Source organism: Bufo bufo, chromosome 2 (assembly GCF_905171765.1).
Source record: "Bufo bufo chromosome 2, aBufBuf1.1, whole genome shotgun sequence".
NCBI classification, from domain to species: domain Eukaryota; kingdom Metazoa; phylum Chordata; class Amphibia; order Anura; family Bufonidae; genus Bufo; species Bufo bufo.
The window spans coordinates 377683834-377755922 of record NC_053390.1 but is presented as its reverse complement, the minus strand read 5'-3'; positions in this window follow the sequence as shown (position 1 = coordinate 377755922).

Genomic DNA, 72089 nt, shown 5'->3' with positions numbered 1-72089 from the left:
AGACATTGATAACTCTCTGAGTACAGATAATATAGTAGATGTTACCTATATTCCTATATAACATCACTGATAACACAGTGATATCTCTCTGACTACAGATAATGTAGTAGATGTTACCTATAGTCCTATATAACATCACAGATAACACAGTGATAACTCTCTGAGTACAGATAATGTAGTAGATGTTACCTATAGTTCTATGTAACATCACAGATAACATAGTGCTAACTCTCTCTGAGTACAGATAATGTAGTAGATGTTACCTATAGTCCTATGTAACATTACAGATAACACAGTGATAACTCTCTGAGTACAGATAATGTAGTAGATGTTTCCTATATTCCTATATAACATCACAGATAACTAAGTGATAACTCTCTGACTACATATAATGTAGTAGATGTTACCTATAGTCCTATATAACATCACAGATAAGACAGTGATAACTCTCTGAGTACAGATAATGTAGTAGATGTTTCCTACTGTATAGTCCTATATAACATCACAGATAACACAGTGATAACTCTCTGAGTACAGATAATGTAGTAGATGTTACCTATAGTCCTATATAACATCACAGATAACACAGTGATAACTATATAAGTACAGATAATGTAGTAGATGCTTCCTATAGTCCTATGTAACATCACAGATAACACAGTGATAACTCTCTGAGTACAGATAATATAGTAGATGTTACCTATATTCCTATATAACATCATAGATAACACAGTGATATCTCTGAGTACAGATAATGTAGTAGATGCTTCCTATAGTCCTATATAACATCACAGATAACACAGTGATAACTCTCTGAGTACAGATAATGTAGTAGATGTTACCTATAGTCCTATGTAACATCACAGATAACACAGTGATAACTCTCTGAGTACAGATAATGTAGTAGATTTCACCTATAGTCCTATATAACATCACAGATAACACAGTGATAACTCTGAGTACAGATAATGTAGTAGATGTCACCTATAGTCCTGTATAACATCACAGATAACACAGTGATATCTCTGAGTACATATAATGTAGTAGATGTTACCTATAGTCCTATATAACATCACAGATAACACAGTGATAACTATATAAGTACAGATAATGTAGTAGATGCTTCCTATTGTCCTATGTAACATCACAGATAACACAGTGATATCTCTGAGTACAGATAATGTAGTAGATGTTACATATAGTCCTATAGAACATCACAGATAACACAGTGATAACTCTCTGAGTACAGATAATGTAGTAGATGTTACCTATAGTCCTATATAACATCACAGATAACACAGTGATATCTCTCTGAGTACAAATAATGTAGTAGATGTTACCTATAGTCCTATATAACATCACAGATAACACAGTGATAACTCTCTGAGTACAGATAATGTAGTAGATGCTTCCTATAGTCCTATATAACATTACAGATAACACAGTGATAACTCTTTGAGTACAGATAATGTAGTAGATGTTACCTATAGTCCTGTATAACATTACAGATAACACAGTGATAACTCTCTGAGTACAGATAATGTAGTAGATGCTTACTATAGTCCTATGTAACATCACAGATAATACAGTGATAACTCTCTGAGTACAGATAATGTAGTAGATGTTACCTATAGTCCTATGTAACATCACAGATAACACAGTGATAACTCTCTGAGTACAGATAATGTAGTAGATGTTTCCTATAGTCCTATATAACATCATAGATAACACAGTGATAACTCTCTGAGTACAGATAATGTAGTAGATGTTACCTATAGTCCTATGTAACATCACAGATAACACAGTGATAACTCTCTGAGTACAGATAATATAGTAGATGTCACCTATAGTCCTATATAACATCACAGATAACACAGTGATAACTCTCTGAGTACAGATAATGTAGTAGATGCTTCCTATAGTCCTATGTAACATCACAGATAACACAGTGATAACTCTCTGAGTACACATAATGTAGTAGATGTCACCTATAGTCCTATATAACATCACAGATAACACAGTGATAACTCTGAGTACAAATAATGTAGTAGATGCTTCCTATAGTCCTATATAACATTACAGATAACACAGTGATAACTCTTTGAGTACAGATAATGTAGTAGATGTTACCTATAGTCCTATATAACATTACAGATAACACAGTGATAACTCTCTGAGTACACATAATGTAGTAGATGTCACCTATAGTCCTATGTAACATCACAGATAACACAGTGATAACTCTCTGAGTACACATAATGTAGTAGATGCTTCCTATAGTCCTATATAACATCACAGATAACACAGTGATAACTCTCTAAGTACAGATAATGTAGTAGATGCTTCCTATAGTCCTATATAACATTACAGATAACACAGTGATAACTCTCTGAGTACAGATAATGTAGTAGATGTTACCTATAGTCCTATGTAACATCACAGATAACATAGTGCTAACTCTCTGAGTACAGATAATGTAGTAGATGCTTCCTATAGTCCTATGTAACATCACAGATAACACAGTGATAACTCTCTGAGTACAGATAATGTAGTAGATGTTACCTATAGTCCTATGTAACATCACAGATAACATAGTGCTAACTCTCTGAGTACAGATAATGTAGTAGATGCTTCCTATAGTCCTATATAACATCACAGATAATACAGTGATAACTCTCTGAGTATAGATAATGTAGTAGATGTTACCTATAGTCCTATATAACATCAGAGATAACACAGTGATATCTCTCTGAGTACAGATAATGTAGTAGATGTTACCTATATTCCTATATAACATCACAGATAACACAGTGATAACTCTCTAAGTACAGATAATGTAGTAGATGCTTCCTATAGTCCTATGTAACACCACAGATAACACAGTGATAGCTATCTGAGTGCAGATAATGTAGTAGATGTTACCTATAGTCCTATCCAGGGCCGCCATCAGGGGGGTAATTGATTATTCCTTGCCCCGTTGCCCAACCCTCCCCCCGCTGCGCTGATTCGGCCGTATTATTATAATTTATACCTAGTAGCTGTGTAGTAGTACAACCTAACCTGCGGACGGTATTCCGGCTGCATTCCCCTTTAAAAGGTTCTGGAGCCGCTGTGCAGAGGAACGTGGCTGCGCAACGGCAGGTGACGTCAGACGCTGTGCCTGTAGCCTGTCACTGCCTGCTGCTGCCTCACGCCTGGACGCCGCCGGCATTTAGATTAGCGCGGCGGGAACTTCTGTTCTGGCCTCTGGCTGACTGGCTAGCCTGGGAGAGGGAGGGACGGACTGCCTGGCCCTGGAATAATCAAATCTGGAAAAAATAATTTGTGGAGGTAACTAAGTTGTGGAAGCCTGCCCAGCTGCCCTAGTGCCCTCGCCCCTCCTCCATCACACACATGATCTTGGACTTGGATGGACCCCCATAATGATTCATTAGGTCCATTAGGTTAGGTTATTACTTTTACTTGCCTTGTTTCCATAAGGCAAGGGGGCTGGGTGGGCTGGCAGGGGAGGGGTTAATAACAATAAGTGATGGAGGATCATGGCCCTGTGGGATATAATCCAGAAAACAGCTTTGCATTTTACCCCCGAGCAACATTATCCAGGGCCATGATGATCCTCCATGATCCATCACTTATTGTTATTAACTCCTCCCTTGCCAGCCCACCCAGCCCCATTTAGCTGTGTGTTCTGCTTTGAATTTTTTTTTTTAGGCCCTGAAGGGGTTAATTAAGTGTTGGAGGGGGTGGGGGTGTTATTATTGTGCATATTGTGTTTGGGATCAATTTAACAAGTTTGAACAGTTGGGTTTGAGAGTGGTTAAGTGTCATCCACAGATCCCCCCATAAAAATGTGTCATCCACATATCCCCCCATAAAAATGTGTCATCCACAGATCCCCCATAAAAATGTGTCATCCACAGATCCCCCATAAAAATGTGTCATCCACAGATCCCCCATAAAAATGTGTCATCCACAGATCCCCCCATAACAGTGTGTCATCCACAGATCCCCCCCATAACAGTGTGTCATCCACAGATCCCCCCATAACAGTGTGTCATCCACAGATCCCCCCATAACAGTGTGTCATCCACAGATCCCCCATAACAGTGTGCCATCCACAGATCCCCCATAACAGTGTGTCATCCACAGATCCCCCATAACAGTGTGTCCTCCACAGATCCCCCATAACAGTGCGCCTGCGCACTGAGGAAGAGAGAGAAAGGAGGGGAAAGAATCCTCAAAAGCAAGCACAGCAGACGACTTAATAGCTTCTTTTGTAAGTAAATTGCTTTATTATAAATGCAGTTTAATGTCTGTTTTTGTCTTTTATTATATTCTGTCTTTTGCTTAAAGGGACAGTAAAAAAGTTTTTTTTTTTGGTTATGTATGATGCTTTTTGATAATAAATAAATGTAAATGTAGTGCCAGTGGTGCTATAATGTGGCATCCCTGCATACTGCAATACTCTCGTATTTATATATCTTATTTATATATACTTATTTAGTTTTTTCAGTAGAATGATTAAGCGGTGAAAATTATTAGTGCCCCCCACCTTTTTGACTGTGGTATCTTATGTGCCCCCCCTATATATTGTTACTAGAGTTGCTACTGACCTGACTGACTGATTGCAATTTGTACTCAGTGCAGTCAATCGATCAGTCACACTCACACACACTGACATCATACACTTTCATGCAGCACCCGGTCATACCTCTGGGTCTGTCCACTGAGGTACGTCCACTGCGCTATGATGTCACTCGTTACCTTACCTCAGTAGCGCTGTGGCGGAGCTCGAAAGAGGAGCACTTTTTACTGTCTTTGTAGTTGTAAAAAAATAATGAAATTGGGGGTGGGTCCTCGCGGGTGGAGGGGGTCCAGGAGGCGAAGTCAGGACAGATTCTAAAGGGGCGGGGTAAAAGGGGGGGGCCCAGGCCTTGAGCTGTGTAAGGGGCCCCAAAATTTCTGATGGCAGCCCTGGTCCTATGTAACATCACAGATAATACAGTGATAACTCTGAGTACAGATAATGTAGTAGATGTTACCTATAGTCCTATATAACATCACAGATAACACAGTGATAACTCTCTGAGTACAGATAATGTAGTAGATGTTACCTATATTCCTATATAACATCACAGATAACACAGTGATAACTCTCTGAGTACAGATAATGTAGTAGATGTTACCTATAGTCCTATATAACATCACAGATAACACAGTGATAACTCTCTGAGTACAGATAATGTAGTAGATGTTTCCTATCGTCCTATATAATATTACAGATAACACAGTGATAACTCTCTGAGTACAGATAATGTAGTAGATGTCACCTATAGTCCTATATAACATTACAGATAACACAGTGATAACTCTCTGAGTATAGATAATGTAGTAGATGTTTCCTATAGTCTAATGTAACATCACAGATAACATAGTGATAACTCTCTGAGTACAGATAATGTAGTAGATGTCACCTATAGTCCAATGTAACATCACAGATAACACAGTGATAACTCTCTGAGTACAGATAATGTAGTAGATGTTACCTATCGTCCTATATAATATCACAGATAACACAGTGATAACTCTCTGAGTACAGATAATGTAGTAGATGCTTCCTATAGTCCTATATAATATCACATATAACATAGTGATAACTCTCTGAGTACAGATAATGTAGTAGATGTCACCTATAGTCCAATGTAACATCACAGATAACACAGTGATAACTCTCTGAGTACAGATAATGTAGTAGATGCTTCCTATAGTTCTATATAACATCACAGATAACACAGTGATAACTCTCTGAGTACAGATAATGTAGTAGATGTTACCTATCGTCCTATATAATATCACAGATAACACAGTGATAACTCTGAGTACAGATAATGTAGTAGATGTTACCTATCGTCCTATATAATATCACAGATAACACACTGATAACTCTCTGAGTACAGATAATGTAGTAGATGCTTCCTATAGTCCTATATAACATCACAGATAACACAGTGATTACTCTCTGAGTACAGATAATGTAGTAGATGCTTCCTATAGTCCTATATAACATCACAGATAACACAGTGATAACTCTCTGAGTACAGATAATGTAGTAGATGTTACCTATAGTCCTATATAACATCACAGATAACACAGTGATAACTCTCTGAGTACAGATAATGTTGTAGATGTCACCTATAGTCCTATATAACATTACAGATAACACAGTGATAACTCTCTGAGTACAGATAATGTAGTAGATGTTACCTATCGTCCTATATAATATCACAGATAACACAGTGATAACTCTGAGTACAGATAATGTAGTAGATGTTACCTATCGTCCTATATAATATCACAGATAACACACTGATAACTCTCTGAGTACAGATAATGTAGTAGATGCTTCCTATAGTCCTATATAACATCACAGATAACACAGTGATTACTCTCTGAGTACAGATAATGTAGTAGATGCTTCCTATAGTCCTATATAACATCACAGATAACACAGTGATAACTCTCTGAGTACAGATAATGTAGTAGATGTTACCTATAGTCCTATATAACATCACAGATAACACAGTGATAACTCTCTGAGTACAGATAATGTTGTAGATGTCACCTATAGTCCTATATAACATTACAGATAACACAGTGATAACTCTCTGAGTACAGATAATGTAGTAGATGTTACCTATATTCCTATATAACATTACAGATAACATAGTGCTAACTCTCTGAGTACAGATAATGTAGTAGATGTCACCTATAGTCCAATGTAACATCACAGATAACACAGTGATAACTCTCTAAGTACAGATAATGTAGTAGATGCTTCCTATAGTCCTATGTAACATCACAGATAACACAGTGATAACTCTCTGAGTACAGATAATGTAGTAGATGCTTCCTATAGTCCTATATAACATCACTGATAACACAGTGATAACTCTCTGAGTACAGATAATGTAGTAGATGTTACCTATAGTCCTATATAACATCACAGATAACACAGTGATAACTCTCTGAGTACAGATAATGTAGTAGATGTCACCTATAGTCATATATAACATCACAGATAACACAGTGATAACTCTCTAAGTACAGATAATGTAGTAGATGCTTCCTATAGTCCTATGTAACATCACAGATAACACAGTGATAACTCTCTGAGTACAGATAATGTAGTAGATGTTTCCTATAGTCCTATGTAACATCACAGATAACACACTGATAACTCTCTGAGTACAGATAATGTAGTAGATGTCACCTATAGTCATATATAACATCACAGATAACACAGTGATAACTCTCTAAGTACAGATAATGTAGTAGATGCTTCCTATAGTCCTATGTAACATCACAGATAACACAGTGATAACTCTCTGAGTACAGATAATGTAGTAGATGTTACCTATAGTCCTATATAACATCACAGATAACACAGTGATAACTCTCTGAGTACAGATAATGTTGTAGATGTCACCTATAGTCCTATATAACATTACAGATAACACAGTGATAACTCTCTGAGTACAGATAATGTAGTAGATGTTACCTATATTCCTATATAACATTACAGATAACATAGTGCTAACTCTCTGAGTACAGATAATGTAGTAGATGTCACCTATAGTCCAATGTAACATCACAGATAACACAGTGATAACTCTCTAAGTACAGATAATGTAGTAGATGCTTCCTATAGTCCTATGTAACATCACAGATAACACAGTGATAACTCTCTGAGTACAGATAATGTAGTAGATGCTTCCTATAGTCCTATATAACATCACTGATAACACAGTGATAACTCTCTGAGTACAGATAATGTAGTAGATGTTACCTATAGTCCTATATAACATCACAGATAACACAGTGATAACTCTCTGAGTACAGATAATGTAGTAGATGTCACCTATAGTCATATATAACATCACAGATAACACAGTGATAACTCTCTAAGTACAGATAATGTAGTAGATGCTTCCTATAGTCCTATGTAACATCACAGATAACACAGTGATAACTCTCTGAGTACAGATAATGTAGTAGATGTTTCCTATAGTCCTATGTAACATCACAGATAACACACTGATAACTCTCTGAGTACAGATAATGTAGTAGATGCTTCCTATAGTCCTATATAGCATCACAGATAACACAGTGATATCTCTCTGAGTACAGATAATGTAGTAGATATTACCTATAGTCCTATATAACATCACAGATAACAGAGTAATAACTCTCTGAGTGCAGATAATGCAGTAGATGCTTCCTATAGTCCTATGTAACATCACAGATAACACAGTGATAACTCTCTGAGTACAGATAATGTAGTAGATGTTACCTATAGTCCTATGTAACATCACAGATAACACAGTGATAACTCTCTGAGTACAGATAATGTAGTAGATGCTTCCTATAGTCCTATATTACATCACAGATAACAGTGATAACTCTCTGAGTACAGATAATGTAGTAGATGCTTCCTATAGTCCTATGTAACATCACAGATAATACAGTGATAACTCTGAGTACAGATAATGTAGTAGATGTTACATATAGTTCTATATAACATCACAGATAACACAGTGATAACTCTCTGAGTACAGATAATGTAGTAGATGTTACCTATAATCCTATATAACATCACAGATAACACAGTGATAACTCTGAGTATAGATAATGTAGTAGATGTCACCTATAGTCCTATATAACATCACAGATAACACAGTGATATCTCTCTGAGTACAGATAATGTAGTAGATGTCACCTATAGTCCTATATAACATCACAGATAACACAGTGATAACTCTCTGAGTACAGATAATGTAGTAGATGTCACCTATAGTCCTATATAACATCACAGATAACACAGTGATAACTCTCTGAGTACAGATAATGTAGTAGATGTTACCTATAGTCCTATATAACATCACAGATAACACAGTGATAACTCTCTGAGTACAGATAATATAGTAGATGTTACCTATAGTCCTATATAACATCACAGATAACACAGTGATAACTCTGAGTACAGATAATGTAGTAGATGTTACATATAGTTCTATATAACATCACAGATAACACAGTGATAACTCTCTGAGTACAGATAATGTAGTAGATGTTACCTATAATCCTATATAACATCACAGATAACACAGTGATAACTCTGAGTATAGATAATGTAGTAGATGTCACCTATAGTCCTATATAACATCACAGATAACACAGTGATATCTCTCTGAGTACAGATAATGTAGTAGATGTCACCTATAGTCCTATATAACATCACAGATAACACAGTGATAACTCTCTGAGTACAGATAATGTAGTAGATGTCACCTATAGTCCTATATAACATCACAGATAACACAGTGATAACTCTCTGAGTACAGATAATGTAGTAGATGTTACCTATAGTCCTATATAACATCACAGATAACACAGTGATAACTCTCTGAGTACAGATAATATAGTAGATGTTACCTATAGTCCTATATAACATCACAGATAACACAGTGATAACTCTCTGAGTACAGATAATATAGTAGATGTTACTTATAGTCCTATATAATATCACAGATAAAACAGTGATAACTCTCTGACTACAGATAATGTAGTAGATGCTTCCTATAGTCCTATATTACATCACAGATAACAGTGATAACTCTCTGAGTACAGATAATGTAGTAGATGCTTCCTATAGTCCTATGTAACATCACAGATAATACAGTGATAACTCTGAGTACAGATAATGTAGTAGATGTTACATATAGTTCTATATAACATCACAGATAACACAGTGATAACTCTCTGAGTACAGATAATGTAGTAGATGTTACCTATAATCCTATATAACATCACAGATAACACAGTGATAACTCTGAGTATAGATAATGTAGTAGATGTCACCTATAGTCCTATATAACATCACAGATAACACAGTGATATCTCTCTGAGTACAGATAATGTAGTAGATGTCACCTATAGTCCTATATAACATCACAGATAACACAGTGATAACTCTCTGAGTACAGATAATGTAGTAGATGTCACCTATAGTCCTATATAACATCACAGATAACACAGTGATAACTCTCTGAGTACAGATAATGTAGTAGATGTTACCTATAGTCCTATATAACATCACAGATAACACAGTGATAACTCTGAGTACAGATAATGTAGTAGATGTTACCTATAGTCCTATATAACATCACAGATAACACAGTGATAACTCTGAGTACAGATAATGTAGTAGATGTTACATATAGTTCTATATAACATCACAGATAACACAGTGATAACTCTCTGAGTACAGATAATGTAGTAGATGTTACCTATAATCCTATATAACATCACAGATAACACAGTGATAACTCTGAGTATAGATAATGTAGTAGATGTCACCTATAGTCCTATATAACATCACAGATAACACAGTGATATCTCTCTGAGTACAGATAATGTAGTAGATGTCACCTATAGTCCTATATAACATCACAGATAACACAGTGATAACTCTCTGAGTACAGATAATGTAGTAGATGTCACCTATAGTCCTATATAACATCACAGATAACACAGTGATAACTCTCTGAGTACAGATAATGTAGTAGATGTTACCTATAGTCCTATATAACATCACAGATAACACAGTGATAACTCTCTGAGTACAGATAATATAGTAGATGTTACCTATAGTCCTATATAACATCACAGATAACACAGTGATAACTCTCTGAGTACAGATAATATAGTAGATGTTACTTATAGTCCTATATAATATCACAGATAAAACAGTGATAACTCTCTGACTACAGATAATGTAGTAGATGTTACCTATAGTCCTATATAACATCACAGATAACACAGTGATAAGTCTCTGAGTACACATAATGTAGAAGATGTCTCATGCAGTCCTCTGTAACACCACAGATAACAAAGTGGTACTGTAGCTGTCAGAGTGCAGATAATGTAATACATGTCACCTGCAGTCCTATGTGACACCATAGATAACATTGTGAGATCTCTCGGAGTATAGATAATGTAGTACATGTTATTTGTAGTCCTGTCTAACACCACAGATAGCACAGAGATAACTCTCTGAATGAAAAATGCTGTTTATTTTTTGCAAAAAAATCTTCCTGCCAATTTTAGAAATGTAGAAGACCCTAGGTATGGTATTTTTTGCAAACATTTTCAGACATTTTTCTTAAAAAAACTAAAAAAATTATGTGTTAAAAAAAAGATTCACTGAATATGGAGTGAAGTGACTTTATAAAGAATTTAGCAGTTTTTACCCAATGTCCAGTGCAAAACTTTTGAGGTCTATCTTCAATATCTACTACAAAGCAAAAAGCCTCAACTGCTTCATCCGTGAAGATATATTTGTGCTGTGCATTTTCATGTTTGAGAGAAAAGAAAAAAATCCTTAGACTTTCATGAAGTGGATAAAGCATGTAACAGTATAAAATTGGCCACACAGGGATGAAGTGAAATGTGAAGAGGGTCTTACATCTAAAAGAGGCATCATACAGGGAGATAACATTCCATAAGTCTACCAGTCAAAGCCAACTTCTTAACGCTTCATTTATGAGCTGGACTGCTTTTTATTGCCTTTTTATGGTTTCACATTTTGAAAAGACTTTGTATAGAGTTTGCTTAAGTACGAGTTTTTTTGTGTGCAATGAGATCATGTACTTCAATAGAAAAAAATAAAGTAGTTTAGATTTAACTCAAGTAAATTGTAATTTTTTTTTGCCATTTTATCTGGAAACTACATTTTTACTTATTTAGCAAAACCTTTGCTGTCTACACAAATGACACCATAACTTAGACTGTGAAAATGCAATTGAATTGTTCTACAAAGAAGTAATAACTGGGCTTTTGCAGTCTCATCTCCTTTCAGCGATCTGAGGGATTAGCAGAGGGTAATGTAGGAGAGCAAGCAATTTAATATTTCTTACTGATTTTAATGGTGTATTTGCATTCTGCGGGCTGTGTGTAACTGGCTACAAATTTCAAAGTTACTTACTTGATTGAAAAATTTCACTGAATTAAAAAAAGAAAAGAATTAAATTATAGCTTGTCTTGTGTGGAACTTTGTAACGCTGACTTCTTGTGAAAGATAGATAATATACTTTGCTATGCAATCATTCACATACAGTGAATGCACAAACTTTACAAAGTGCATTTATACTGCATGATTTATGAGCTCTTAAACAAGAAGTATCATCCATTAGACCCGGGAGATTGACAACCACCCTTTTTAATGTTTTGACCAACCTAGGATAGAGTTAAGAATAGCATATAACTGAGCTCTATCTTTCTATCTGTTGTCTTCACTCTATCTGAAGAGATAATCCACTGTTTTAAACCAAAGGTGCAAAGGTATACCATAGGTACAGCTTAGCTTCCTAATATCCAAGCTATTTTGTTTACTTCTAAAAGTGGTTCTCAAACAAAAATATTCTCCATTTTTTTAAAACAGCACCTGGATCTGAATATCTTTTTAAATTGAATGTAATTAATCTTTTAGTATAGCCACTGAGTTATTTAGTAAAATATATCTGTATAGCCCCACCTGCTGTTTGTTCTTTTCCATATTTCTCTGGCCACTTCCTCACTGGAAGTTGGCTATACATGATCAGTTCCATCCTGCATCTGCCACCAGCCCGTTAGAAGCTTGACAGTTACAGGGAGAGATGCAACACTAAGGACATGACCCCTGAGAAATGCCACACTTCTTGAAAATGAAGCCATGAGCTGCCTGAGGAAAATCTAGTAGAACAATTGGATCAATGAATGGGGTAGGCTCTAGATCTATTTCAGTTACAGAGTTGGTTCTAGCTTTGTCATGTACTATGAATTTTACCTCCTTTTCTTCTCACTAAGGCCCCTTTTACACGGGCGAGTATTCCGCGCGGATGCGATGCGTGAGTTGAACGCATTGCACCCGCACTGAATACCGACCCATTCATTTCTATGGGGCTGTTCACATGAGCGGTGATTTTCACGCATCACTTGTGCGTTGCGTGAAAATCGCAGCATGCTCTATATTCTGCGTTTTTCACGCAACACAGGCCCCATAGAAGTGAATGGGGTTGCGTGAAAATCGCAAGCATCCGCAAGCAAGTTGCTAGGAGACGATCGGGATGGAGACCCGATCATTATTATTTTCCCTTATAACATAGTTATAAGGGAAAATAATAGCATTCTGAATACAGAATGCATAGTAAAATAGCGCTGGAGGGGTTACATTTTTTTTTAAAAAAAATTAACTCACCTTAGTCCACTTGATCGCGATGCCCGGCATCTCCTTCTGTCTCCTTTACTGAACAGGACCTGTGGTGAGCATTCATTACAGGTCAAGGACCTGTGGTGACGTCACTCCGGTCATCACATGATCCATCACATGATCTTTTACCATGGTGATGGATCATGTGATGACCGGAGTGACGTCACCACAGGTCTTTTTCCTGTAATTAATGCTCACCACAGGTCCTGTTCAACAAAGGAGACAGACGAGAAGCCTGGCTTCGCAATCAAGTGGACTAAGGTGAGTTAAATTATTTTTTATTTTCTTTTAACCCCTCCAGCGCTATTTTACTATGCATTCTGTATTCAGAATGCTATTATTTTTCCTTATAACCATGTTATAAGGGAAAATAATACAATCTACAGAACACCAATCCCAAGCCCGAACTTCTGTAAATAAGTTCGGGTTTGGGTACCAAACATGCGCAATTTTTCTCACGCGAGTGCAAAACGCATTACAATGTTTTGCACTCGCGCGGAAAAATCGCGGGTGTTCCCGTAACGCACCCGCACATTTTCCCGCAATGCCCGTATGAAAGAGGCCTAATTATGCTTTCATTTGGTGGTATTTCATTGCTGCTGACATTTTTACTTTTTTTGATATTAATCAAAATTGACCGAAATTTTTGAAAAAAAAAGAAAATTTTCACTTTCTGTTGAAAATTTTTTCAAATAAATCTACATTTCTCTATAAATTTTTCTCTAAATTTATTGTTCTACATGTCTTTGATAAAAAAAAAATGCAATAAGTGTATATTTATTGGTTTGGGTAAAAGTTATAGCGTTTACAAACTATGGTGCAAAAAAACTAATTTACGCACTTTGACTTTCTTAGCACCTGTCATGATTCCTGAGGTTCTACAATGCCCAGACAGTAGAAACACCCCACAAATGACCCCATTTCGGAAAGAAGACACCCTAAGGTATTCACTGATGGGCATAGTGAGTTCATGGAAGTTTTTATTTTTTGTCACAAGTTAGCGGAAATTATTATTATTTTTTTTTTCTTACAAAGTCTCATATTCCACTAACTTGTGACAAAAAATAAAATTTTACATGAACTCGCCATGCCCCTCACGAAATACAGGTGTCTTCTTTCCAAAATGGGGTCACTTGTGGGGTATTTATACTGCCCTGGCATTTTAGGGGACCGTAAAGGTACTCGTTGGAATTTGGGCCCCTTTGCGCACCTAGGCGGCAAAAAAGTGTCACACATGTGGTATCGCCGTACTCAGGAGAAGTAGGGCAATGTGTTTTGGGGTGTATTTTTACATATACTAATGCTGGGTGAGATAAATATCTCTGTAAAAGACAACTTTTCCCATTTCTTTTATACAAAGTTGTCATTTTACAGAGATATTTCTCTCACCCAGCATGGGTATATGTAAAAAGACACCCCAAAACACATTTCCCTACTTCTCCTGAGTACGGCGATACCACATGTGTGACACTTTTTTGCAGCCAAGATGCGCAAAGGGGCCGAAAGTCCAACGAGTACCTTTTAGGAGGGCATTTTTAGGCATTTGGATTCCAGACTTCTTCTCACGCTTTAGGGCCCCTAAAATGCCATGGCAGTATAAATACCCCACATGTGACCCCACTTTGGAAAGAAGACACACCAAGGTATTCCGTGAGGGGCATGGCGAGTTCATAGAAGATTTTTTTTTTTTTGGCACAAGTTAGCGGAAATTAATTTTTTTGGGTTTTTTCTCACAAAGTCTCCCTTTCCGCTAACTTGTGACAAAAAGTTTCTTTCATGGACTCAATATGCCCCTCAGCGAATACCTTGGGGTGTCTTCTTTCTAAAATGGGGTCATTTGTGCGGTGTTTGTACTGCCCTGGCAGTTGAGGGTCTCCGCAATCATTACATGTATGGCCAGCATTAGGAGCTACTGCTATTCTCCTTAGGCCTCATGCACACGACCATTGTTTGGGTCCGCATCCGAGCCGCCGTTTTGGCAGCTCGGATGCGGACCCATTCATTTCAATGGGGCCGCAAAAGATGCGGACAGCACTCGGTGTGCTGTCCGCATCCGTGGCTCCGTTCCGGGGCCCCGCTAAAAAAATATAACATGTCCTATTCTTGTCCGCGCTTTATATTGCCGGCGCCCGTTCTGCAAATTGCGGAAGTCAACGCGGGCGCCTTCCATTTTTTGCGCATCCGCGGTTTGCGGACCGCAAAAAACAGCACGGTCGTGTGCATGAGGCCTTATATTGAGCATACGGGTAATGAGATTTTTTTTTTTCGTTCAGCCTCTGGGCTGAAAGAAAAAAGGAACGGCACAGATTTCTTCATTCGCATTGATCAATGTGGATGAAAAAATCTCTGCCAAAAAATGTGCAAAAAAAAAAAAAAAGCTGCGATCGCTAATAAAGATCCAAAAAGCTCAAAAGTGATCTTTATAGCGCCACAGCGATTTTACGGTGTTTTTGCAGTGATCAGAAAAAAAACATTTCTGTCACTGCGGTGGGGCGGACTGAATGCAAGTGTGCGCACAAGATCAGGCCTGATCTGGCGAACACTGCGTTTTTTGTAGAGCCTAAGATGACCCTAATGTACTGATATAGATCTGATTGCGATCAGTCTTGATCACTTACAGATACTATATAGTACTAGTGCTGATTAGCGACAGCGATGACCCTAATCAGCGACTAATTAGTGACTGCGGTGCGGTGGGCGCTAACTACCTAACAAGTGGCTAACTAACTGGCGGTGATAAGGGACCCTTAGGCCCCATTCACACGTCCGCAATTCTGTTCCGCATTTTGCGGAACGGAATTGCGGACCCATTCATTTCTATGGGGACAGACTTTGTCCCGCTCAGATCCGGAATTGCGGATCTGCACTTCCGGGTCCGCACTTCCGTTCCGCAAAAATATAGAACATGTCCTATTCTTGTCCGCAAGAAAAGGCATTTTCTATATAGTTCTGGCAATGTGCGGATCCGCAAAATGCGGAAAGCACATTGCCGGTGTCTGTGTTTTGTGGATCCGCGGATCTGTGGATCCGCGAAACACATACAGACGTCTGAATGGAGCCTTACAGGGGGGTAATCAATGACAGGGGGGTGATCAGGAATTCTATATGGGGTGATCAGGGTTTAATAAGGGGTTAATAAGTGACAGGGGGGGTGTAGTGTAGTGTGGTGCTTGGTGCTACTTACAGAGCTGCCTGTGTCCTCTGGTGGTCGATCCAAGCAAAAGGGACCACCAGAGGACCAGGTAGCAGGTATATCAGACGCTGTTAACAAAACAGCGTCTGATATACCTTTCTGGGGTTAAAAAAATCGGATCTACAGCCTGCCGAATGATCGCTGCTGGCAGACTGTAGATCAGCTCGCTTACCTTCCGATCCTGTGAACGCGCGCTCCTGTGTGCGCGCGTTCACAGGAAATCTCGCGTCTCGCGAGATGACGCGCCGATGCGTCAACGAGGAATAACCCGGCCGCCCGCACGACGCATCCCTGCGTTAGGTGGTCGGGAGCTGGTTAAAGAGAATGTGTCATCAGAAAAAAAAATATTGCGTAAATCACATTTTTGTGTTAAATATACTTTTTATAATGTTTAGTAAAGATTTTTTTTTCCATTTATCTATCTGTATTTTAAAATAATAATAATAATAATAATAATAATATAAATATATATATATATATCCATAAGGAAAATCTGGCAGCACTCCCTTCAGCAGTATCGCAGGGTGCAAGCGGTGGTCCCTCGATTCAGGACGGAAGATAAGAAAGAAGATCCGCAGCACTCCTTGAAAGATAAAATGTGCTCTTTATTCACACATATCAAATATTGACAACGTTTCGGTTCTCTCACAGAACCTTTCTCAAGTCAGACCTGACTTGAGAAAAGTTCTGTGAGAGAACCGAAACGTTGTCAATATTTGATATGTGTGAATAAAGAGCACATTTTATCTTTCAAGGAGTGCTGCGGATCTTCTTTCTTATATATATATATATATATATATATATATATGTATATATATAAAAAGCAAAAAACGGAACAGCACCTCCTGAGACAAATCGCAGGTGCAAGCTACCCGGCAATATTACAGCAAACAAATAAAGTAGCAGCACACCACTAAATGCACAAAGACTGAGTGAACAGGTGAATGTGTGAACAGGATCAAATACATGACGCCATTATTTACTGCAAAGCAGTGAAGAAGCTCTTAGTGCATATTATTGATCAAAAATATGTCGAGCCCACCTACCATACGACAAGGTAGCTTCTTATCAGGTGGGACCTACTCTAACACGGAGCTTGCACGTCTGGTAGGTGGGCTCGACAAGGAAGCTTGGTAGGTGCTGTTCCGTTTTTTGCTTATATGTATATTATAGAGGACCAGGCATCCTCTTTGGAACTTAGCACTCCCCGCCCATCCCCCACCCCTTGGTGTTTTTAATCAGAGTAACAATGGAGCTGGACCCTCCGTGTTAGAGTAGGTCCCACCTGATAAGAAGCAACCTTGTCGTCTGGTAGATGGGCTCGACATATTTTTGATCAATAATATGCGCTAAGAGCTTCTTCACTGCTTATTAGCAAGTATTGGCGTCATGTATTTGAACCTGTTCACACATTCACCTGTTCACTCAGTCTTAGTGCATTTAGTGGTGTGCTCTACTTTATTTGTTTGCTATATATATATATATATATATATATATATATATATGCGCCTGCAATTTCCACATTGGCCGTTAGGCATAATAATAGGTCATGATTTCCTCTTCTGCACAAGTAACTTTTCATGACCTATTATTATTATCACCATAGGCAGAATTAAAATGATAAGTAACACATCTGTATAAATAGCACAGGATCAACCATTTATAACTGGTGAAATCACAGGTCAAACAGCATGCATAGAAAACTATCCTAGAGAAGTCAAATGATCAGCTCCTGTCCATTGTGTCTATGCTCCATGTAGCTAATCTCAAAAAACATCATTTATTTATATTTATTTTTACATAATTTGTAATGTATGCCTAGTGGCCATTGTGAAAACTGCAGTTCCTTTTTTAAATATAGATAGTGACATCGAACATTTAAAAAATATAATAAAAAAATTCTCAAATCACATTTTTGTGTTAAAATGTAATAAACATAAAAAAGTGACTTAAAAACAGGTCATTTTCTGATTACACAATTCCTTTAAAGGAATTGTTCTAGTGAATGCTGCAGTTTCCATTATCTGGACTCACAGCTATTATACATTTATCATTATCTACAGTAGGTAGATGCTTGACACCATCTGAACCAAATAAGTTTACCTTGGTCTCATCAGACCACAGGACTTGGTTCCAGTAATCCATGTCCTTAGTCTGCTTGTCTTCAGCAAACTGTTTTCGGGCTTTCTTGTGCATCGTCTTTAGAAGAAGCTTCCTTCTGGGATGACAGCCATGCAGACCAATTTAATGCAGCGTGCGGTGTATGGTCTGAGCATTGACAGGCTGACCCACCACCCCTTTAACCTCTGCAGCAATGCTGGAAGCACTCATATGTCTATTTTGAAAAGACACCCTCTGGATATGACTCTGAGCACGTGCACTCAACTTCTTTGGTCGACTATGGCGAGGCCTGTTCTAAATGGAACCTGTCTTGTTAAACCACTGTATGGTCTTGGCCACCGTGCTGCAGCTCATTTTCAGGGTGTTGACAATCTTCTTATAGCCTAGGCCATCTTTATGTAGAGCAACAACTCTTTTTTTCATATCTTCAGAGAGTTGTTTGCCATGTTGAACTTCCAATCACCAGTATGAGAGTGTGAGAGTGATAACACCAAATTAACACACCCTAATGGCTATGTGTTGAGTTATTTTGAGGGCACACCAATAGTCAATAGTGAACATATATTTTAAAGATTTCCATTTTTAGACCAATAGTTTTTCATACTCAAACAAAAAACACTGTACACTCAGGTAGCTTTTAAATAAATGTGTAAATGTTTACTCCTAAACATCAATGACTGCCCCTAATGGCGATGTGATGATCTAACTGACCACCACTGGCAGGGAAGTGCAGGATCAGCAGGGGATTTGAAAGGTAAGTTTCACTGTGAAGCGCTGTTTAATACTTTGGCCTATCATCATGAAGCTTATTATTGGTATTATTATGTTTTTTTCATGTTACAGGGTAGGAAAGATGGCATACTACAATAGATTAGAATATACTTGTAGCAAACTAACCTCAGGACAGGTAGTGAACCTACTATGGTGATGCTGGATTTGGCGAAAAGTGAAAGAGAGGGATGAAGTCTAAGACATTTTGTCTTTCACTTAATAACACCTCTCATATAGGTAGAAACCTTGTGTAGGGAATCTCCAAAGCCCATGTGTCTCCAACAGATATTGGTGACAGCTTGTAGATGACATTCCCAGGTATAAAATCATACAGCAGAAATTTGGTCAATCAGACCCTAGGGGAGTGGAATCACAGTTCAATCAGTATGGGTACACATACACAGTTTAGGGCCTGCAGTGATTAGTAAATATAGCAAACAATAATCCCAATTTCTCATTAAGGATGCCTTCACATGTGACAGATTTTGTTGGAGAAATTTTCCTTAAGTAAAATTTTGTTCTCTTCAGCTGAATGGGGTTGTTTTGGTGGCAAGCACATGGATTTTTGTAAGCCCCATTCAGTTGAATGGAACAGATTTTCAGCTGCAGAAAATTTCTACAACAAACTCTGCCCGGTCTGATGGCACCTCAACAGGAACCATGAAACCTTATTGCTCATGCAAGGGTAAGGTTGGCATAAATAGTAACTAGGGGGCCATTGCCTGAGCATGGGCCCTATTTAGCGCTCGGTAGTCCCTAGGAGAGAGTTGTGGGCAGAATTACATCCACTGTGATGGCCATAGGGATCAGAGTGGGACATGATGATGGATGACAGATTTTCTTATCTCTTATATGTATGGCTCACTCTCCAGTTTTCTGAATAATACTCATTATAATTGAATTGAAGGGTCAAAGGATTATATAATATTTGCCATGTGCCTGGAATATTATTGTATGACTGTTTTCTACATGCTGGGACACTATTTTTCTAAAATCATACCTGATAATATCTTTTTATAGTGATCTTATGCTTGCCTAATATAATATTCTCATCTACAGTGCCATTATGGCATAGGCATGATAATATATCATGATGATATATTACCTTTAGAAAAGTCATGCCATTGCTTCATATTCTACTTTGTGTTTTATATTGCTTCAGTGCCCTTTTTACGTAGATGTAGATTGGAAATTCTCATACAATTTGAAGGTTACATCGAAATGTAATAGAAAAAAAAAAATCAGCTGAGCCCTATTTAGACATGACTGGTGAAGTGACATGCTGATTCATACTCATACATCATTTGATTTCCTTTGAAATCTTGTCCCATTACATTAATTGTCAAATAGGGCCAAATTGACCCCTTTATAGGATCTTTATGGGAAATTACACAACTTTGTAGTGATACCACTGCTTGATTTAATTACTCCCTTCTGAACACATAAAGCCAGATGACAACTTGGTGTTGGATTGTGATGTAGCAGAAGAAAATGATGCCTTTCATCTCTTTAGCCTGCCTGGAGAAGTCCCATCTGTTCTAGGTCACTTTGCTTCCTTGCTTTAGAAATTAACATATTCCTTGCCTTAAAATATTGCTGTATAACAGCCATCTGCTGTAGCTAAAATCGTATGTCACAAGGATTTACTATTTTCATTTTACTGTTGTTACCTGTCTGAAATTGCATCGAAACACATGCTGGCATTTAACATCTTTTCCGATCTGTCGTTCCTAAACTATTTATTCATTCTTCCAATGTGGTGACCTCAGTTACTCTATCCCCAAAGCGCTTTTTGTTTTGTATGGGTTTACGGTTTGTGGCTTCTGCAGGTAAATGTTAGATGCTGATTAGATATACTATTTACCTTTCTCAGAAGACACAATGTTTTCCCGGAGAAGAATATTCTTGATCACTTGGAGTTAATAGAAAAGGCATGTAATCATTGTCATCTTCATTTGCGTAACGTATAAGAACCAGAGCTCATGAAAATGTATGATGTCTGCTGCTCGTTTGCAATGACCTACGGGTTATTTTTACACAGGAACAGCTCAAGGGAACTGTTCCAATGTAGTCATCCTTGAAGTGTACAGGTGGTTGGTTAGATATATAAGTGAATATAAAGGATAACTAGGAGATTCAAGGAGAATGCTTTCCTCTTGTAGACTTAGAAGATATCATCATATTGCACAGGAGGGGTCCATCTGTTTAAAACAGTCTAGTAATGCTTACATGTGCTTGTCTTTGACAAACTGCCATGTGTTTACTGTTGACCATGAAAAAAATATGAAGTGAATATTTTAAGTCTACATAAAAACCATGAAACTATTTAAGACCACCAGATATTTTGGAGTCCTGGAAATAGTATATGATTTTCATTAAGAAGGCACTCTGGCCCTGTTTACTGCTGCTTGAAGAAGGGACTATAGAGAAACACCCTTTTGTCTAGAAGTCACTGTAAATGCCCACTTGTCACTTTTTCGCCTAGTTAGCATACAGGACTCCAAAGCTATCGGTGCTTTTAATAGAAGAGTAGCGCAATCTGAAGGTAAAGTAATATGTCCAGTAGGAATATGGGAACACCAGAGACATTGAAGAAAAGCAGCCCGGATATTCCAGGAAACCAAGAGATTGCAGCTGTCATGAATGAGTGCCTATACAAATGTATTGGTTGCCAGGAGGCAATGTCACCCAGAATGTATGTCACTGTAGAAAAATAACTCCTGACACATACAGTCATGTAGAAATATGGCAGAGAAACAACTTTGGATCAGGAGATTTTCTTATTGCCTTTTAAAATCAGAATAAACCAAATAAAATTTAGGAATATGAAGGTAGCTTTTAGTAGCATTGCTTGTTGTGTATTTTAAAAGGTCCAGGTTTTAATATCGATGGCTTATTCTTATGATAGACCACCAATATAGGATCAGCGAGGGTCTGACACTCTGCACCTCAGATGTTTCAGAGTAGCTCTTATGCCACAACTCGGTGCAAAAAAGCTTACCAGAAAATAAATACAGGATTTTGAAGGGAAGTATGGGGAGTAGTGTGTAGTGACAATCAACAATGGAAGCCATAAGGCTAATTACCAAAACTTGACCCAGATAATCTTCCTCAATAAAACATAACTAGAGTTGAGCGAACCCAAACTGTAAAGTTTTGGTTCGTACCGAACTTTAGGGTTTTCGGCACCCGGACCCGAACCCGAACATTTACGTAAAAGTTCGGGTTCGGTGTTCGGCGATTTTTATGGCGCTTTTTAAAAGGCTGCAAAGCAGCCAATCATCAAGCGTCATACTACTTGCCCCAAAAGGCCATCACAGTCATGCCTACTATTGGCATGGTTGTGATTGGCCAACTGCAGCATGTGACCCAGCCTCTATTTAAGCTGGAGTCACGTAGCGCCGCCCGTCACTCTGCTCGGATTAGTGTAGGGAGAGGCTGCAGCTGCTGTGAGGGAGAGATCAGGGAGAAATCTTATGAAGATTCAGAACTGCTTCTTTACTCAGCGATCTACAGCAAATGTGTTTTGTGGGTGCAGTTCACAATTTTTTTAAGCCTGCCCTGAGCCAACTACTACTGAAAACGAACTTTTTTTCCTTCAGTTAGTCAATATCAATACATAATCGGCAGCCCATTTATGCAATGATAGTGCACCAGCACAGGCTATCTGCATGTCTGCAAGTCCAGAAATACAGCTTTTTGCTTACTGGGGTGAAAAAAATACATCTGTTTCATATAGTGCACATCTGGGATTAGACGTGCATGAGTGTCACATTTAGGCCAGAAATACAGCTTTTTGCTTACTGGGGTTATAAAAACCCTCTGATATACTGCACATCTAGGATTAGACGTGCATAAGTGAGTGTCACATTTAGGCCAGAAATACGGCTTTGTGCTTACTGGAGTGAAAAAACCCTCTAAAATACTGCATGTCTGGGATTAGACGTGCATAAGTGAGTGTCACATTTAGGCCAGAAATACGGCTTTGTGCTTACTGGAGTGAAAAAACCCTCTGAAATACTGCATGTCTGGGATTAGACGTGCATAAGTGAGTGTCACATTTAGGCCAGAAATACGGCTTTGTGCTTACTGGGGTGAAAAAAATACATCTGTTTCATATAGTGCACATCTGGGATTTGACGTGCATAAGTGATTGTCACATTTAGGCCAGAAATACGGCTTTTTTCTTACTGGGGTGAAAAAAATACATCTGTTTCATATACTGCACATGTGGGATTAGACGTGCATAAGTGAGTGTCACATTTAGGCCACAAATACGGCTTTCTGCTTACTAGGGTGAAAAAAACTTCTAATATACTGCACATCTGGGATTAGACATGCATAAGTGAGTGTCAAATTTAGGCCAGAAATACAGCTTTGTGCTTACTGGGGTGAAAAAACCCTCTTATATACTGCATATCTGGGATTAGACGTGCAAAAGTGAGTGTCACATTTAGGCCACAAATACGGCTTTTTGCTTACTGGGGTGAAAAAAACTTCTAATATACTGCACATCTGGGATTAGACATGCATAAGTGAGTGTCACATTTAGGCCAGAAATACAGCTTTTTGCTTACTGGGGTTATAAAAACCCTCTGATATACTGCACATCTAGGATTAGACGTGCATAAGTGAGTGTCACATTTAGGCCAGAAATACGGCTTTGTGCTTACTGGAGTGAAAAAACCCTCTAAAATACTGCATGTCTGGGATTAGACGTGCATAAGTGAGTGTCACATTTAGGCCAGAAATACGGCTTTGTGCTTACTGGAGTGAAAAAACCCTCTGAAATACTGCATGTCTGGGATTAGACGTGCATAAGTGAGTGTCACATTTAGGCCAGAAATACGGCTTTGTGCTTACTGGGGTGAAAAAAATACATCTGTTTCATATAGTGCACATCTGGGATTTGACGTGCATAAGTGATTGTCACATTTAGAAACTAAGAAGACAGGTTGGCATCAGCAGGAGCTGCTCAAACCCACATGCAGTTGTGCATATATATAGGGGAGCAAATCCTGCACTTGTGGCCCGTTGCTAATGGCAATCCCCAGCAAAATGCATACAATGGAGGATGCCCGCGGCGAACCACAAGTACCACAATAGACATCCTACACAAGGTAACAAGTGCGGATGTGATAATTAATATAACAATATAACAAAACAATAACAAACATAGGTGCACTCTGCAGTCTCACTAATTCTCAAACTGATTTTAAAATTGAGAGATTAGTCAACATGTCCTACGGTGTAGAACATGTCTTAAGCCCGGACACCACGACAAGGTTTCTCAAGTAGCCCGGGACCCTACACTCTCCTACCTGAGCCATATGGGCAATACCAGGAGCCAGTGGGCCAATTACAGGAGCATAGGGCCGACTCGCAAACAACTCACCAGTTACCTCCAGCATGTGGCCATGCTTGCAATGGGAGGAGGGAGGAGTCTGTGAGTCCCACTCAAGACTTGCTGATATAGCCCAGGCTTCACAGGTGCACCTAAATGTGACCTGTAGATGGAAAACAGGCACATTTAAATAGGAGTCCTGGAGGTGTATAAACTCCTATTTAAATGTGCCTGTTTTCCATCTACAGGTCACATTTAGGTGCACCTGTGAAGCCTGGGCTATATCAGCAAGTCTTGAGTGGGACTCACAGACTCCTCCCTCCTCCCATTGCAAGCATGGCCACATGCTGGAGGTAACTGGTGAGTTGTTTGCGAGTCGGCCCTATGCTCCTGTAATTGGCCCACTGGCTCCTGGTATTGCCCATATGGCTCAGGTAGGAGAGTGTAGGGTCCCGGGCTACTTGAGAAACCTTGTTGTGGTGTCCGGGCTTAAGACATGTTCTACACCGTAGGACATGTTGACTAATCTCTCAATTTTAAAATCAGTTTGAGAATTAGTGAGACTGCAGAGTGCACCTATGTTTGTTATTGTTTTGTTATATTGTCACATTTAGGCCAGAAATACGGCTTTTTTCTTACTGGGGTGAAAAAAATACATCTGTTTCATATACTGCACATGTGGGATTAGACGTGCATAAGTGAGTGTCACATTTAGGCCACAAATACGGCTTTCTGCTTACTAGGGTGAAAAAAACTTCTAATATACTGCACATCTGGGATTAGACATGCATAAGTGAGTGTCACATTTAGGCCAGAAATACAGCTTTGTGCTTACTGGGGTGAAAAAACCCTCTTATATACTGCATATCTGGGATTAGACGTGCAAAAGTGAGTGTCACATTTAGGCCACAAATACGGCTTTTTGCTTACTGGGGTGAAAAAAACTTCTAATATACTGCACATCTGGGATTAGACATGCATAAGTGAGTGTCACATTTAGGCCAGAAATACAGCTTTGTGCTTACTGGGGTGAAAAAACCCTCTTATATACTGCATATCTGGGATTAGACGTGCAAAAGTGACTGTCACATTTAGGCCACAAATATGGCTTTGTGCTTACTGGGGTGAAAAAACCCTCTGATATACTGCATATCTGGGATTAGACGTGCATAGTGAGTGTCACATTTAGGCCAGAAATACGGCTTTGTGCTTACTGGGGTGAAAAAACCCTCTGATATACTGCACATCTGGGATTAGATGTGCATAAGTGACTGTCACATTTAGGCCACAAATACGGCTTTGTGCTTACTGGGGTGAAAAAACCCTCTGATATACTGCACATCTGCGATTAAACGTGCATAAGTGAGTGTCACATTTAGGCCAGAAATACGGCTTTGTGCTTAGTGGCGTGAAAAAACCCTCTGATATACTGCACATCTGGGATTACACGTGCATAAGTCACTGTCACATTTAGGCCATAAATACGGCTTTTTGGTTACTGGGGTGAAAAAAGCCTCTAATATACTGCACATCTAGGATTAGACAAGCATAAGTGACTGTCACATTTAGGCCAGAAATAAGGCTTTTTGGTTACTGGGGTGAAAAAACCCTCTGATATACTGCACATCTGGGATTACACATGCATAAGTGACTGTCACATTTAGGCCAGAAATATGGCTTTTTGCTTACTGGGGTGAAAAAACCCTCTGATATACTGCACATCTGCGATTAGACGTGCATAAGTGAGTGTCACATTTAGGCCAGAAATACGGCTTTGTGCTTATTGGGGGTGAAAAAACCCTCTGATATACTGCACATCTGGGATTAGACGTGCATAAGTTACTGTAAAATTTAGGCCACAAATACCGCTGTCATATAGAGTTAAAAAAAAAATTAGCAATACCCTACATCAGGGTTTTTATTGGCGGTTAATTATTTTTAACAGACTTAACCACTTTTTACTTTGCTTTGTCAACGCTAACTATGAGGCAAACATCTAATAAGGGACGCGTTCATGGTCGTGGTGGTGGTGTTGGTGGAGCCTCTGGTGCAGGGAGAGGACGTGGCCGTTCTGCCACAGCTACACGTCCTACTGAACCTACTTCCTCAGGTCCCAGTAGCCACCAGAATCTACAGCGATATTTGGTCGGGCCTAATGCCGTTCTTAGGATGGTAAGGCCTGAGCAAGTACAGGCGCTAGTCAATTGGGTGGCCGACAGTGGATCCAGCACAATCGCATTATCTCCCAACCAGTCAGAAAGCGCACAAGTGGCGCCTGAAACCCTTGCCCATCAGTCTGTCACATCACCCCCGTGCATATCGGGGAACCTGTCTGAGTCTCAAGTCATGCAGCAGTCTCTTATGCTGTTTGAAGACTCTGCTGGCAGGGTTTCCCAAGAGCATCCACCTAGCCCTTCCCCAGGGGTGGAAGACATAGAATGCACTGACGCACAACCACTTATGTTTCCTGATGAGAACATGGGAATACCACCTCAGCATGTCTCTAATGATGACGAAACACAGGTGCCAACTGCTGCGTCTTTCTGCAGTGTGCAGACCGAAAAGAAGGTCAGGGAGAAAGACTGGGTGGAAGACGATGCAGGGGACGATGAGGTCCTAGACCCCACATGGAATGAAGGTCGTGCCACTGACTTTCAGAGTTCGGAGGAAGAGGCAGTGGTGAGACCGAGCCAACAGCGTAGCAAAAGCGGGAGCAGTGTGCAAAAGCTGAGCAGCCGTCGCCAAAACAGTTTGCCTGCTACTGGCCACCATCAACAGGGACTGAGCACACCAAAGGCAGCTTCAAGGAGTTCCCTGGCATGGCACTTCTTCACACAATGTGCTGACGACAAGACCCGAGTGGTTTGCACGCTGTGCCATCAGAGCCTGAAGCGAGGCAATAACGTTCTGAACCTTAGCACAACCTGCATGACCAGGCATCTACATGAGAGACACAGTGGAGAAAGCACCTTCAAAGGCCCCTCCTGCTCCCTCTTCTGCTGCCGCCCAGCAAACAGAGGATGTGCCACCAACAACACCACCTCCGTCACCAAGCATCTCCACCATGTCACACGGAAGCGTTCAGCTCTCCATCTCACAAACCTTTGATAGAAAGCGTAAATTCCCACCTAGCCACCCTCGATACCTGGCCCTGAATGCCAGCATTTCTAAACTACTGGCCCTAGAAATGTTGTCATTCAGGCTGGTGGAGACGGACAGCTTCAAACAGCTCATGTCGCTTGCTGTCCCACAGTACATCGTTCCCAGCCGCCACTACTTCTCCAGGAGAGCCGTGCCCTCCCTGCACAACAAAGTATCGGATAAAATCAAGTGCGCACTGCGCAACGCCATCTGTGGCAAGGTCCACCTAACCACAGATACGTGGACCAGTAAGCACGGCCAGGGACGCTATATCTCCCTAACTGCACACTGGAAAAATGTAGTGGCAGCTGGGCCCCAGGTGTAGAGCTGTTTGGCGCACATCCTTCCGCCGCCAAGGATCGCAGGGCATTATTCTTTGCCTCTTGTTGCCTCCTCTTCCTACTCGGCTTCCTCATCCTCTTCTACCACCTCCTCATCCGGTCAGCGACAGACCTTCACCACGAACTTCAGCACAGCAAGGAGTAAACGTCAGCCGGCCATTCTGAAACTGATGTGTTTGGGGGACAGGCCACACACCGCGCAGGAGTTGTGGCAGGGTATAGAACTACAGACCGACGAGTGGTTGCTGCCAGTTAACCTCAAGCCCGGCCTGGTGGTGTGCGATAATGGGCGAAATCTCGTTGCAGCTCTGTGACTAGCCGGTTTGACGCACATCCCTTGCCTGGCGCATGTGCTGAATTTGGTGGTGCAGAAATTCATTCACAACTACCCCGACATGTCAGAGCTGCTGCGTAAAGTGCGGGCAGTCTGTGCGCGCTTCCGGCGTTCTCATCCTGCCGCCGCTCGGCTGTCTGCTCTACAGCGTAACTTCGGCCTTCCCGCTCACGCCTCATATGCGACGTGCCCACCAGGTGGAACTCCACCTTGCACATGCTGGAGAGACTGTGCGAGCAGCAGCAGGCCATAGTGGAGTTTCAGCTGCAGCACGCACGGGTGAGTTGCACTGCGGAACAGCACCACTTCACCACCAATGACTGGTCCTCCATGCGAGACCTGTGTGCCCTGTTGCGCTGTTTCGAGTACTCCACCAACATGGTAAGTGGCGATGATGCCGTTATCAGCGTTACAATACCACTTCTATGTCTCCTTGAGAAAACACTTAGGGCGATGATGGAAGAGGATGTGGGCCAGGATGAGGAGGAGGAAGAGGGGTCATCTCTAACACTTTCAGACCAGTCTTTTAGAAGTGGCTCAGAAAGAGGATTTTGGCAACAGCAGAGGCCAGGTACAAATTTGGCCAGCCAGGGCCCACTACTGGAGGACGAGGAGGAGGAGGATGAGGAGGAGGAGGAGGAGGAGGATGGGGATGAAGCATGTTCACAGCGGGGTGGCATCCAACGCAGCTCGGGCCCATCACTGGTGCGTGGCTTTGGGGATACGGAGGACGCAGACTATACAGTATGCCTCCCACAGAGGACAGCTTGTCCTTACCTTTGGGCAGCCTGGCACACATGAGCAACTACATGCTGCAGTGCCTGCTCAACGACAGCAGTGTTGCCCACATTTTAACGTGTGCTGACTACTGGGTGGCCACCCTGCTGGATCCCCGTTACAAAGACAATGTGCTGTCCTTAATTCCCTTACTGGAGCGTGATCGGAAGATGCACGACTACAGGTGCACGCTGGTAGACGCGCTTCTGAGAGCATTCCCGACTGACGCTGGGAGACAAGTGGAAGCTCTAGGCGTAGGCGGAGAGGAGGAAGAGGTCGCCAAAGCAGCTGTGTCAGCGCCAGCACCTCAGAAGGCAGGGTTAGCATGGCCGAAATGTGGAAAAGCTTTGTCACCTCGCAGCAACAACCGGCCCCCACTGCTGATATAGAGCGTGTTAGCAGGAGGCAGCATTTAAACAACATGGTGGAACAGTACCTGTGCACACGATTACACGTACTGTCTGATGGTTCTGCCCCATTCAACTTCTGGGTCTCCAAATTGTCCACATGGCCAGAGCTTGCCCTGTATGCCTTGGAGGTGCTGGCCTGCCTTGCAGCCAGTGTACTCTCTGAACGTGTATTTAGCACGGCAGGAGGCGTCATTACAGACAGACGCAGCCGCCTGTCCACAGCCAACGTGGACAAGCTCACGTTCATTAAAATGAACCAGGCTTGGATGCCTCAGGACTTGTCTGTACCTTGTGCAGAATAGACAGTTCAAACAGCCTCAACCATCCATCCTTGTACTCAAGTGCACTTATTCCTTTTTATTTTTTTATATGTCCCAATATTTTGGGGGATACCCCTATGTAAAAATGCAAAATAACACACATCTGTGTTGGCTTCCTATTCCTCCTTCGACGCCGCTTCCACCTAGACCGCCACGTGAGCCTACACGGCCACATCCACACATTCACCGCCTCCTCAAACTCTTCCTCCTGCATCATTCCTAATTTTTATTTTTTTAAGGTCTTTTATGTTTTTTTTATTCATTTCCCTATCCACATTTGTTTGCAGAACAGTTGCCATGCTCTTAAGCACATTTTTCTGCCTTTTGCAGCCCTCTAGCTATTTCCATGACATTTTTGCCGCCATTTTAGTGCTCAAAAGGTCGGGTCCCTATTGACTTCAATGGGGTTCGGGTTCGGGGTCAAGTTCGGGTCCCGAACCCGTTTTTTTTTTTTCAAGTTCGGCCGAATCTGCCGAACCCGAACATCCAGGTGTCCGCTCAACTTTAAACATAGCCTTTACTGATTAAGATTAAAATCAGTATGTGAGGGTCAAAAATAAGCTGTATCCAGTCCGTGTGCTATTTATATTCGTGTAGTGCTTGAGTATGCAGGGATGTGCACATCCCTGCATTATAATTAGCCTTATGGCTTCCTTTGTTGATTGTATGTATATACCCATACCCTGATAGGGTTCATTAAGGATTTTGTAATACTTAGTGTGTAGTGAGGCTCAACTCTCCCTTTTACCCTAACCCAACTTTAAAAAAATGAAAATAAATGTGTTTTTCTAAATTTTTCAATCAAAACATAAAAAATCACCATTTCAAACTAAAGTCACATGCAAGTAATAACAGGGAGTTTCGAACATCCTTCTATCATCAGGTATGTGTCTAATTGTTGAATCAAATCCTTCCCCTTAATACAGATATAGCAAACATCAACTTGACACTTAAAGGGGTTATCCGAGTTAATGAAAAAAAAATAAAACCTCTTAAAATCCATCAGGATATACATATAATTTGGTTAAGCTAGATTTCATCAAGTTAAAACCCATATTTTCACCTTTTCATGGTTCTGTCATTGCTTTGTTTACATGCTGAAGTACATGCTGAGGGGGCGTATAACAACAAAGCCTGAGCTCTGCCTCATGAATATTTCTGGGCGTGAACAACCTGACCTTTCCGTCTCCCTGCTCTGCACTTTGCATAAAAAAAAACACATGATCATCTCCTAGCTCACACTGGCAGAAGATCAAACTGTCACATTGCAGCTGGAGCTGCCTGCCGGATCCGCCGATCAGTGTGACAACTAGTGGCGTCGCTAGGGGGGGGGGGGGGGGGCGAGGGGGGGGAATGTTGTCCTTTGCCCCCCCGGTTGCCCCCCCGCTGATTCCCCCAAGTGAATACTAATGAGCGCTTCCATTATGGGATGAGAGGTATATGGGGGGCCAGGGCTAATGATGAGAGGTATATGGGGGGCCAGGGCTAATGATGAGAGGCATATGGGGGGCCAGGGCTAATGATGAGAGGCATTTGGGGGGCTAATGATGAGAGGCATAAGGGGGGCTAATGATGAGAGGCATATGGGGGGCTAATGATTAGAGGCATTTGGGGGGGCTAATGATTAGAGGCATTTGGGGTGCTAATGATGAGAGGCATTTGGGGGGCTAATGATGAGGCATATGGGGGGCTAATGATGAGAGGCATATGGGGGCTAATGATGAGAGGCATATGGGGGCTAATGATGAGAGGCATTTGGGGGCTAATGATGAGAGGCATATGGGGGGCTCATGATGAGAGGCATATGGGGGGCTAATGATGAGAGGCATATGGTGGGCTAATGATGAGAGGCATATGGGGGCTAATGATGAGAGGCATTTGGGGGCTAATGATGAGAGGCATATGGGGGGCTCATGATGAGAGGCATATGGGGGGCTCATGATGAGAGGCATATGGGGGGCTAATGATGAGAGGCATATGGGGGGCTAATGATGAGAGGCATATGGGGGGCTAATGATGAGAGGCATATGGGGGGCTAATGATGAGAGGCATATGGGGGGCTAATGATGAGAGGCATATGGGGGCTAATGATGAGAGGAATTTGGGGGCTAATGATGAGAGGCATATGGGGGGCTCATGATGAGAGGCATATGGGGGGCTAATGATGAGAGGCATATGGGGGGCTAATGATGAGAGGCATATGGGGGCTAATGATGAGAGGCATATGGGGGGCTAATGATGAGAGGCATATGGGGGCTAATGATGAGAGGCATATGGGGGCTAATGATGAGAGGCATATGGGGCTAATGAAGAGAGGCATATGGGGGCTAATGATGAGAGGCAGCATATGGGGGCTAATGAGGCATAAGGGCTGATATGGGGGCTAATGAGAGGCATAATGGGGGCTAATAAGAGGCATAATAACAGTGTCATCCACAGATGCCCCCATAACAGTGTGTCTTCCACAGATCCACCATAACAGTACGCCTGCGCACTGATGAGAGACAGAAAGAAGGGGAAAGAATCCGCAGAAGCAAGAAGAGGACGGCACAGCAGACGACTGAATGGCTTCTTTTGTAAGTAAATAGTTTTAGTATAAATGTATCCCTGCAGACCGCAATTCTCTGGTATTTTGTAATCTTATTTATATATACTTAATTTGTTTTTGCCCCCCCATTTTTGACTGTGGTATCTTTGTGCCCCCGCCTATATATTGATCCTAGAGTCGCCACTGGTGACAACTGACAGCATTTGTAGATGGATCCGGGTGCGGACCCGTCTAGAAATGCATTGCAAGAACGGATCCGTCGATCCGCTTGTCACGCGGATGAACGGATCCGTGTGGAAGTCTTTTTCACAGTTTTCATGGTCTGCTCATGCGCAGACCGGAAGGACGGATCCATCCTTCAGTTGTTTTGCAATGCCGGATCTGGCAGGCAGTTCCGTCGTCGGATCACTATGCTGCAAGTGTGAAAGTAGACTTAGTCCTGCGACCTCTCGCCGTGCTGCGCCGGAGCTCCGCCCCCGTCCCCATTATAGTCAATGGGGACGGAGCGGCAGTCCAGTGGCACGGCCAAATAGCAGCAGGGCGGATCCGACAGGGTGAACAGCCTGTCGGATACGTCCTGCCGCTAGTGTGAAAATACACTTACTCTAGTGTGAAAGTACTATTATCAGTATCTAAGCAATATCTATATTATTCAAATATATATTCAATATGGATATTGCTTAGGGTACTTTCACACTTGCGGCAGAGAGATCCGGCAAGCAGTTCCATCGCCGGAACTGCCTGCCGGATCAGGCAAAACGTATGCCAACTGATGGCATTAGTAAGACTGATCAGGATCCTGATCAGTCTTAAAAATGCCTGATCAGTCGAAAAAATGCATTGAAATGCCGGATCCGTCTTTCCGGTGTCATCCGGCAAAAACGGATCCGGCATTAATTTTTTTCACCATTCCGGTATTCTGAATGCCGGATCCGGCACTAATACATTCCTATGGGGAAAAAATGCCGGATGCGGCATTCAGGCAAGTCTTCAGTTTTTTTCGCCGGAGATAAAACCGTAGCATGCTGCGGTTTTATCTTTTGCCTGATCAGTCAAAACGACTGAACTGAAGACATCCTGATGCATCCTGAACGGATTACTCTCCATTCAGAATGCATGGGGATAAAACTGATCAATTCTTTTCCGGTATAGAGCCCCTGTGACGGAACTCTATGCCGGAAAAGAAAAACGCAAGTGTGAAAGTACCCTTAGATAAATATATATATTGGTGGTAGATATGGATTATGTATAGCTGAATCAAAAAATATGATGGACAATTATTTATTTATTTTTCCCAGGGGGTGTTCAATGTGGAATGTGTACTAATGGGGGGGAACAGGGCTGTAAGAACGATCCCCAGACGCAGAGGGTAACGTGTACAAACTGGCACCTCTAGCCCATGTGAGTGCAGGAGCTATAAACATACCCTGCTCCCGGAGAAGAGATCGCCTCTGGTATGTACTGCGCATGAGCGATCGCGGCAGTGTTAGAAGAGCTGGAGAGGGGCGGGAACCAGAGGCTCTGACGTCTCGTTTACAGAGCCTGGCCACTCCCTCAAGCAGGGAGAAGCCTGTAAACGAGACGTCATCACCAGAGTGGGCTTGCTGACGTCGGGGGTCACATGACCCATAATTGAACTGGCCAAACAGTGAAAGATAGCTAATGGAAGTGATTAGAAGAAACTTTCAATGGACTATAATAAGAGTAAGTAGAATGAATTTATTTAAGTTGGATAACCCCTTTAATGAGGTTATTTCAGAACTTTGATATTAATGACCTATCCCGCCATGTGCATTCCTTGCTGAGCAGCTGTATGAGGATCTGTGGTGTGCCAGAACACTGGTTGGGCAATGTACTGTCAGCTGAGTTCCGCCACACAATGTACGGAGCTGTTTCTGAGTCAAATGTGCAATCAGCTGACTGGCAGGAAGTCAAAACCCTGCCAATCTGATATTGATGACTTATCCAAAGGATAAGTCATCAATATTACCTCCTTAGAAAATGCCTTCAACACAATAAATGGACCGTTGTAGCATACTTTAAATTGACTTCTATGTCTTGTTGGGTTGTGTCAATGTACAAATTGCTGCTACAGATTATATAACTCGATAAGTTAAAGTATACTACACTTGTTTGTGTCCTTCTGCCTCTCCACTAGCTGCACACCTTACCTAGGTCCTATAATAGCAGCTATTGTATGAGCTATCATCATGACCTTAGAACAGTACAATTACCTCCTACCATCTGGGGATAGGGCCCAATTTTTTTATATTAGGAAAAGTAATAAATGATTTATGGTTGATGTTTTGTTTTGTTTTTTCTAACCTTGTCCACCAATTTCAAGGAGTGAATAGTCAGTGAATAGTCTCTGAATGAGACTGGAAATGAAATGCAGTTAAAAACAAGCAGAAATATCATCCCAGACAGAATCTAGCACAAGCGGAAGGTCCCCAGGTTATCAGTTTTCGGCATGATTGTAAACCCCGGTTTTATTACTATGGCATTTGTTGATTTGTTATAATATTTCTTTTCACCTGCGGGGAAAGATTGGTGCTTTCAGTCACATTATTAATGTTTTGTTGTGACTATTTAAAGTAAAGGCAGCAATAATACTGTCAAATTCTCAAGGGAGGGAAGTTTAGCAAAAAAAAAAAGACTGTAAATCAAAGTCAAACTCACGCTGGCTACCGAGACTAACTGCAGGCTTCTTACATTTCTACCTTTAAAATATCGCCCTTACAGTACAAGAACCCTTCTCTGTTGACTTCATAAGCTACCTGAGCGAAAGCCATTAAAATCTATCTTCATTTTATGGCGTCATAACTTAGAATTTTTCTGTAAAACCTTTCGCTGTGCTATTCTTCTGAATTTATAATGTTCCTATTTAGGCTGTGATAAATCCGTCCATTGCCCCAGTGTTACTGAATGTGATCAAGTTGACATGGTGCAGTCTGGAGACCTTTTTGATGTATTATCTTTATCTAAGGGCTCATGCACATGGCTCTGTTTTGTATAGAGCTGTCATTGACCCGCCATCTCCTGTATTTCCATACACCTTCCTGTTTCACACGGAGGCATACAGAAGTATGCTTACTTTGGAATATGGATGCGTGAAGCATTCTTCACTCGAATAACTCCATAATGATATAATCTAATGAAGCCTGTAAGGTAGTGCATGGAGGCTGTATGGCTCGTACTAAGGAGTTGTAAAGGCTCTATGCACAACTGTATAGGTTATGTGCACAGGGCTTTGCTGAATACATAAGCTCTTAAAGGGGTTATCCAGGGATTGATAAGGATGACCTATTCTGAGGATAGGTCAACATTATCACACTGGCAGTCCAAGTCCTAGCACCCTCGTGGATCTGCTGTTTCAGGGACCAGACACGCTCACCAGAGCTCTTTGGGGTGCAGCATGCTCCCGGCATCTTATGCAGCACAGTGCCACACATTGCTGAGCTGGAGCTGAGCTGCAACTAGGTGGTACAGAGGTGAATAGGAGCTCCATAGCACATCACTTCTCTACCTATGCTCGTTCTGTAAAGATTAACATAACCTTGCATGCCAGGCTTTAGCGGAGCAGCACAGGTACAGGCAGGAACAGAGATTCTCTGGGCTGTGCAGTGCTCAGTGTTGCCACAAGGGAATCTGCACTCCCATACACAGTGCTGTACAGATTCTAAAGCACAATAGGCGCCTGAACTTCTGGCGCATATTTTGCTATGAAAAGTAAAAAAAAAAAAGTACAGTACAGACCAAAAGTTTGGACACACCTTCTCATTCAAAGAGTTTTATTTATTTTCATGACTATGAAGGCATCAAAACTATGAATTAACACATGTGGAATTATATACATAACAAACAAGTGTGAAACAACTGAAAATATGTCATCTTCTAGGTTCTTCAAAGTAGCCACCTTTTGCTTTGATTACTGCTTTGCACACTCTTGGCATTCTCTTGATGAGCTTCGAGAGGTAGACCCCTGAAATGGTTTTCACTTCACAGGTGTGCCCTGTCAGGTTTAATAAGTGGGATTTCTTGCCTTATAAATGGGGTTGGGACCATCAGTGGTGTTGAGGAGAAGTCAGGTGGATACACAGCTGATAGTCCTACTGAATAGACTGTTAGAATTTGTATTATGGCAAGAAAAAAGCAGCTAAGTAAAGAAAAACGAGTGGCCATCATTACTTTAAGAAATGAAGGTCAGTCAGTCAGCCGAAAAATTGGGAAAACTTTGAAAGTAAAGGCTATTTGACCATGAAGGAGAGTGATGGGGTGCTGCGCCAGATGACCTGGCCTCCACAGTCACCGGACCTGAACCCAATCGAGATGGTTTGGGGTGAGCTGGACCGCAGAGTGAAGGCAAAAGGGCCAACAAGTGCTAAGCATCTCTGGGAACTCCTTCAAGACTGTTGGAAGACCATTTCATGGGACTACCTCTTGAAGCTCATCAAGAGAATACCAAGAGTGTGCAAAGCAGAAATCAAAGCAAAAGGTGGCTACTTTGAAGAACCTAGAATATGACATATTTTCAGTTGTTTCACACTTGTTTGTTATGTATATAATTCCACATGTGTTAATTCATAGTTTTGATGCCTTCATAGTCATGAAAATAAAGAAAACTCTTTGAATGAGAAGGTGTGTCCAAACTTTTGGTCTGTACTGTATATTAGAAAAATTAATTTAATCGCGTTTACAATATGCTTTAATAAATTTTAGTTATAATTTTAGGTTCACTTTAATTTAGAATTTGGACTGTGGGGGGACAAGTACCAAAAGTGAATAGAATGTATTGTCACTATGTGATATAATCAAAATCCGTTTGTAATGTATTTGTAGCTAGGAGGCCATAACTGACTTTGGTTTGAAGCTTTATGAATTTTAAACTCTGTATTGGGGTAAATAATAACATAAACACCAAGCAATAGACAGTTAACATGCAAAATTAGCTTTTTGTGGGAATGTAAGAATTATTATTTTTTAAGCTGGAAAAGATCTGCTTCATTTCTATTATATGAGCAGAGTGGAAGCCACACCAATTGTATACTCCACAATGCCGTCGCCGAGAACAAATCCTAATATCAATTATAACTGATGAAAAGAGAAAGTGCACCGAGCCTGCCATCTACAAATGCACAGCAGAACACAGCATTGCTCTCCTCAGGTCAAAAACATGTAGAAATACAAAAACCTAAAGAAAAAAAAATGGCAATATGTGAAGATGTCTTTGACATCTAATTAAGCAATCTAAGTTTAGAAAGCTTATCGCCGTGAACTCTGCTGCCTCTATGATGCAACCTTGCATAGGAAATAATAGAAGCTATACAACAAAGTCTTGCCTTCACATGAAACCTGCAGCTGTCTAAAATGTGATAAAGCAACAATGGAATAGATACATGGCAAGTGGTCCAAGAAAGCAGATAATGAAATCCAGCGCACAATGCAAAAAAAATAAACAAACATTTTTTTGAAAAACAACTGATTTTTCACAGGATAATAGCACCAGGAGGATATATTTATGCTGAATAGTTCTGATACATCGGACCTACCAATTATGCTTGGCAGTTTCATTAGGTTTGTGCTACACCCTGAAAAAGAGCGCTACAATGACTGGGTCCTTTTGTGGATGTTATTAGTATATATTTTCTCTTCCGGACGTTAGATTAAGGAAGGAATCACACACTGTAATGAAATGGAGACACTTGATAAAGAACAGGACTGGTTGGGATGCATTTCACCCATCGGCATATATATAGGCATACTGCAATGAAACCGTAATGAAAACTAAGCAAGCAGATCGCTGCGGACAAATGTATTGTAAATAGAAATTCCAAATGAAACAAATTCCTTGTTTTATGTAAAGCTGCTGAAATAAATTCTAAGCAATGATTCAGCGCCACGACGAAACAACAATGTCAGGTTCTCATATACTCATGACATTTTTATGATTACTAACAAATTTGTTTTGATGGATGGAAGTGCAGGAAGCATCTTTTGCAAATCAGTTCTTGGTGGAGTCACAGGAACTGATTTGTAAAGGCCTATTTTCTGTAACTAAACAAAATAGGACTTAAAATGTATGGCTGTATAACATGTTATTACCAACAGAAGCCTTAATATGCTATTGTGTGTCATACTCCCATGTGCTAGGACGAAGGGAACTCATATTTATTATCAGTTCATACACTAGTATTTTGTTATTCATGGAATTCTTAGAAGAAAATTCCAGTCAAAAAAGTAAAATTAGAGGGGGAGAGGTATCACAAGGTGAATTTTCAAATTCAATTTTTCACGAAACTGCATTGCCGTAATTGGCTTCAGATTTATGGAATGTCGCATGCTATTTGATAAATGTGGCTCATCTTTAACCCCTTAAGTACCGGTCCCCTTTTTTGTTTTTTTTGCATTTTCATTTTTTCCTCCCCACATTCCAATAGCCATAACTTTAATTTTCTGTTCATATAACTATATGAGGGCTCAAGGGCTTATTGGCTTATTGGCTCATTGGGGGGGGGGGGGGATTCTTTGTGGGGTTAAATTGAAGGGGAAAAAAAACTGCTCAGCAGGGAGTTTACCATGGCATACATGGAAAGCTTCAGAAGCGTCCAGGCTGCCATGGTAACCAGTCGGAGCCCTGCTTTTTCACAGATGCTGTGATGGCTGTTAATCACGGCATATGAGGGGATACATGGCATGGTTCAGCTTGATAACCATTCCCTGTCATTGTGCTGGGTGCCTGATTCAGTATATTATAGAGCCGGGACCCGCCACGTATGGAGGGGGCTCGCTGCAGCAGCCCGATCCATACATTACCTCAGTTACCATGACATAGAGGTGGCTGAAGGGGTTAAAAATAGCAAATGGACACCAAAGAGACTAGTCAGACACCTCCATCTTAGACCCCTGGAGTTTTCCTTTAAAAGGGTTATCCCATGAGTAATGTAAAAATAAAAATCATGCATAGTCTAGCACATGTCAACCTTATTCTAACAAAGCTAGAACCAGCCATGTACCTTACATGGCTCCAGAGTAGGGATGAGCGAACGTCAAGTTTTGAAGTTCGAGTTCAGGTATATGCTGAATTGTGTTATGGATTCCATTCCATCGACCATAATGCAATTCCATGACAGAATGCATAACTGAATGCCTCTAAAGGCATTCCATTATGCATTCCGTCATGGAATCATCTCTAATACAGAGATCTCCCCATTCATTCCTCCAATTGTTCTGCTAGATTTATGTCAAGCTGGCAGCTGAAGGGATATATCCGTTCTTAGAGGGCAGGTCGTATATCCTGCAGTAAGTGGCAGTTGAAGGATGGCACTGACCATGTACTTCCATCTCAGTGAGCAGGACAGAGAAATTCGAAAAAGAGCAAACAGCAGGTGGCGCCATGCAAATCGATTTCATTGAATAATTACATGCAAGAACAAAATAATTCAGATTCAGGTGCTGGTTTGAAAACTGTAGAATATAATTCATGGGACAGCCCCTTTAATTATTTTCCTATATGTGCTGTGTGTATAAGTAAATCAATTACTTACCTTTTGCAGTACAAATAATAAAAATGAAAAAAAACTTAAACAATAGATAAACTTATCCCTGATACAGGGTGCTCATAAAATGAAGCACTATTGATGCCTTACTAATAGAGATGAGCGAAGTTATCAAACATTCTATTCGGCTTCCTTGCCAAAGTTCCCAAAGAAATTTGATTTGTGAAAAAGTAATTCACATTCCATTATATGTAGCGGGAACAATGATGGTAAATAGTGATCATGCTGCCCCCAGTCATTGAACCTCTCAGATCCCGCGTTCAACCCTGATTGCAGCATCTGACAGTCACATTAAGGTCTTTCAGGGGTTAAAAACAAAAAAGTACATACTTTCCTCATCCATTTGCTCACGGAGAGGCCATCACAGCCATCTTGATTGAAGAAAATGTGTGAAAATGACGTCACCACATCGTCTCGCTGGTCGGACTCGGTGATGTCATTACTCGTGACATCTCCGTCCCCGGCCTGCGTGATGACATCACATGACAGTGCACACGAGGTTTCGCACAGTTTTTTTCAATTAAGATGATGGTCCTCTCTGCAAGGGAATGATTGAGGTGCGTATTTTTTTATTTTTTTTTTACTGCCATTTCAGGAAAATTGATTAATTACCACAAAGCACAATGAAATTCGGCTTCATGAAATTTAGATCACAGTCAATTCGTTCAACACTTCTTACTATGCATAGATTGCAATGGCAAACAAAAGCTTCAATTGTGTCTCCAGCAAAATGATGTCCCAATTCTTGATAAAAGGTTGTCCCACAAATACGTTCTATTGGGTCCTATTTTGCAGTTGTCACTTTAAAGTCTTAGTAAATAATGTTGAGACATGTATAGCATAAAATCTGGTTACACAAATCTCATGTAAGCAGAACCTCATACCATGTGTAATGTATAATTCACGGCATCGCCAGGGGTTTGTCCCTGGATGAGGCATTAATCACTGTGTATTATCAGGGAGCACCACCTACACTACTGGTTCTTCTAGGCATCAATGAATAGTTCTCCAGGGTCCACTAGGGTCTCACCGTTCACTACTCATTCATCAATGCACAGTGCTTTATTTTAGTAAGATCATATAGAGTACATAGAGATGTTCCCTCACAGCTTTGTAACTGTTTAATGAAAATATTGACCATAAAATTAATTTTCTGCATAACCAAAGAGGAAAATGTTTACAGAAGTGACGAATGGCTAAAAGAGAAGCAGTGCTGTGGTATTATATTGTAGGATATCTGCAGGAAAAATGCATCTGCACCAGCAATACAATAAGTGCACATGTTGGCCTGTTAACACATAGAAAGCTACTGGGGCTTTATAAAGAGCAATCAGAGTCCGTACTTACTGTACTGTTTGAAAAGCAATCAGTTCAGTATGACGTATCTTCTATTCAGCCATTAAATCCCCTTCACAATCAATATCTCAAGCAGAAAACCATTTATATTAGGATTCCCTTTGTTGCCTTCCTACCAGCTGTGCCACATCGAGTAGCATGAGTGCAATGTGAAATGCTAGCTATTTATCCTGGTGCATATGTACAGGGAATGAAAAGTACAAAAAGCTCAAAAGCTCAGATAGCAAATTTGCCTGAGGCTGAGTATCGATAGACACCTAGGCCATTTTGACACAATCAATATTTGGTCGGTATTTTTTTATCAGTATTTGTAAGCCAAAACCAGGGGTGGGTCCATTACACTAAAGAGGCAGAAATATTTCCACTATTATTTTCTCCGTCGGTTCCATTGCTGGTTTTGGCTTGGCTACAAGACTAACTATAAAAGCTATGTACACCTTTGGGGACATTTTTTTGATGATTGCATTTTACTCAATTGGGGCTAAAAGTAATTTTATCAATTGGCCTTTATTAAAAATATTGAGCCGTTCTGTCATAAAGGGTTAACTGTTTTTCTAGCTGTGAGCATACTACTTTCACTTTCATCCTATAAACCTTATCTCTAAATTACTCAGTGGTCATAAACACTTATTTAAGCCACATTCATATCAGTAACATAATAACTGAGCTTTGATGAGTGTTTATGACATCAGAGAGCAGAGATAAGGAGCCCGTCAGCTTCCCAACTAACAGAAGAGAGAGAAAATTCAGATCCTGCTAATAGAGCATCTCAGCTCTGTACAGAGAAAAGGACTCCATATTTTTTTTACAAAGACCAACTGAAAAAAAAAATGCCCCCCAAGGTGTACATAGCCTTTAACTATTAACAGGTGCAGTCCAAAGGAATGCACTAAGTTGCTTGCAACGCGTGGAGTGGGTGTGGCCTGCTGTGTGCAGCCGGCCGGACTGTAGACAGACTGTTTGGCCTTACCCTAAAATATTGCACTCTGTTTTAGCGCAACTGAATGGAATGAATGATGAAGCAGGCACATCAATTACTGAACCAAAAAATTATTAAATTAATTATTTTGAAATTATGATCACCTATTTATGGACCTATATATTTTGTATTTAGCACGGAAGTCACTGCTTGACAAAGGCTCCAATCAGATGAGCTGAAATAATTGGGTATATTAAAGAGATCCACATTTCTTCACCAATACCGGAGTGCTGCCTCTTCATACTTTTTGCGTTGCTTGTAGGATTTTTGTCCAGAATTCCTTGAGGATTTTAGCACCTGGGAGCTTGGAGTGCGGTTATCTATTGCAATTATATATATATATACACAGTCAGGTCCATAAATATTGGGACATAGACACAATTCTAACATTTTGGGCTTTATACACCACCACAATGGATTTGAAATGAAACAAACAAGATGTGCTTTAACTGCAGACTGTCAGCTTTAATTTAAGGGTTTTTACATCCAAATCAGGTGAACGGCATAGGAATTACAACAGTTTGCATATGTGCCTCCCATTTGTTAAGGAACCAAAAGTAATGGGACAATTGGATTCTCAGCTGTTCCATGGCCAGATGTGTGTTATTCCCTCATTATCCCAATTACAATGAGCAGATAAAAGGTCCAGAGTTCAATTCAAGTGTGCTATTTGCATTTGAAATCTGTTGCTGTCAACTCTCAAGATGAGATCCAAAGAGCTGTCACTATCAGTGGCCTTACCCTAAAGCCATCATTAGGCTGAAAAAACAAAACAAACCCATCAGAGAGATAGCAAAAACATAAGGCGTGGCCAAACAACAGTTTGGAACATTCCTAAAAAGAAGGAATGCATCGGTGCGCTCAGCAACACCAAAAGACCCAGAAGATCACGGAAAACAACTGTGATGGATGACTGAAGAATTATTTCCCTTGTGAAGAAAACACCCTTCACAACAGTTGGCCAGATCAAGAACACTCCCCAGGAGTTAGGTGTATGTGTGTCAAAGTCAACAATCAAGAGAAGACTTCACCAGAGTGAATACAGAGGGTTCACCACAAGATGTAAGCCATTGGTGAGCCTCAAAAACAGGAAGGCCAGATTAGGTTTGCCAAATGACATCTAAAAAAGCCTTCACAGTTCTGGAACAACATCTTATGGACAGATGAGACCAAGATCAACTTGTACCAGAGTGATGGGAAGAGAAGATTATGGAGAAGGAAAGGAACTGCTCATGATCCTAAGCATACCACCTCATCAGTGAAGCATGGTGGTGGTAGTGTCATGGCGTGGCATGTATGGCTGCCAATGGAACTAGTTCTCTTGTATTTATTGATGATGTGACTGCTGACAAAAGCAGCAGGATGAATTCTGAAGTGTTTCGGGCAATATTATCTGCTCATATTCAGCCAAATGCTTCAGAACTCATTGGACGGCGCTTCACAATGCAGATGGACAATGACCCAAAGCATACTGCAAAAGCAACTAAAGAGTTTTTTAAGGGAAAGAAGTGGAATGTTATGCAATGGCCAAGTCAATCACCTGACCTGAATCCGATTGAGCATGCATTTCACTTGCTGGAGACAAAACTGAAGGGGAAATGCCCCAAGAACAAGTAGGAACTGAAGACAGTTGCAGTAGAGGCCTGGCAGAGCATCACCAGGGATGAAAGCCAGCGTCTGGTGATGTCTATGCGTTCCAGACTTCAGGCTGTAATTGACTGCAAAGGATTTGCAACCAAGTATTAAAAAGTGAAAGTTCGATTTATGATTATTATTATGTCCCATTACTTTTGGTTCCTAAACAAGTGGGAGACACATATGCAAACTGTTGTAATTCCTACACCGTTCACCTGATTTGGATGTAAATACCCTCAAATTAAAGCTGACAGTCTGCAGTTAAAGCACATCTTGTTTGTTTCATTTCAAATCCATGGTGGTGGTGTATTAGAGCCATAAATGTTAGAATTGTGTCGATGTCCCAATATTTATGGACCTGACTGTGTATATATATATATATATATATATATATATATAAATTTGGGTCCCTCTCTACTTGGCCAGAATATTCTATTTGGGTCAGATATGATTCTACTCAAATTTCAAGTGTTCCAATTGGACTGAACATTTATGTATGACAGTCTAAGGTCTCCTGGGACTCATATTTATTCTCTCTTGTCAGGCAGAGCCCAGGTCTTTATTATATGATAAGCTCTTTGTTATAATGGATTGTGAGTTCCTTTTATTTGAACAGATGCCGTATTCTGCATTATTCTGTTCCCTTATTACCATCCTCAGGGAACACAGATTAACCAAGTGGATGCTGTCCAGAGTAAAGAACAAGTGTGACAGGCGTTAAATAATTTATGTGACCTTTGGTAGAACGTGTCAGATTTCATATTCAGTGTGTATCCAGAGTCTTCTGGAACAAAATAATGGTAAGCTGCTATTCAGAAGTCTATCTCAGGGAAGCATACAGGTAACAGAAGTCACACACCATGCAGTCATGATGTGGTTAGGAAATGTATGCGGCCCGTCAGCATGTGGTTACCTCACGCATAATCATTTAGAGTACGTCTTTTGTCCACGATCGTTTATGGACTGTTGTTTGAACTGTTGTGAATGTTTGTGATTCTTTGCTATTCTGATAAACTTCAGTGACACGTGGTAAATTATGTTAACCTCTTCCCGACCGCCTCACGTAAATCGGTGGTTAAAATGGCGGAACAGGCTCCATAGGTCATAGGATAACCTTGATTGCATCCATTTAACCCCTTAGTTGCTCTGGTCAAATGTACCATCTCTCCCTGGCAAGGATCGGGGAGATAGATGTAGTGTGGGGCTGCACTGTACTCAGGAGTGGTGCAGGGCTGCTGCACATTAGTTCCTATGGAGCCCCTGCCTGTGGCAGGGCTCCATAGGAACATAGTATAATTTTCATAAACTCCAATGCTAGTGAATTGAAGTCTGTAAGAAATGCAATCTAATGATTGCTTGATATAGTTAAAAAGTTATAAAAAAAATAAAATAAATTCTAATCACTTCCCTTTCCCCGAAATTAAACATAAATAATAAAAATATAACATTATGGACATTGCTGTGTGTAAAAAAACGCCTGTACTATTAAAATTAATAAAAAATATTCCAATACGGCAAAATGAAAAAAGGCTGAATCTGCGTTTTTTGGTCACATAAAAAGTGATCAAAAAGTCATATGCACCCGAGAATGGTATCAATATACAGATCATCCTGCAAAAAAGAGTGCTCACACAACTCTGTACACATAAAAATAAAAACATTATGGCATTTAGAATATGGCAATGCAAAGAAAAAAACATTTTTTTTCCAAAGTTTTTCATTTTTATTTGCATTAAAATGGAAGAAAAACTATACATATGTGGTGTTGTTGTAATCGTACTGACTCAAAGAATAAGGCCTCTTACACACAACCATATGCCGTGCAATGTGCACAGCATCATTGTAATCTATGATGCTCTGTATTCCCGTGCGCACGATCAATGTCGCTCCGGGACATAGAAACATAGAATGTGTCGGCAGATAAGAACCATTTGGCCCATCTAGTCTGCCTAATATACTGAATACTATGGATAGCCCTTGGCCCTATCTTATATGAAGGATGGCCTTATGCCTATCCCATGCATGCTCAAACTCCTTCACTGTATTTGCAGCTACCACTTCTGCAGGAAGGCTATTCCATGCATCCACTACTCTCTCAGTAAAGTAATACTTCCTGATATTACTTTTAAACCTTTGCCCCTCTACTTTAAAACTATGTCCTCTTGTAGCAGTTTTTCTTCTTTTAAATAATTCTCTCCTCTTTCTCCTTGTTGATTCCCTTTATGTATTTAAAAGTTTCTATCATATCCCCTCTGTCTCGTCTTTCTTCCAAGCTATACATGTTAAGGTCCTTTAATCTTTCCTGGTAAGTTTTATCCTGCAATCCATGTACTAGTTTAGTAGCTCTTCTCTGAACTGTTTCCAAAGTATCAATATCCTTCTGGAGATATGGTCTCCAGTACTGAGCACAATTCTTCAAATGAGGTCTCACTAGTGCTCTGTAGAGCGGCATGAGCACCTCCCTCTTTCTACTGGTAATTCCTCTCCCTATACACGCAAGCATTCTGCTAGCATTTCCTGCTGCTCTATGACATTGTCTGCCTACCTTTAAGTCTTCTGAAATAATGACCCCTAAATCCCTTTCCTCAGATTCTGAGGTTAGGACTGTATCACAGATTTTATATTCTGCTCTTGGGTTTTTACGCCCCAGGTGCATTATTTTGCACTTATCAACATTAAATTTTAGTTGCCAGATTTTTGACCATTCTTCTAGTTTTCCTAAATCCTTTTCCATTTGATGTATCCCTCCAGGAACATCAACCCTGTTACAAATCTTTGTGTCATCAGCAAAAAGACACACCTTACCATTGAGGCCTTCTGCAATTTTGCTGATAAAGATATTAAACAATATGGGTCCCAGAACAGATACCTGAGGTACCCCACTAGTAACAAGAACATGGTCTGAATATACTCCATTGACTACAACCCTCTGTTGTCTGTCCCTCAGCCACTGCTTAATCCATTCAACAATATGGGAGTCCAAGCACAAAGACTGCAATTTATTGATAAGCCTTCTGTGTGGGACAGTATCAAAAGCCTTACTAAAGTTTAGATAAGCGACGTCTACTGCACCTCCGCCATCTATTATTTTAGTCACCCAATAAAAAAAATCTATAAGATTAGTTTGACATGATCTCCCTGAAGTAAAGCCATGCTGTTTTTCATCTTTCAATTCATGGGATTTTAGATGTTCCACAATCCTCTCCTTAAGTATGGTTTCCATTAATTTCCCCACTATTGATGTCAGGCTTACTGGCCTATAGTTGCCCGATTCCTCCCTGCTACCTTTATTGTGAATGGGCACAACATTTGCTAATTTCCAATCTTCTGGGACAACTCCTGTTACCAGTGATTGGCTAAATAATTCTGTTAATGGTTTTGCTAGTTCACTGCTAAGCTCTTCTAATAGCTTTGAGTGTGTCCCATCAGGCCCCGGTGACTTATTTGTATTAATTTTAGACAGCTGACTTAGAACCTCTTCCTCTGACACATGCATCAAAAGATTCATTAGTCTTCCTTCCTGAGGTCCTTTTTCTTCATTTTCCTTTGTAAAAACTGAACAGAAGTATTCATTGAGGCAGTCAGCTAGTTCTTTATCTTCTTCCATATACCTTCCTTCTTTTGTTTTTAATTTGGTAATCCCTTGTTTTAGTTTCCTCTTTTCATTTATGTATCTGAAGAATGTCTTATCGCCTTTTTTCATTAACTGAGCTAATTTCTCTTCTGCCTGTGCTTTAGAAGCTCTTATAACTTGTTTGCACTCTCTCTGCCTAATCTTATAAATTTGCCTGTCATCCTCGTGTTTTTTTTTATTTTTTTTTATAATTACTAAATGCTATCTTTTTGTTTATAATGATTTTGGCCACTTCTGCTGAGTACCACAGTGGTCTCTTCCACAGTGGTCAAGCCTAATGCAATTATCTGTGGCCTTCAATAGTGCCACTTTTAAGTAGTCCCATTTCTCCTGGACTCCATTGAAACTGTTCCAATTTGATAGGGACTTGTATAACACTAATCTAATTTTATAAAAGTCAGTTTTTCTAAAATCTAAAACTTTGGTTTTTGTGTGGTGTGACTCAGTCACTGTACTTATAGTAAACCACACTGACTGGTGATCACTGGATCCCAAGCTTTCCCCTACAGTAATATCAGATACCAAATTCACATTTGTGAATACTAAATCTAAAATGGCCTCCTTCCGGGTTGGATCCTCAACTACTTGCTGTAGAGATAATCCCAGTAGGGAATTTAGAATGTCTGTACTCCTGTCAGAAATAGGTATTTTGGTTTTCCAGTTTACATCAGGAAGATTAAAGTCTCCCATAATGATAACTTCCCCTTTCAATGTCATTTTAGCTATTTCCTCAACTAGTAGATCATCTAATTTTGGGATCTTTGACAGACCAACAGAAGTAATCATTCATTGTTGCTATACTCCCAGATCACATATCAGCCTTGACCGCCAATGAACTCACATGCAAACAGAAGTTAAAGAATATATATATATATATATATATATATATATACTCACCTAAAGAATTATTAGGAACACCTGTTCGATTTCTCATTAATGCAATTATCTAGTCAACCAATCACATGGCAGTTGCTTCAATGCATTTAGGGGGGTGGTCCTGGTCAAGACAATCTCCTGAACTCCAAACTGAATGTCAGAATGGGAAAGAAAGGTGATTTAAGCAATTTTGAGCGTGGCATGGTTGTTGGTGCCAGACGGGCCGGTCTGAGTATTTCACAATCTGCTCAGTTACTGGGATTTTCACGCACAACCATTTCTAGGGTTTACAAATAATGGTGTGAAAAGGGAAAAACATCCAGTATGCGGCAGTCCTTTGGGCGAAAATGCCTTGTGGATGCTAGAGGTCAGAGGAGAATGGGCCGATTGATTCAAGCTGATAGAAGAGCAACGTTGACTGAAATAACTACTCCTTACAACTGAGGTATGCCGCAAAGCATTTGTGAAGCCACAACACGCACAACCTTGAGGCGGATGGGCTACAACAGCAGAAGACCCCACCGGGTACCACTCATCTCCACTACAAATAGGAAAAAGAGGCTACAATTTGCATGAGCTCACCAAAATTGGACTGTTGAAGACTGGAAAAATGTTGCCTGGTCTGATGAGTCTCGATTTCTGTTGAGACATTCAAATGGTAGAGTCCAAATTTGGCGTAAACAGAATGAGAACATGTATCCATCATGCCTTGTTACCACTGTGCAGGCTGGTGGTGGTGGTGTAATGGTGTGGGGGATGTTTTTTGGGCACACTTTTGGCCCCTTAGTGCCAATTGGGCATCGTTTAAATGCCACGGGCTACCTGAGCATTGTTTCTAACCATGTCCATCCCTTCATGACCACCATGTACCCATCCTCTGATGGCTACTTCCAGAAGGATAATGCACCATGTCACAAAGCTCGAATCATTTCAAATTGGTTTCTTGAACATGACAATGAGTTCACTGTACTAAAATGGCCCCCACAGTCACCAGATCTCAACCCAAAAGAGCATCTTTGGGATGTGGTGGAATGGGAGCTTCGTGCCCTGGATGTGCATCCCTCAAATCTCCATCAACTGCAAGATGCTATCCTATCAATATGGGCCAACATTTCTAAAGAATGCTATCAGCACCTTGTGGAATCAATGCCACGCAGAATTAAGGCAGTTCTGAAGGCAAAAGGGGGTCCAACACCGTATTAGTATGGTGTTCCTAATAATTCTTTAGGTGAGTGTATATATATATTTTTTAATAAAGACTACTATTACATGCATAATTTTCCAAAATTTGTGGAACATTTGCTCATTTATAATACCGTTTGAACATACTACAGCATAAAGCATAATTAACATTGAAAGAAATTTGACTGTCAATTATTGATCCTTTCTGCCAGTTACTGGATAATATTGTCAATACTCTGTAGTTTTGCATTTAAGCAGAAAAAACACTTGAGTCTCACATTATATAGACACTGAAAAGATCAAAATGTTATTCAATAGGCACCTACTTTTTCATGCTTACAGACAGGGTAGATTTGGCAAATCTGGGGCCCCAAGCAAAAATATATTGGAGGCCGCATTGTATTGCTCTGCTCATCAGCCTGCAAATCTCAGCTTCTGTCTGTCTGCTAAGCCCCACTCTCAGTTTAGCAGTAGCATTAGCTTGGTCACTTCTGCCACTGCTGTACAGCTTAGAAGGGGGCCTCTCTCCTGGGGCCCCTATGCTGCTGAACCAGCTGTGAAGGCCATATGTCCCTAATAGAGTTGAGTGAACCCGAACTGTAAAGTTCGGGTTCGTACCGAACTTTAGGTTTTTCGGCACCCGCACCCGAACACGAACATTTACGTAAAAGTTCGGGTTCAGTGTTCGGCGCTTTCTTGGCGCTTTATGAAAGGCTGCACAGCAGCCAATCAACAAGCGTCATACTACTTGCCCCAAATGGCCATCACAGCCATGCCTACTATTGGCATGGCTGTGATTGGCCAACTGCAGCCTCTATTTAAGCTGGAATCACGTAGCGCCGCCCGTCACTCTGCTCGGATTGGTGTAGGGAGAGGCTGCAGCTGCTGTGAGGGAGAGATCAGGGAGAAATCTTATCAAGAACTGCTTTTTTTACTCAGCGATCTACAGCAAATGTGTTTTGTGGGTGCAGTGCACAATTTTTTTAAGCCTGCCCTGAGCCAACTACTGCTGAAAACGAACTTTTTTTACTTCAGTTTGTCAATATCAATACATAATCGGCAGCCATTTTATGCAACGATAGTGCACCAGCACAGGATATCTGCATGTCTGCAAGTCCAGAAATACAGCTTTTTGCTTACTGGGGTTAAAAAAAACACCTTTTTTTTTCATATAGTGCACATCTAGGATTAGACGTACATAAGTGAGGCCAGAAATACATCTTTTTTGCTTACTGGGGTGAAAAAACCCTCTAATATACTGCACATCTGGGATTAAACATGCATAAGTGAGTGTCAAATTTAGGCCAGAAATACATCTTTTTGCTTACTGTGGTGAAAAAATCCTCTAATATACTGCACATATGGAATTAGACGTGCATAAGTGACTGTCACATTTAGGCCAGAAATACATCTTTTTGCTTAATGGGGTAAAATAACTCTCTAATATACTGCACATCTGGGATTAGACGTGCATAAGTGACTGTCACATTTAGGCCAGAAATACGGCTTTTTGGTTACTGGGGTGAAAAAACCCTCTGATATACTGCACATCTGGGATTAGACGTGCATAAGTGGGTGACAGGGGCCTAAATCTCTCAAAATCCTCTGTTCTATTGCTGGGTGACATGAACCCCCTTTTGCAGTGAATGAACCCCTGCTGTGCCTGGGTGACATGGGCCTAAATCTCTCAAAATCCTCTGTTCTATTGCTGGGTGACATGAACCCCCTTTTGCCGTGAATGAACCCCTGCTGTGCCTGGGTGACAGGGGCCTAAATCTCTCAAAATCCTCTGTTCTATTGCTGGGTGACAAGAACCCCCTTTTGCCATGAATGAACTCCTGCTGTGCCTGGGTGACAGGGGCCTAAATCTCTCAAAATCCTCTGTTCTATTGCTGGGTGACAAGAACCCCCTTTTGCAGTGAATGAACCCCTGCTGTGCCTGGGTGACATGGGCCTAAATCTCTCAAAATCCTCTGTTCTATTGCTGGGTGACATGAACCCCCTTTTGCCGTGAATGAACCCCTGCTGTGCCTGGGTGACATGGGCCTAAATCTCTCAAAATCCTCTGTTCTATTGCTGGGTGACATGAACCCTCTTTTGCAGTGAATGAACCCCTGCTCTGCATTGCTGACAGGCAACTAAATTTAGTGAAAACATCTTTTACTGATCGGAAGATGTGCGACTACAAGCAATCAAAGAACCTGAAGACAGCTGGGTTCCCTCAGGGAACAGGCAGCAGAGAAAGGTATTGTGTCAAAGAAGAATCAGTGCCATGGTCCATGTATCAGGCTCTGGGAAAACTGGAGCAACAGGAGGAATAATGTCCCAGGCAAGTGTAATGGATGTTAGTAAATAATAAAGGCAATTGAAGGCTGAAAGGGTGAACCCTGGCCTTTGGAACACAGAGGTCATCATTGGAACAAGTGGATTGTATGTAATTTATTGGAGATTTCCCATCTTAACATTTGTGGCATATCACTAGGATATTTGGGCCATAGTTGCCAACTGTCTGGGATTTGGTGAAACTGTCCCTGATTTTCATAGACAGTCTCCACAAATTTGAGCAGTTCCAAGCCCAAAATGGGTTGGCTAACACAAACCCCACCCATAAAGTTTGTGTTCATGGTGGGATAAGGGCATTACCAGGGGCGGGGCTTACATGTCCCAATTTTAGCAATTGAAAAGTTGGTAAGTATGCTGTACATGCTCCCCAAGTTTTTCTTACCTGAATGCTGCCACTACAGATATCCCCTGCTGTGCCCTACTACGCCGTAGTTGAAGCCTGAGCTGCCATAACTATAGAGCAGTGCTGTCCTGGGTCACTTCAGATACAATATAAGAAATATACACAGACATTATGATATAATGTTGCAGCGATGACTGTCCCCCTGCAGGACATTAACAGGACACCAGTGAGGATGAGGCTTGGATAAAGATGTAAAATTTCCTCAGGTTCCATACAGTTTACATTCTCACCGCTGTGGGAGGGGCTTAGTTGTGTGTACCGCCCACTGACATGTACCGTATGTGGTGTACTGAGAGATAACCATTATACAGCTGACTCATTTACTGGCCTTGGAGTCATAGAGATAGCAGCCACTTAATGCTGCAGTGTGGAAAATATGTGGTAATTAGAAATAAAAGAAGAAAGCCTGAATAATATAAAAATAGACAACACATCTAAAAACCAAGTGATCGCTGAATTTTGCAGATCCTTGAATGGTGTAATTAATACTCCTTCATTATTTATTCTTGGGAAACTGCACTAAGTGATGGCGTTATTCACTTGTTTACACGGTTATATGGTTTTTGGATAACTTTATTCTTGATATAGAAAAACTGTGCTGCATCATGTGCTACTTTCACATTTGTGGGTTTTCCGGTTGGTAGGTTCGGTAGACAATGCCAGGAATTGGCCAGAAAGTGCTACACACAGCGATTTCTATGTGGCCGATTCTCATCATATTTGCCAGGTAGCAGCTGAATCTCTGTTATTGTCAATTGGGTTCAGTAGGAAGGCAGTAATATTTGTCAGTGCCGGATCCAGAGACCTCCGGTAGGCTGTTCTATAATGGAACAGTCTGCTTGAGAATCTTATCACAGGTGTGAAACTAGCCTTACTTAATTGACAAAACAAGCAGTCATATTCAAACAAAAAGTCACCTTGCGCTGTTGGTGGTAATTCACACCATGCTGCTATTCTGCCTCAAAGAGTTCTTGCTGATAGCAGCACCAACCTGTTTTCACGCCAAACAGGTAGCAAGCCTTCATCCAGACACAAGGCTCCCAGATCCCAACACAGAGACATGGATTCTGAGCCCAGCTGCCTATTTAAGGACAGACAGGTGCTGTCAAAACCCGGAGTGGCATTTTAAATCCAGTCTGGTATTTGACCTTACCTGTCTGTAAATCAGCCCAGCAGCACATGCTGGGAGGAAAATACCTGTTTTCCCAGACCAAACCTCTCACTGTGTCACACCATAGAGGTCTTGTTTTATGGTTGGATCAGAAACAGTCTTTGGCCTCCTGCACACGAACGTATTTTTTTGCGGTCCGCAAAAACGGGTCCCGTTTTTTCGTGATCCGTGACCGTTTTTTCGTCCATGGGTCTTCCTTGATTTTTGGAGGATCCACGGACATGAAAAAAAAGTCGTTTTGGTGTCCGCCTGGCCGTGCGGAGCCAAACGGATCCGTCCTGAATTACAATGCAAGTCAATGGGGACGGATCCGTTTGACGTTGACACAATATGGTGCCATTTCAAACGGATCCGTCCCCATTGACTTTCAATGTAAAGTCTGGAGTCCCTTTTATACCATCGGATCGGAGTTTTCTCCAATCCGATGGTATATTTTAACTTGAAGCGTCCCCATCACCATGGGAACGCCTCTATGTTAGAATATACTGTCGGATATGAGTTAGATCGTGAAACCTCATTTCCGACAGTATATTCTAACACAGAGGCGTTCCCATGGTGATGGGGACGCTTCTAGTTAGAATATACTACAAACTGTGTACATGACTGCCCCCTGCTGCCTAGCAGCATCCAATCTCTTACAGGGGGCTGTGATCAGCACAATTAACCCTTCAGGTGCCGCACCTGAAGGGGTTAATTGTGCTATCATCTCCCCCTGTAAGAGATCAGGGCTGCCAGGCAGCAGGGGGCAGACCCCCCCCCCTCCCCAGTTTGAATATCATTGGTGGCCAGTGCAGCCCCCCCCCCTTCCTCCCTCTATTGTAATAATTCCTTGGTGGCACAGTGTGCGCCCATCCTCCCTCTATTGTAATAATTCGTTGGTGGCACAGTGTGCGCCCCCCCCCCTTCCTCCCTCTATTGTAATCGTTGGTGGCACAGTGTGCGCCCCCCATTGGCCCCCCTCCCTCTATAGCATTAACAACATTGGTGGCCAGTGTGCGGCCTCCCATCTAGCCCCCCCCCCCCCCCCATCATTGGTGGCAGCAGGTTACTAGCAGTAGTGATTCATACTTACCTGGGAGCTGCGATGTCTGCTTCCGGCCGGGAGCTCCTCCTACTGGTAAGTGACAGTTCATTTAGCAATGACACTTACCAGTAGGTGGAGCTCCCGGCCGGACACGAACATCGCAGCAGCCGGTAAGTATGAATGGGGGGGGGGAGATGGGAGGCCGCACACTGGCCACCAATGTTGTTAATGCTATAGAGGGAGGGGGGGGCCGATGGGGGGCGCACACTGTGCCACCAACGAATTATTACAATAGAGGGAGGGAGGGGGGGGGCGCACACTGTGCCACCAACGAATTATTACAATAGAGGAAGGGAGGGGGGGGGGGCGCACACTGTGCCACCAACGAATAATTACAATAGAGGGAGGGGGGGGGGGGCCGCACTGGCCACCAATGATATTTAAACTGGGGAGGGGGGGAGGGTCTGCCCCCTGCTGCCTGGCAGCCCTGATCTCTTACAGGGGGCCGTGATCAGCACAATTAACCCCTTCAGGTGCCGCACCTGAAGGGGTTAATTGTGCTGATCACGGCCCCCTGTAAGAGATCGGGTGCTGCCAGGCAGCAGGGGGCAGTCTTGTACACAGTTTGTAGTGTATTCTAACTAGAAGCGTCCCCATCACCATGGGAACGCTTCTGTGTTAGAATATACTGTCGGTTCTGAGTTTTCACGAAGTGAAAACTCAGCTTTGAAAAAGCTTTTATACAGACGGATCTTCGGATCCGTCTGTATAAAAACTAACCTACGGCCACGGATCACGGACACGGATGCCAATCTTGTGTGCATCCGTGTTCTTTCACGGACCCATTGACTTGAATGGGTCCGTGAACCGTTGGCCGTGAAAAAAATAGGACAGGTCATATTTTTTTCACGGCCAGGAAACACGGATCACGGATGCGGCTGCAAAACGGTGCATTTTCCGATTTTTCCACGGACCCATTGAAAGTCAATGGGTCCGTGAAAAAAAGCGGAAAACGGCACAACGGCCACGGGTGCACACAACGTTCGTGTGCAGGAGGCCTTTGAGGGAGATTTATCTTCACCCTTGTGCCAGAAAAGTGGCTTTAAAAAGACACAAGTGTTTGCAACTTTTTAAGTGTGACTTTTTGAAAAAAAAAGTCACAAGTGCTTCTTTTTACACTGTCACAAAAGGGTGAAAGAGGGGTGTGGTCCACAGTGGAGACAAATTTATCTTCATTTACGCCAATTTTCTGGTGCAAATGAAGCCATAAATGGACAGCAGCTCTGTTTAGATGCACGAATTGCAGGAGGATGTGCCTAATTTACGACAAGGCCTGCGCCTCATCCTGCAGCAGTGCAGGGACTGCCATTAACATTGGAGGCAACCTTTAAAGCTATTAAAACGCTATTAAAGACTATTTAAATATATAATAGAAGAGGACGTCTCGAAGAGGGCAGTTACTTTTCACCAGCAGAGCAGCACTACAGGTCAGTATATCTGATGTGTGTGTTTGATTTCAGTAGGGCTGATCGGCTGATGAATACCATGAAGCGCAGTCTGGGAAATATTGATTTGTATGAGTGCTATAGTCACTGTGAATAATGGGAAGCACCTTGATAAACAAGACTGAATACGTCTCACGAGAATGTGACATTTCCCAAGTATGACCAGTAAAATGATGTTATTCACTTGCTCCTAATTATAGTAAGAGAGTAACCTCTCAGCGGCATTGCCAGTACTCCATTACTGACCTCTGGGATCACAGGACATGCATTTATTCAATGAGCGAACCCAGAAAACAGCATCATTAAAATATACATCACATTCATACAAACACACAGCAAGTCTCTCTGGTGGATGAACCGGCAGATGTGCTAGAACAAAGTTCTGTTTCTGCATAAGCCCTTCTGTGCATATACAAGTTTCATATACAAATGCATATTGATTGCCGAAATGCTGAATTCCAACATAAGAACTCGCTTTTCATCTAAAAGGTAACTATTTGATCTTCACTGTGCATCTAAACAGAAAATAAAATCAATAATTGAGGGCATGCGTATTTTGCATGCTATAAAAGTAATATTACTGATGTACTGGTGGCTGAAACAGAATCTTCAGCTCATAATACATGCTTGATTATCATGATGCTACGCCGTAAGATTGAAAGAGCAATTACCTGAAAATACTGGCTCAGAATTATGCACTAAGGCTTCTAAGTTACTGAGGTTTCTTAAGTGAACACATGAATAACTACCACTATGGATTGTCACCCCTATAGGGAATAGAAATCCACAATGTTATGCAGTATAAAAGTCATCACTGCTGCTTCTCCCCTATTGCTATGTCAGTCTTTACTGTAGTTTTGGCATTCTATCCATGAAGCCGAATATTTAGGATGGAATCTCGATGATTCTGCTCAGATTAACAGTGCAGTGAGCAGAATTGTGGAGGAACACAGCATTCTAAAGTTTACCTCAGTGTCGTAAATAGCTGGGTGCGCTTCTCCCCCTTTCACGGGATGCTGCACTTTTGTCCTTTTCTTCAGCCAACTATACTGATACAGTCCCCTTATTCTCATCCATGGTGGGGATTAGAAAGGTCAGATACTAACATTTTTGTCACATATCTCATTGATGGGTCACAAATGTAAAAAAGAGGGTAGTCATGGGTTATCCTGGGTTTTACACGCGATGGCCTATCCTCAGTATAGGCCATCAATGTCTGATCATCAGGGACCTGATACCCTGAACCACCACCGATCAGCTCCTTAGAGGAGCTCCAGTGCTGTACCTACACAGATCCATCTGTTGTGTAGTGGACAATCCTGGTTTGTACAGTAGTGCTCCCATTCACCAATTGGGGGCAGCACTTCTGTATCCAGCCCCATCCACTACACAGTGGTTTGAGCTCTGTAGTTCTGATGTAAACTACCTGTACCAAAGCTATTGCAGAAAGGCTGGTCAGCAGGTGAGGAGTGTTGCACCTCCGCCGATTAGATATTGATGGCCTATCCTGAGGATAGGCCATCACTTGGCTAATTGTTCTTTGCCAATGTGTGAAATGAAAGAAGTAAAGGCAGTCTATCAGACGCTGCTACTTAGTGCTGCATCTTATATCTTATAGGAGTCATCAGAAAGAGGCTAATAAAAAGGGACAACTGAGATTGTGTTTTAGAGGTAGCCTGAGTTTTACTGGTATTGTCATCCCATTTTGTTATGGTTAAAGGTGCTGTCCCATGAAAAATATTCTACAATTTTCAAGCCAGCACCTGGATCTGGCTACTTTTGTTATTGCATGTAATTAAACATTTTGCCTAGCTGCTGAGTTATTCAATAAACTGTATCTGTATAGCACCACCTGCTCTTTGTTCTTTCTCTTATTTCTTTGACCTGCACACTTAAATGGCCGCACATGCTCAGTTTCATCCTTTAACTGCCTCCTGAGCTGTGATAGGGAGAGCATGGACACGATTCCTGATCTGTGATAGGGAGAGCTGAGACACGCCTCCTGAGCTGCAGCAGAAAAGACACTCCCCTTTAGCTGTCAGTTTGATATAAATCTAGCAGAGCAATGAATGAGGAGATCTCTGGATCCATGTGAGGTACAGGACTGGTTCTAGCTCTGTTAGAAAGAGGTTGTCATGTACTATATGATGTCTGATTGTCTTTTTTTTTTTTTACAATAATCATGGGATGACCCCTTAAATTGTAGTTTTATAAGTAATGTCATGGTGCTTGATTCTTCTCAGAGGCACTTAGATTTCTTGTTCATAAAATGTGATTTCTGCTATCCGATGACTTAAAACATACACTCACCTAAAGAATTATTAGGAACACCATACTAATACGGTGTTGGACCCCCTTTTGCCTTCAGAACTGCCTTAATTCTACGTGGCATTGATTCAACAAGGTGCTGATAGCATTCTTTAGAAATGTTGGCCCATATTGATAGGATAGCATCTTGCAGTTGATGGAGATTTGAGGGATGCACATCCAGGGCACGAAGCTCCCGTTCCACCACATCCCAAAGATGCTCTATTGGGTTGAGATCTGGTGACTGTGGGGGCCATTTTAGTACAGTGAACTCATTGTCATGTTCAAGAAACCAATTTGAAATGATTCGAGCTTTGTGACATGGTGCATTATCCTGCTGGAAGTAGCCATCAGAGGATGGATAGATGTTCTCATTCTGTTTACGCCAAATTCGGACTCTACCATTTGAATGTCTCAACAGAAATCGAGACTCATCACACCAGGCAACATTTTTCCAGTCTTCAACAGTCCAATTTTGGTGAGTTCGTGCAAATTGTAGCCTCTTTTTCCTATTTGTAGTGGAGATGAGTGGTACCCGGTGGGGTCTTCTGCTGTTGTAGCCCATCCGCCTCAAGGTTGTGCGTGTTGTGGCTTCACAAATGCTTTGCTGCATACCTCGGTTGTAACGAGTGGTTATTTCAGTCAACGTTGCTCTTCTATCAGCTTGAATCAGTCGGCCCATTCTCCTCTGACCTCTAGCATCCACAAGGCATTTTTGCCCACAGGACTTCCGCATACTGGATGTTTTTCCCTTTTCACACCATTCTTTGTAAACCCTAGAAATGGTTGTGCGTGAAAATCCCAGTAACTGAGCAGATAGTGAAATACTCAGACCGGCCCGTCTGGCACCAACAACCATGCCACGCTCAAAATTGCTTAAATCACCTTTCTTTCCCATTCTGACATTCAGTTTGGAGTTCAGGAGATTGTCTTGACCAGGACCACACCCCTAAATGCATTGAAGCAACTGCCATGTGATTGGTTGACTAGATCATTGCATTAATGAGAAAGAGAACAGGTGTTCCTAATAATTCTTTAGGTGAGTGTATATTTTAACTCCCGATATTCATTTCTTCCTCTATTCTGTACTGTAATATACTGCAAGAAACCTTCCCTAGCAAATCCAGACAATTATCATTCTGGCATCAAATTGTTTCTAAAGATCAAACAAGGACAGATAATCTACAAGTAAAGATCTGATGTAAAGGGAGATGAGAAAGTGCGACGAGTACTTCAACATACTAAGCCCAATCATCAGTTCAGTGGAAAAGGGGAAGGTTATTCATTTATTAGGAGATCTGGCTCAGATGCTGTGTAAGTATATCAAATTTGCCCTACTGTTCCCTTTGATTATGGTTGTTTGATTTCATTGTCATTTGCAAATAGCAAGCCAAGATGTATGCATTTAAAGTTTGAAGTCATATGCACAGAGTGTTGCACCTTACATTAGTTGCTGAGTAGTTAGGAAAAGGAGGATTTAATGACACCATCTACTGCCCAGTCTCAAAGACTATCAGCATTGTCATTGCATATATATTAGTGGTCATACAAATAGGTCCTACAGAGGTACTTCACCTTTTTGATAAATCTGACGATTCCAAGCACAGCCACAATACAATGTAGAGTACTGTGTTTGGTATGCTGTGGGAGGGCTGCAGAGCTCACCGGAGCACCAAACAGCTGATCTGTGGCTGTGTGGGATGTCGGACCCCCACCAATCAGATATTGATGATCTATCCTGACCACATCAACATTGTACTCCTGGAAAACTTCTTTATAGGGAAACTGCCCAGAGGTTCATTGGCAGCATGAAATGCCTACAGGTGGCTTGGTTACAAACCATGTTTTACTCTGAAATGGTGCAGTGTCCCATAGAGTAAATATAAGCCAGGAACAGGGTGAAGAGCCTTCTTGGCTGCTCCCAGCCAGCTTCTCCCTTTCTGGCTCAGATAGGTTGACAGATCTTTCCCTATCTATAAAAAAGGGAGCAATTTGTCAATCATGCCATGCCAGTACAACATTGTTGTTTGTAGCCAGGGAGCCTGTTGGTATAGTTTGCCACAATTTTAAGAATAGACAATTGCTTCATTTACAATGCTACAATTTATACCTTAAATTACAGTTAAATGAATCATACACAATTATAGAAGTGTCTCCTTTATTTTCCAGAAACAGCAGCACTCATTTAAATATAAAGGGTTTGCCCTGGATTAGAATATTTTTTATTTTTTAAATACATTCTGGGCAGCACTTCTATTAAGGCCATGTTAGGCCTTAACCTAATGCAGACTGGAGAAATTCCTATTATTTGCCACCTTTAAAACAACAGAGACTGAAATATTGATCCATATTTCATGGATCATGACTTTTTATGCTGCATACATGGCTCTATAATAGGAAATTATTTTCTTGATAAATCACTGGTGGACTTAAATATCATAGCTTCATTAATCTCTATTATACATCCAAATAAATATACTAAAGCAAATGCAGAAAAGTGACAACTATGCACACCTCTCTACCTACTGGTGCAGATAAGTATGGGTAAGACCTCTTTTAAAATATTCAAGTCATATACATGTTAGACTGTGTTTTAGCCTTCCCTAGGCTTTCCAACGATGGTATACTTTTTAATACCAGAAAATGCTATTCAAATATGTATTGTGATAGATGCGTTCACTTCAGTGAGGCAAACCCAGTCTAAAGGATTCATCTCTGGATTCTGTTTGACCTGCTTGCCATTTGTTTCCATCTTCAGAACAAACTATTATGAGCTCCTTCCTTGGGCATGGATTCACCTTTGGATCTGTTTGACTAGATTGTCATTTTTTTCCACCTTCACAATAGGCCATGATGGTAAGCATGTCAATTGGAGTCCTAAGATGAATCATTTGAACTTTGCCTCACTGAGGTTAATGCACAGTATCTGTGGTGGGATAGGTGTGAGTCCAGCCTTACTGCATGGACAGTCTTTAAGTAACAGGCCACAAAATCCTCCTCTAAACACCTTCCTCGAGCAACAGACAGTAAGCACAGAGTGGTTCTTAAAGGAACTCCAAGGAGGATTTTTTTGTCCTACAACTGTCTTGGCAGTAAATATCTTGATTAAATAAATACTGTATAATAGCTGTATTTTTCTCTGTAGGTACATTGACATTGACAGGAATGACTGACTCTTTTAATGCTGAAAATATCTCTACTCAGCAGTATTGAAACAAATATGGAAAACATTTTATGTCTTTAACCAATTTGAGTGCGTTTCCACATTGTCAGATGATGGCAGAGACAAACAGTTTTCTTTTATCAACCATATTGTCTTTTTCTCATCTCACTTGTATTGCACTTGTGGACTGCCTTTGGGACAGCTAAGGACATAATATCAGTTTTCAGTCTACCAATGTTTACTTTTTTCATTTCTTTTTTTTTTTATTCTTTTTTTTACAGCAATTTTCCCTAGCTGGAAATGGTTGAAGCTGACAACTGAGGACTCAGGAAATGAGTTTACAGTACAAAATAACATATTGTTTCTGTGGTGAGACTTATGTTGTCAAGCGTTACTGTGTGTTACTGAAGTAAAGCTCTGGATTTGAACCAATAAACTGTCTTAGATCATTGCATAAAGGCAATATTTCTATGGAATTATTAAATGTGGGAGGAACCCATTAGAGGTTATCCACCAAAAGTTACAATGGTAAATCAAGAGTACAAGTAGCAGACAAAGTTTACAAATTTTGTCTTATTTAATTACAGTGATATTGAATTTTTTAATTTAGGTGTAGTGACCATCTATTTTCCACTATGTCACTGCTAACTTGGTTTTTCAGAAGATAATAATCCTTCTTCTGTCTACCATCTTGATTGCAGCAATGAATGTCTACAGGCAGCACCAGTAGAACCTACATGTCCCGTAAAGCTTTGCTCAGGAATCATAAAGACAGGTGTAGCCAGACAACACCTAACATATGCTGCAGTAAAAGAAATGAGTCTAACATTTTAGGAAGATTCTGAATGGGAACAGTCAGGTCTAAGGCACAGGAAAAGACAATGGGAAGGCTGCAGACAATGTCCTATATGCAGCAATCACGTCGCAGGCTGTGAACAGCCCACTGCGGGGGGAGGTAGAAGTCATCCTATATAATCTTCAGGAAGCTACCTAAAGGAGAATGTGTGACAACAGCAGAATACACAGGACTAAGAAAATGTATTGCTGTCACCGACTGCATTCCTGTTTTACTGCTATGATATGCTGATTCTGCATTACTAAGAAATGCATGAGGAGCAGTAGTAGTAGCAGATATGTATTCACATGGGACAATGTGGTTTCACAGAATTTTTTCTTTAAGTGTACGCTGTAAGTAAATGATTAAGGCCAGGTCCTTCCCAGCAGCTGATAACAGTGCCTGGGCTGTGTGCACTTCTCCCTGTCCCTGCGCTTGGCAGACGCTCTCTCACTCAGCAGAGCTGGAGAATGAAGAGTTGGAGCAGCGCACACCAGGGAAGGGAGATCTGCCATCTGCTCAGTGTATAAATGAATGCAACATGTGGTAAGAGGACCCCTTTGTGCTGCAGGAGATTAACACTTTAGGGGGGAGGGCTCTGGTTACTGGCACTTTTGGGGGGGCTATTGTTACTGGCTAGTGCATGTGAGGAGCTCAATGCATTGTGGGTAGTGAGAGCAGGCGGGATTAGCCTCAGGGTGAGGGCAGTGGCGGCCATCTTAACTGAATAGTGAAATTGCAGTTTTATGCAGACTGGTTGCTAAGGGTTAAATCTTATTAAATATGGGGTAAGTCAGTCTAATAGTAACTGATTCTGGAATATCATGTTATTAGTAACTACATATATGAAAATTGAAATTAGGGTCTAAATGTGACAGTTATACTTGAAACCCTGAGGAGGTGAACACACGCCAGACAGTGTACCCGGGACAGGGCATCCGCATTGCTCCTGGGGGGCCCAAGGCAGCTGTCTCTTAAGCCCCGCTGGCCACTGCCCAAAATTATATTTTTTTCATCCCATAAGATGTACTTTTTCCCCTAAAAGTGGGGGGAAAATGCCCCTGCATCTTATGGGGTGAATACTAATCAGCGCTTCCATTATGGGAAATACTAATCAGCGCTTCCACTGGGAAGTGGTGAAAGCTCTGTACTCACCGCTTCTCGGTCCTCGGCTGTTGGCTGTGCAGTGGCTGCGCACAGCGTGAGGACCAGGAAGAAGAGAGAGAGCGCTGGTGGTGAGGAGTGGCGGTGTCCAGGAGCAGGAGAGGTAAGTTGTTTATTTTATTTGCGCTGATGGCTGGGGGGCTAATGCATGAGGCGGGGGGCTGATGCATGAGGCTGGTGGCTGATACATGAGGCTGGGGGGCTGATATATGAGGCTGGGAGGCAGATATATGAAGCTGGGGGACTGATACATGAGGCTGGGGGGCAGATACATGAGACTGGGGGGCTGATACATGAGGCTGGGGGGCTGATACATGAGGCTGGGGGGCTGATACATGAGGCTGGGGGCTGATACATGAGGCTGGGTGGCTGATACATGAGGCTGGGGGCTAATATATGAGGCTGGGGGGTTGATATATGAGGCTGGGGGAGGATACATGAGGCTGGGGGGCTGATACATGAGGCTGGGGGGCTTATACACGAGGCTGGGGGCTGATACATGAGGGTGGGGGGCTGATACATAAGGCTAGGGGGCTGACACATGAGGCTGGGGGACTGATACATGAGGCTGGGGATCTGATACATGAGGCTGGGGGGCTGATATATGGCATTGAGGAGCTGATATATGGCATTGGGGGTCTGATAAATGGCATTGGGGGGCTGATATGAGGTATGATTGAGGGTCTTATTAACATTGGGGGTCTGATTGGGGCTATCAGCTGAGGTCTGATTAACAGCGGGGGTCTGATTGGTGGTCGGACCTGAGGTGTAATGAAACCTATTTTTTTTCTTATTGTCCTCCTCTAAAACCTAGGTGCGTCTTATGGGCCGGTGTGTCTTATAGGGCGAAAAATACGGTACTTGCTTGTTCCTCCACGCACGCCGTGAAGTCACATGGAGGCACTGCAATGCTAGGGTGAGCCGAGCCCCGGTCTCCTTCCTGAACTGCAGAGCGGTGCCCACTTCCAGCCCTGAGCCCAGCTGCCCAGAGCACTGATCCTGAGCCTGCTGGAGTCTTCAGAACTGTAAGTATTTATAGTAAATTACTGTAAGCTATATTATATATATTACTTGTTTGTTTGTTTGTGGGTGTGTTGTGGTGGAGGGCGTGAATGCATGCTTGGGTGTGCAGGATCCAGGGGGTCAAAGTAAATTCTTGTCCAGGGTCCAATCGATATTAAAGACGTAGAACCAAAAGAAAGAAAGCCTCACTATGATGCCGTAAGGTAGGGCAAGCAGGAAACCAATCATATAAACCTAAAAATGTTGCTAAAAAACAACCATAGCATGCCCAATATATTCAAAAATATACTTTATTTAGTCACAAATGGATCATGATTACACAATTATAAAAGATTACACAAAATGTATCTGGAAAAATCAGCAGAAAAAAACTAGATGCCGTAGTCCCCCGGCCGGTGTCTCAACAACCCACCAAAAAGATGAAACACATGCCGGGTGTATGTAAGGTATGCCTTGGGGTGATTCACAGATAAGTGGTGTGAGGTACTAACCACTAAAGGTAACTGTGATCGTCACTCAATTGCATAGCCGCTATGCGAGTATATAGGTGTAGGGCCCCTGGTAATATACAAGTGGCAACAGGGAGTAAAATGATATCTATCTAGATACTCAAATAAATGCATCTCCATACACCAAAACCATCTAGTGAAGGCTATAAATACACCACGCATATAGGCACCTGATGGAGAAATCATAACATACCAAGAGACATGATGGAGGGCAGAGACAGCAGGCACAGGACAGGCTGGAAACCCCGACGCGCTTTTTACCTCAGCTACGACCATGGTTCCACTGAAAACTTAAAATTTTGTAGGGAGAGAAACCATCGGGTGACCGAGGCATTTCTGTCCTTGGCCTGGTTCATCCACTTGAGAGGGGAGTGGTCACTCACCAGGCTGAATTTTCTCCCCAATAAATAATAGTGGAGAGATTCTAGTGCCCACTTGATAGCCAGCCACTTTCTCTCCACTATACTATACTGGGTCTCGGCTGGGGTGAGCTTACGGCTGAGGAAGACAACGGGATGCTCATCCACGTTGACTGCCTAAGACAGTACAGCACCAAGGCCTACTTCAGAGGCATCGGTCTGTACTACGAACTCCCTATTGAAGTTGGGCGTCACCAAAACCGGTGACCTGCACAGGGATGACCTCAAAGTGGAAAAAGCCTCTTCAGCCTGCTCATCCCAGGGAACCATCACTGACTTGTGTCCCTTCAAGAGTACTGTCAAGGGCACGGTTAGAGTAGCAAAGTGGGGAACAAACCTCATGTAATAGCCCACCATTCCCAGGAATTACTTTATTTGCCTAGTGGTGACAGGTCGGGGCCAATTCCGTATCGCCTCTATTTTGCTCACTTGGGGTTTGATGACATACCCCAGGTACTTAGTCTCTTCTAACCCTATCACACATTTTTGGGGGTTAGCGGTTAGGCCAGCTTTCCGAAGAAAGTCCAGTACAGCCTGCACTTTGGGTAGGTGTCTTTTCCAGTCGGTACTGTGGATGACAATATCGTCCAGGTAAGCCAAAGCCTACCAACGATGTGGACGAAGAACAATGTCCATTAGTCGCTGAAAAGTGGCGGGGGCGCCATGCAGACCAGAGGGTTATACCTTAAATTGATATAGTTCTCAGGCGTGATGAAGGCAGTTTTCTCTTTGACAGCCTGCCAGTACCCTTTCGTGAGGTCTTGTCCTAACATCTCGATGAGCTCATCCACCCGGGGCATCGAATTTGGAAATCTCGTTAAGTTTTCGAAAGTCGTTACAAAACCGCAACGTCCCGTCTGGCTTGGGTATCGATACTATAGGACTGGCCCACTCTTTTTTTGACTCCTCAATGATGTCTAACTGCAACATTAGCTGCACCTCCTCCGATATGGCTTGTCGTCGAGCCTCGGGCACCCGGTATGGTTTTAATCTGACTTTTGACTGAGGCTCAGTGACAATGTCATGCTGGAATATGGAAGTGCGTCTACGGAGGTCCGAGAACACATCCGTATTCCGACTAACGAACACCCTGGCCTCCTGAGTCTGTTTAGAGGAGAGGCTGTCAGAAATTTTTACTGTGGCAGCCGCCTCTCTTGCATCAGACAGAGGAGCCAGTACCTCTTCTCCTAGAAAACTCGGCCGCGGGCTGTCTTAGGCCGCAGGCTGCTCCGGATTTCACCACCCTTGCCGGTGCTAGTTTACATCTCCAATTTTCTCGAGTACCTGGTAGGGCCTCTGCCACCTAGCCAGGAACTTACTGTCCACGGTTGGCACCAGAACCAAAACCCGATCACCTGGGTTAAAGATCGGGACTCGAGCCTGCCGATTATAGACCCGACTCTGGGCTTGCTGAGCTGCCTCCATATGCTCCCTAACAAGAGGCAACACTGTGTCTATCTGATCTTGCATCTGGGTAATGTATTCAATGACACTTATGTGGAGTGGGTTGTTGTTCCCACGCCTCTTTGGCCAAGTCCAAGAGACCGCGATGGTGTCTGCTATATAGCAGTTTGAAGGGATAGAGCCTAGTAGAGGCCTGGGGTACCTCTCGCACTGCAAACATGAGATAGGGCAGAAGGAGGTCCTAGTCCTTCCCATCTTTAGACACTACCTTTTTCAACATATTTTTTAATGTTTGGTTAAACCGTTCTACCAGACCGTTTGTTTGCGGATGGCAAACGGACATCCATAGTTGTTTTATGTGTAGCATCTTACAGAGTTCCCTCATCACCTTGGACATAAAAGGGGTCCCTTGGTCGGTCAGAATCTCTTTAGGTAGTCCTACTCGGTAAAACATCTCCATTAACTTCTTAGCTATGAGTTTGGCCGAGGTATGTCACAGTGGCACTGCCTACGGGTACTGAGTGGCGTAGTCTAGAATAACTAAGATGTATTATACTGGGCCTATAAGGTCCATAGAGGTCCAGAACGTGTTGGTGGGCTAGATCTAACACAAGCTTGCGATAAGCCTTGGGGCCAACCAACTGTTGCAGCCATTTTTGCAACTGGTGTAACAGATCATAATACTAAGGTCTCGCGGGTTCAGCCAGGTTAAACTCCCAATGATGCACATGCTGGGCCCGAACCAACACATTCACCCGAGTCTTGCCAGAATCTCACCCTTTACTGTTGTTTAATTGGCCGCTTGATCATCTAGTAAGTCGAAAAACACCTGCTGCGGTCCAGATGCCAAGAATGGAGCGACGACCTCAGCCCACTGATCTTGAGGTAGTCTCTCCCTCATGGCCACCTTCTCGAACATAGGTCTCGATGTTGTCTGAGGGGGTCATCTTAGAGATCGCCGCACGGACCGCTGTTCGGGCATCGTGGACGCTCTGGGATGCTCCTGCCACTTTTAAAGCCATCACATGTTGCAATAGCAGCTGGTTGGTTTCCTGCTGCTGCTTATTAGCCTCCCGCTGTTGCAAGTTAGACTACACGAGGGCTTTCACGACAGATTCCATTTTGTCAAGAGACACGGGTTGTAATCTCGCTGGTTTGATGTACGACATACAACCGTGCCTGGAAAAACTTAAATATTTCGGCCTTTACGCCAGCCTCACTGCACCTGCACGTATTCTCCACCAATTGTGGGAACTCGCTCTGGTGGACAGGATTAGCGGACTCAGTATAGAGGCAACAACAAGTTCTTTGGATCAAACAGTTCAGTGTTTTATTCGCACTTTAAGCAAGTAATAAAACAAGTAGTCATATTCAAACAAATAGTCACCCTGCAGTGTTGGTGGTAATTCACACCATGCAGCAATTCTGCCTCAAAGAGTCCTTGCAGATAGCAGCACCAACCTATTTTTATGCCAAACAGGTAGCAAGCCTTCATCCAGACACAAGGCTCCCAGATCCCAACACAGAGACCTGGCTTCTAAGCCCGGCTGCCTATTTAAGGACAGCCAGGTGCTGCCAAAACCCGGACCGACATTTAAAATCCGATAGGTATTTGACCTCACCTGGCTGTAAATCAGCCCAGCAGCACATACTGGGAGGAAAATACCTGTTTTCCCAGTCCAAACCTCTCGCTGTGTCACAATAAATATAGAGGTAAGGCTGTCAATCACTGATAGGACTGTTTCCTTGACTTTAAAGCTTAGCATGAGAAGGAATTTAAATTAATAAATTAGACATTATAATGAGTGTTTTCCCCTAAAAACCTTATATTAATCTGGTCAGGTCCTTCTGTTCTATAACATGCAGCCTTTACTTCAGACATCGTGTTCAACATGACAGGTTCTCTTTAACGAAACAGCAAAATATAAGGGGTTCAGAAATTAATAGCCAAAACCATCCCTCTCTGATGAATGGAAGTCAAGTATTTCATATGATTTGCAAAAAAGTTTAAGGACTATAGAAAAACCAGGCAGAGAGATGGAAAAAAACAAAACTTTTTTTTGTCATAATTTGTAGAATTACATTTTAGTTTTTTTTTTTTTTAATGTTCTAACCATCCTGAAGCTTTCAGGCAAGATGCATAGCATACTGTAGATAGAAGTAAGTAGAATCTACTAGAAGACATGCCTAAGCTTGTTTTTCTGTGTCATGAATACCCCCTAGCATTAGACAGATTTTACTACTGCACAGCAGTGCATCATATATGAAGCCAAGAAAAACATCTTCATTTAAATAACAATTAGCATTTTCAGGTTTCCGAAAGCAATAATGTGGCATTAGCTGGTATTGATCCCAAAATCCTATAAAATGGTAAGAATACACTTGTTTTGACCTTTTCTATACTTCAGATGCTGTTACAACTGTACTACTTCAAGCTCTTTATAAAGAAGGCTTGAAATGCAAGGGGGATGTTGCTCAAGCACCTAAGCTTGAAGAGCACTTGAGGTAGGGTTTTGCGACTTTAAAACATTAAGGAGGTGTACTTAACTCAATAATTACAGTAGGTGTTTTGTGTGCAAGAACTGATAAAGTAAAAAGAGGAGTAATAAAAGTGATAGAGGAGCTGGTAGTAACCATGAGGACTGGAGCATGAAACTGCTGAGAAATTGGAATTTGATAAAGAGGCTTAACTATGTTGTTCTTATTGAAGGCCTAAAGAATGCAATTAGCGGCATGGCATTCTTAGTATTGTGATATATTCCACTTTTTATACTATAGCCTTTGCAATAGTCTTAAAAATATTATTAATAATGTGCCCATAGAAATACAAGGTGAATAAAATAGTGAAAGACCAAAAACAAAATAAAGCAGAGCTAAAAAGGCCAAGTACTGTATGCTTTATACATGTAATAAAAACAAGTTAGTGCAATGGATACTCTATAATACAACAAGCAAGTAAAAACAAGCTAGCATTGTAAAGAGATAGTGGCATTTTTATTGACACAGTCTGTCCATATGCAGCATTTCGTCAAGGCCCTGTATTATTTTAGAGAAGTTTTGACTTAAATGCATTGTACAGAGACAGTAAAATTGTGAAGGGCACCTTCATCAGCTCAATGGGCTACATTCTTTGCTAGTGCTGAGCTGGTGAAATGTGAAGTAGCCTTGCCTTAAAGTACATCAGGTATGATTACCTTGAGATAAATGCCGCCATTCTGTTTCTTAGCAGACTTTAGTATTACAATAAAAAAAGAGTGGAGGGACAATAAGGGAATAAAGAATATGGATAAAAGATACCTTTGCTCATTAAAGGGGTTGCCTGCTTAGGGGAAAAAAGAAAAAGAAAATAACAGCACTCACAAAACACGAGATACAAGAATTACATATAGATTAAACCCTCATTCTGGCTAAATCAGAATACATCACCGTTAGGGATTTCGTTATTGTTTTTCGTTATAACATAGCTATAACGTAAAATAACAGAATCCATAAGATGGAAGTCAAAACGGAGGTTTATAAAAGGCATACCATTTTGATTCTTCATAATAGAAGTCTATGGGCAGCATAACGGATCCGCCCTCGTTTCCATTATGCAGAAATCCAGTCCTGCATATCGCCTTAAAAAGGCATTCCATTTTGCTTTCTGTCATAATAGAAGTCTATGGGCGATTATAACGGATCAGTCTGGTTTCCGTTATGCAGAATGGAAAAAAAGTCCTGTCGACAGGACTTTGTTTTCCGTCTTGCATAACAGGAACCAGACGGATCCGTTATGACTGCCCATAGACTTCTATTATGACGGATCAAAACAGAATGCCTTTTAAAGACTTCCATTTTGCATTCCGTCTTAGGCCCCTTTCAGACAAGCGAGTTTTCCGCGCGGGTGCAATGCGTGATGCAAGCGCATTGCGCCCGCACTGAATCTGGACCCATTAATTTCAATGGATCTGTGTACACTCATGTTTTTCATGCATCACTTGTGCTTTGCGTGAAAATTGCAGCATGTTCTATAGTCTGTGTTTTTCACGCAGCCCTGGCCCCATAGAAGTGAATGGGGCTGTGTGAAAAATGCATTGCATCCGCAAGCAAGTGCGGATGCGATGCGTTTTTCACTGCTGGTTCCTAGGAGATGTTGTTTGTAAACATTCAGTTTTCTATCACGAGCGTGAAAAATGCATCAATGCATTAGTGTGCAAGAAGCCTTATGGATTCCGTTATTTTCCATTATAACCAAGTTATAACAGAAAACAATAACGGAATCCATAACGGTGATGTGAACAAGCCCTACCTATTTTAGAAAATAAAATAAAATGGAAATTATAATTTGCAGCATCATTCGTTTAAATCCATAGTGCATGACCTTTCACTTTATATAAGCATTACATATGAAAAGACTGAGCAAACTATGCCTCACAATATATTACATATTAAAAACTTTAACATACACTTGCTCCATGTTGCCCGACTAGAAACTAAGTGATAAGAAAAGCCTAACTCAATTGACATGTGATTCCATTCATTTAAAGATACACTTCTATCAACAAGTGGTATTTTTTAACTCAATATTCATGACAATTCTTAATTTTCTCATTACTGTGCCATTGAAAATGAAATACTAAATATTGTCCTTCTGTAGCAGTAACCTTAGATATAAACATGTTTTCAATGGGGGGGGGGGGGGGGGGGGCAAGTAACCTACTGCATAGGGAAGGGTTTATCTTTAAAGGGACACTGACAGGCCAAATCAGCATATATAGTTAGATATATCACATTACAGGTCTTATAGAGTCTTTTAAAAGCATATAAGTATCCCCCCTGTCCACCTTATAAAGAGCGAAATATAAAGTTTTATAACCTGCTTCTCCAGTCAGCAATCTGCCCAAGGGGCGGCGTTTCATGTGAAAATGCGCCCAGCCAGCCTTCCCAACTGCCGTTCTTAAGCCCCGCCCAGCTCATCATTATTCACTTTGCTGGGCGGCGGCTAGAACTCTCCCC